General features: G+C 41.6%; 2 protein-coding genes and 1 long non-coding RNA gene across 8 annotated transcripts; 1 reads left to right on the plus strand and 2 right to left on the minus strand.

Annotated features, from left to right (window-relative positions):
• Positions 1-18438: 18438 nt before the first annotated feature.
• Positions 18439-25478, plus strand: thoc6 (THO complex 6). The gene is made up of 13 exons (XM_039825251.1): positions 18439-18603; positions 19381-19472; positions 19561-19625; positions 19897-20000; positions 22887-22924; positions 23042-23090; positions 23188-23259; positions 23650-23752; positions 23842-23891; positions 24079-24141; positions 24239-24349; positions 24498-24626; positions 25208-25478. The coding sequence occupies exons 1-13, from the start codon at positions 18589-18591 to the stop codon at positions 25286-25288; spliced, it is 972 nt and encodes a 323-aa protein (XP_039681185.1). The 5' UTR covers positions 18439-18588; the 3' UTR covers positions 25289-25478.
• Positions 25479-28424: 2946 nt separating this feature from the next.
• On the minus strand, positions 28425-52786 carry med15 (mediator complex subunit 15). Of its 6 annotated transcripts, XM_039825228.1 has the most exons (19): positions 52620-52786; positions 51412-51499; positions 51280-51331; positions 51022-51045; positions 50629-50793; positions 49564-49886; positions 39479-39805; positions 38750-38875; positions 38047-38205; positions 35594-35712; positions 34388-34515; positions 34073-34207; positions 33905-33968; positions 33730-33796; positions 33475-33632; positions 31782-31948; positions 29525-29623; positions 29183-29361; positions 28425-28524 (listed from the first exon to the last, which is right to left on the minus strand). In XM_039825228.1, exons 1-18 carry the CDS (start codon positions 52685-52687, stop codon positions 29222-29224), a joined length of 2409 nt encoding a protein of 802 aa, XP_039681162.1. In that variant the 5' UTR covers positions 52688-52786; the 3' UTR covers positions 28425-28524; positions 29183-29221. The 6 variants fall into 6 exon arrangements, with proteins under 6 accessions (XP_039681162.1, XP_039681164.1, XP_039681163.1 ...); XM_039825230.1 differs by lacking the exon at positions 28425-28524 and having other exon boundaries at positions 28980-29361; positions 38750-38872; XM_039825229.1 differs by lacking the exon at positions 28425-28524 and having other exon boundaries at positions 28980-29358.
• Positions 52787-57612: 4826 nt separating this feature from the next.
• LOC120574813 lies at positions 57613-59188 on the minus strand. The gene is made up of 3 exons (XR_005641906.1): positions 59049-59188; positions 58622-58822; positions 57613-57656 (listed from the first exon to the last, which is right to left on the minus strand). It is a non-coding gene; the product is annotated as an uncharacterized LOC120574813 (long non-coding RNA).
• Between the last annotated feature and the right edge of the window lie 8123 nt (positions 59189-67311).

The following is a 67311-nucleotide window of genomic DNA, read 5'->3' on the forward strand; positions in this document are numbered from 1 at the left end:
ATCTTGTAGATTATTTTAAAGTGAGTCTCTTTGACTTTTGGGGAAACGGGCCATTTAATGAATTTAAAATGTGCTTGTTCAATGGACAATGCATCCATGTTCGGAACCTGTACACACAATCCTCTGTTATACCCAAAACATAATTTAGATTTCAAAGCATCACTAATATATTTATTATAACATTTATTGTCAAATAAAGTACAATCATTAATGACTAAATTTGGTAAAGTTGGTAAGGGTCTTGTTCTTGCATATAACAATGTGTTTTGAATTAACTGTAATAATGGAACAGGTATTGCTTTACAGATCTTATTGTATTCTTTATATGTACAGTTTAGACTATATTTGTCTAAAAAAGCTTTATATTCCAAAAAGTTACCATTATCATCTATAATATCATTCACAAATACAATGCCCTTTTCATACCAATCATACCTGAACAATGATTTCCTATTGATTATAATGACCCTATTGTTCCATAAGGTGGATCCATGTGGAGAAAAGTTATGGGTAAATATCATTTTCCAATATTGGAGAACTTGTTTGTGGAAGTTTGACAACTTAACAGGAATTTTGGTCACCTCAAAATCACATTGCAGAAGAAAACCAAGCCCCCCTACTTTCTTAAATAGATGTCTAGGTATGTGAAACCACATAGAATCTGGTTGTGATAGATATGTTTTCAACCAGTTAATCTTAAAGGTCCCAAACATTGATTCAAAGTCCAATGCTTTAATACCACCCATATCATACTCTTTAACCAGCTGTGATTTCTTAATATAATAGGTTCTGTTTTTCCATAGGAATTGGAAAACAATTGAATTGGCTTTCTTAACATTACCGGAAGAAACATACGGGGAGTGACATGGATAAATTACTTTGGAAATACCTTCTGATTTAGACAGAGTGACTCTACCAAAGATAGTGAGATCTCTTGTAAGCCAGCAACTCAAAGATTTCTTCATATCTATTAAACGGTTAGAAAAATTAACATCTTCCTTTCTAATAGCATTTTTAGATAAAACTATTCCTAGATATTTCACTTCAGCTTTAACCTCAATAGATGAGATGATGGAATCCATTGAGTGAATGGGAAGTAGCTCACATTTTTTAATATTGAGGGTTAATCCTGAAGCTTTAGAGAAAATTGATACTGAATCAAGGGCAACATCAACCATGAATTTATTCCTTAAAAGGAATGCTGTGTCGTCTGCAAACTGACTAATTTTAAATTCCTTGTCAAATATTGAGATGCCATGCAAGTCGGGGTTATGATTAATGAACATTATAAGAGAATGGGTGCATGGCTAGAATAAACAGTTTGGGAGAAATCGGGCATCCATGCCTAATACCGCGGAGCACTTCAAACCTAGGAGTTATACCAGGATTAAGAGACACAGAACTATATATATCAGTATAAAACATTTTAATTATTTTACAAAAGTTGCTCCCAAAACTTAAAAAATCTAGGATTTCAAATAAAAAGGTATGTTCAACAGTATCAAATGCCTTATAAAAATCAAGAAATAAAATAAAAGCATCAGTGTAAATGAAGTCTCGATAATCAAGCATGTCTAGTAGCAGTCTGGTATGATTATGTATGTTTCTACCCCAGTCTGGTATGATTATTTATGTTTCTACCCCAGTCTGGTATGATTATGTATGTTTCTACCCTTCATGAAAGCTGATTGACACTCGTCAATAATATGTGGCAATCCCTCATTCAGACGATTAGCATAGACAAGTGCCAGCAATTTATAATCGTTACATAACAAGGTAATTGGTCTCCAATTATCCAATAAAAGATTATCTTTGTTAGGTTTGGGAATTAGAGTGATGAGACCATGTTTCATAGTGGGAGAAAGATTACCTTCTGAAATACAATCTAAATAAGCATTATAGAGCATTTCCCTGATATCACTCCAAAAGAAGGACAAAAACTCCAGGGTTAGCGCATCTATTCCAGGTGATTTCCCCTTAGACATCTGTTGAACTGCTAAGTCTAACTCCTCAATTCTTACCTCACCTTCCATAAGTTTTTTAAAGTTATCTTCTATTGTCTTTTTAGACCCCTGAATCTTATCTAAGAAAAAATAATCTTCTTTAGAAAAATGGGATTTATACAAGTTACTATAAAAAGCTTTGATGTTTTCATTTACTTCTTCTTGATTTTCAACAATAACATCATTGATATTTAACTTCCGAATATTTTTCTTCGTCTGTCTTTGTTTTTCCAGACTAAAGAAATAGGAAGAGTTTTTCTCCCCTTCTTCAATCCAACGAGCCCTTGAACGATTAAAAGCTCCCTTGGCCTTTTCCAGATATATGTTATCAAGATGGGACTGTAAATTGTTTAATTCAGTCTGTTCTTGCCATGTCAAATCATTTTTACAGCATAGCGTATTGATGCGACTAATGATGTCCCTTTGTCTTATCTTTTTAAGTGTTGATGATTGCTTACTTGTTCTGATAGCTATCTGTTTAACTTTGAATTTAAACCATTCCCATTTACTCAGAAAAGACATTTCCAATTCACCTACTTCTTTAACCAGTTGTTTAACTACATTACAAAACTCAGTATCTTCCAAAAGGGTATTGTTAAATTTCCATATAGAATTTATGTTATTTTCTTTAAGTGTCAAGGATATTACACAATGATCAGTCAGGGGTGATGCTGAAATATCACATCTATTGACCTCATTAATGAGATTGTCTGATATTAACCAATAATCCAATCTTGAGCACTGGCCATTGTTAGATGAGTTGAACCAGGTAAATTGTTTTCTGGTTGGGTTTTTCATTCTCCAATAATCTATTAGATTGGCCTTTGTGATCAATTCAAGTATTGTTTCATCAAGTGTGTGGCAATGTCTCTTTGATGGTAAGCGGTCTAACCAAAGATTAGGGGCTAGGTTGAAATCTCTGCCAATTATTACTCTATCCGTTGAAAAAAGCATTTTCCATTCCTCTAATTGCTTATTTAAGGATGAGAAGAGATTTTTGTTTTGTGCTCTTTTGTTATAACCATACACACATAATAAGATGTAGTTTATACCATTCATTTCTGTCGCGACCATTAACCAATAACCGGTAGAGTAAATTTTATGGTCAATAATTTCCCCAGGAAATCTATTAAACAAAATCATAACTCCTGCGGAGTGTGACGTTCCATGACTGAAAAAAGAGTCTCCCCGTTGCAATTTCCAAAATTTTGTGTCAGCCTCAGCTGAGTGAGTTTCTTGTAAAAAAACACAATTAGCCCTTTGCTCCTTACAGAAAAGAAAAATAGCCTTACGTTTTACATTATCTTTCATCCCCCTAGTATTTAAAGAAATAAAGGACAACATTTAGGTAATAAGTAGATAATCTATAAAAAATGCACAAAAGAGTGTAACGATGCGCAGGAATGAGTAGTTAGTCCTAAATCTACATGTTTTGTGTAACTAGCCCTCTAGAAGGCATAGAAGCAGAAAGAGAAACCTACAAACCTAACAGCTATTGTAGCAAAGTTCTATTTAAATATAAAAACAATTTCGCCTACTTCGTTACAATATTCTTAATTTTGGCATAACAAGAGATATCAAGGGGTGAGCAGTTGTAATACCATATATGAACATAGATAAACAGGGTAAACATTCAGTATCTGCCATATAGCCTACTGGCGTGCAAAAAAATTGGGAGTCATCAACGTAACTTAACCATGCTCCAATCTTAGCATCAGTTTATTTAACCTCGAATGTTTAGTGATGCATTAACAAAGTGCGGTTAGTGGCAATATACTTACATATCGGAGCGTTTATGTCAAAACAAACAAAAAGATTAAAGTTTCACTGAAAAATTTGATTGTAGGCTGAATCACTGACAGGCGTTCAAATGATAACAAACCAAGTGTTCAGTTTGGGTCAACTCTCCAGTTATCGATCAGAGCATGTCCTTCTTTCAAGAATGCCCGTTTACCTTTCTTTCTGGCTTCTTGGACCAGTGGCCATAGCTTCGCACGCGCCTCCCGGTCTTCTTTGTAGAAGTCTTCTTTGAAACGTATTTGCATGTCTTTACACACTCTCGCATCCTTCGACTTCTTCCAAACATCATCCCGCACCGTTCTCATCCCGAATTGAATGATGATTGCTCTCTGTGTGTTATGTGAGGTAGCAGGGTCGCCTTTCCTTCCCAGCCTGTGAACGGTGTCAACGGTGTCACGCAGCCGCTCCACTGACATTGGAACAACTCTCGTCAGAATACCGATGACAACTTCTCTCGTGTCCTCTCCATCCTTTTCAGTGGGGCCAATCATCCTCAGATTCCACCTTCTTTTGTACTGGGTTTGCTCTGCACATGCTTCTTTCAACAGGCTGTTTTCTTTCTGAAGGCCTCCTATTTTTCCCTTAAACACGCAGATTTCCTCCCGGTTTTCTTTTGCTGCGGTTGTATTAGCTTCAATACGTCTGTCGAAACTTTTCAAAAGTTCCATCTGCTCGTCCATTTTTCTGGTCAGAACTTGTACAGCTTGTAGAATTGCGGCGCCAGTATTCGCCTCCTCGCTTTCCCTTTGGTGTTTCGGTTTCTTTGGATTCGACTGTTTAATTGGCGTGTGTTCCTTGTTAATTTTGCCTTCTTTGGATGAGTGTTGCTCCGCTTCCATTTCTTCCTCAATGTCAAAATCATCACATGCCTCGTGGAGAGCAGCCAAGTTGTAGTTATGGTCGGACACATACCTGTCAAGTTTTGGATTTGAAAATAAGGGAAATTTTCTGGTGCCCACCTCGAGCAGTCCCACCACCCCAACCAAGCTCCAGTGTGCCTTACATTTTAAGACAGGTGTACAAGAAAGCTAAAATCACCACTTGATGCAGAATGCTGAAAACATTTACAATTTATAGCATTGCTTGTCTTTACATTTAGCCTACATTTTACTTTCATTCCACACATTCTTTTCATTTCATATTGCTTTTCTTTTACAGTTTTTCTTTTAATTTCACGTAACTTTTCTTTAGTGAGTTATTGTACAAATTTGTTGCAGACTTTGCATTCTTTAAGACTGTTTTGGAAGGAGTGTATTTGTGGGCTGGGCCAGAGTGGTTAATTTTACATGAGAGTAGAGCGCAGACAGTTCTGTTGTCTAACGTCCTCCTATTCTCTGTAAAAATCTTTCGTACCATGCTAAACACCCTTTCTCAACTTGCATTGCTATGGGGAATGCATAGTAAAGCCTTCAGAAGTTTTGGCAGCGCACCGTCTCTGTCGTAGCGTCCATCATCCGTCTCTGTTTTTTTTTCTTTTTTTTCCCCACGTTGTCACTCATCATCTGACCTCACAGACTAACCTCGAGACAACTGCCACCTACAGTACCTGTAGTAGGCTACTGCACGTGGCAGTTATCGCGAGGCTAGTGACAGAGTTCAGATTGGGAATGTTTTGTTTTTTTTACTCCGCTCGGGCCCGGGGTATTATTATTTTTTAATAACGCAGGTTAAAATACGGGAGATTTACGGGAAAATACTAATACGGGAGGACGGCGGGAAAGAAGGGTAAAATACGGGACTTTCCCGGCCAAAACGGGATACTTGACAGGTATGGTCGGACATGGTTCCAAAAAACGAAGGAAAAAAAACCCCAGAATGTTGTAATAGCTTAATTTTGACCATACATTTAGTAGAGGGGTTGTTACAGTAGTTTATCACATTTCCAGGACTAAAAAGAAACTTTTTACCGGAGCCTGCAAAAAGTTCTGCCACTCACTCCGCCATCTTGAAAACCCCTCATGTTGTTGTTGTACGAGGATTTACGACACTGCACGATCTGTTCCATGCTTCCAGTCGACAGCCAAGCTAACGTTAGTTACGCTTCCGGTCGACAGCCAAGCTAACTGTAAGGTTTAGAAGTGGAGTTAATTCATATTTGAAAGCTGTAAGGCATAGAATTTAATATAAGTTATATGTGAGTTCATTTACTAGAAATGTATTTACAATGTTTAGTCAGTTAATCATTTACATATTTATGTTACACAATTATTAGTTACATATTTACATGTTTACACATTTAACACAGGATGTTCTGTTGAATCTGCCTCTCTGATTCCATCACGTTTACCTCAGTCTGTTCTCGCTTCTGATTGGTTAGTGAAGTCACGTGTGAGGTCCGAACAAGGAAGTGTTGTTGTTGTGAGCAGTGTGCAGTAAAGTACGGCTTGAGAAAGTTATCTGTCTCCATCCTGCTGTTTATTCTCATAAAGAGTGATCCACCACCACATATCGAACCTTCACGTTACATTTGGTGGCAGCTAGTGATGCACCGAAATGAAAATTCTTGGCCGAAACCGAAAACCGAAAAAAGAGGAAACCAAGACCGAAAACCGAAACCGAAACACCGAAAGAAATTAAGCCAATTATTAGTACCATTGCATTTATGGCTATGACTGTGTACTAACTTTACTAAAATCAAGGCATTGCAATTGTATAAATTAATATTAAAGTTTAATTAAAAAAATATCTAGCAGAAATATGGCTACAATCTGATAGTCACATACAGTATACAGTAGCCTAAGAACAGAATAGCTTACCTATTGCTATTATTATTATTATTATTATTATTATTATTATTAATTGAGGCACTTTCTTGCAGGATTTCACTGAACATATCAGACAACGAGGGTGCATGCCCCTCATCTGGTGCAGAGAGACAAGTCTTTTTTTCGCGCTCTGATCTCCTCGCTTCGCGTGCTCCGTCTCCGTCTCCACGCGGGTTCTCCGCGATCCATCGCGGCCTGGATCATTTCCGTCGCCCCTGCTTTATTTCCGCATCCAAGTAATGGTCTTTATAACGCGGATCAAGTACAGTCGCGATGAAGTGCAGAGGATCCGAATAGATCTCAGTGAAACGTGTGCTGACAGACTCTAAGAGCGTACTTTTCATTGTTTTCACTCCGTGGTCCGTCTCAACCTCTTTGCTTAGGAGACGCTTTGCAGGTGGAACGGATCGGGTACTGACACACGTGCAGGTCGCGTTTTCTGTTTGCGTCATCACAACATTTTCGGCCGTATTGTTTCGGTGATAAAGGTATTTCGGCCGAAAACCGAAAATGCCCTTTTGGGCCATTTTCGGCCGAAAATTTTCGGTGGCCGAATATTCGGTGCATCCCTAGTGGCAGCGTGGTGTTATTTTGGTGGTCCTTGCGCATTTGGTGAGTTTTATTCCTACGGACTGTGGATGTAGTCACTTTTTGTGCCGTCTGGATTTTACACTCTTTGAGAGCAATGGATTAACTACAACGTAGTTTGGAGATATTATGGGACCTTTTCTGCTTTACGTGCTTTTTGTGATATTTGGACTGGACGTTTTGTTGCCATGTCAGCTGATGAAAGTGACGCTGTGCTGCAGTCTCCTCCCTCACGACGGCAAGATGTCACAGGGACAGGTGCTGCTTCTCCAGGCACACTTGCTGTCTCCAGTGCCCTGAAAATTGATCTTCCGCCTGCTTTTAAAGGAGATGGGACTGAATCATTCACAAGTTGGTCTCGACGCTTTGAAGTGGCAGTGCAGGCTATGAGTTCAACTGATGCGGATCTGCCTGCAGTGATGGCCTCCGTCCTCCCTACTCGCCTAGCGGATGCTGCATTTCTATATTGGGACAGCCTTCCTTCTTCAACCCAGAGGGACTATGATTCACTGAAGGAGAAACTCAGGGATGTTTTCGGACCAATATACTCCCTGCCATTCTTCCAGACACATGTGAATGCTCGACCTCGTAAACCAGGTGAAAGTTTGGATGTGTACAGTGCAGACATCACTCGTCTTGTACTAGAAGCCTTTCCCAACTATGACCACAATGCACTAGAGGGTGAAAAATGTCGCCGCTTTGTTGCTGGCTTGGACCCACATCTTCAGTCAAAAGTCCATGAGATGGGTGCTGAGGATCTGGAGGAAGCTCTGCGTATCGCCAGCCGCTGTGAGAGGGCCCGTGCAGCGCTCCAACGGACGGCTGTAGGGACTACACACACTCAATCTTCAGAGCAGGTAGCTATGGTTCGTCCTGAACCTACTGATGACAAGCTTCTGCGTGCAGTCGAGCTGCTGACTCTTACTGTCAACAGCTTACAAAGTGAAGTACACCTGTTACGTGAGGAACACAGTTACCTGGCTCAGCGTGTAGACTCCAAACCTGAAGGGTTTTCCTCCAACGATGCTCGATACAGTGCGCGCAGTGTCTCTCCACAACCCTACCATAACAGACAACACCGCAGAGACAATTACTTACCTGAACAGCATCATGGTCGTGATCCAGGGTCTTGCTATGGACGTTGGCCTCCTTCACCTGTTGCTCAGAGAGACTGTCAGTGGCATGACAATGACAGACGTGATCAGCATCGCTCTCCCTCACGCCAGTCCTATCAGCACTCCAGGTATGGTCGCCATGACAATGATGACACAAACAGATACAGACGCAGCCCTAGTCCTGCTCCACAGAGAAACAGAGATGCAAGTCCGCACACTAGAGGCAGTGTTCGCTTCCAGTCTCCTGAAAGATATCCACACTCTGGCTCCAACCATCAGGGAAACTTCCCTTAGCTGCTGTTGAGGGGCAAACATCAGCTACTGTCTCACAGCCCCAGACTGATTCCCCCAAGTTAAGGATGACTCAAAACATGATTCTGTCTCTTCTACGATCTTGGCTATTGTTGAGGGCATTGAGGTGTGCACTTTAATTGACTCTGGTTCTACTGTCTCCATTGTGAGCGAAGATTTTCGTAACTCTCACCCAGCATTGAGAAAACGCCCCATGACACCCTCCTCTCTGCCAGCTCGCTCAGTGAATGGACAGAACCTGGACATTTTTTAGGCAAGTTAACGATTGGGATCAGACTTGGAAATCAGGTATGGCAACAGGACTTTGAAATTCTCAGAGGTGCTTGCCAGCCAGTCATTCTTGGTTTTGATTTTCTGCGGACGCACCATGCCCTCCTTGACATTAAAAACAAGGTGCTGCAACTTTGGGACATGAAAATTCCTCTCCTGCCCAAAGGACATGAAGTGGCCGCCTGCTGTAATGTGTCTGTGCTAACGCCCACTAAGATTCCAGCTATGAGTGAAACCCTCATCACAGCCTGTGTGTCAGCAGCCACACCTGCTTCTCCCATGCCAACTGACTACTATGGTGTTCTCATGCCCAACCCATCGTCTGACATCATTGTGGCACATTCTCTCAGTGAGGTTCAAAATGGCACAACTGTTGTTCGAATCTTAAATCCCTCCAGAGATGACATTGAGCTGCATTCCGGTCAACACCTGGGTGAGTTTCATTCGGCTTCATCTGTTGACATCATATCAGATGGAGGGACATGTTGTGCAACCTTCCCCGGTACATGATTTAGCTCCATCTGTTCGGATAAATCACAGCGAACTGTCACCTTCCCAAGTTCAGTCTCTGAAATCACTGCTTCAGAAATACTCAGCAGTATTCAGTAAACACTCAGAAAGGACGGAGTTGCACTAGCATCATCAGGCATCAAATCCGCACCGGTGATGCCACACCAATTAAACAGAGAGCCTACAGAGTGACACCAGAACAGAGAGCTGAAATACAGACTCAAGTTGAAAACCTGCTAAAAGCAGATGTCATTGAAGAAAGCTACAGTCCCTGGGCTGCGCCAGTTGTTTTGGTGCGCAAGAAAAATGGCACATGGCGTTTTTGCCTGGACTACAGAAAACTCAATGCAGTGACCATCAAGGATTCACACCCTCTTCCAAGAATCGATGACGCACTGGATGCTTTGTCAGGTTCTGCCTGGTTCTCCACAATGGACCTGCAACATGGCTATTGGCAAGTTGAGCTGGATGAGGAAGACCGGGAAAAGACAGCATTCACAACAGGTAGTGGCCTTTATCACTTTAAAGTTATGCCAATGGGTCTCACCAACGCTCCAGCCACATGCCAGCGCTTGATGGAAATGGTGCTTCGGGGCCTCCCATGGAAAACCTGCCTAGTGTATTTGGATGATGTCCTCATCTACAGCCGCTCTTTCAGTGAACATCTCCAGCACCTGGAAGACATTCTCTCCAGATTTCAGTCAAGTGGCCTGAAGCTGAATCCCTCAAAATGCTGTTTTGCCAGAGATCAGGTACAGTTTCTGGGCCATGTTGTATCCAAAGACGGCATTCAGCCAGACCCGCGAAATTTGAAAAGTGTTCAAGACTGGCCTATTCCACGGTCAGCTACAGAAGTAACAGCATTTCTTGGACTTTGTTCATATTACCGCAAGTTCATCAGAAGCTTTGCACATCACAGTGTCCCCCTACACGCCCTCACAGAAAAGAATGCACCTTTTCAATGGACTTTTCAATGTCAGGATGCATTCACTTACCTGAAACATGCGCTCACAAACCCTCCAGTGGTTGCATTCCCTGACTTTACTGTGCCATTCTCCCTCTATACAGATGCTTCCGGCTCTGCTATTGGTGCTGTGCTTGCTCAGAGACAAGGGAATCAAGAAAAAGTGACTGCTTATGCTAGTCATGTCCTCACAAAAGCGGAAAGAAAATGGTCAACATATGATAGAGAACTCTGGGCCATTGTCTGGGCCGTGCGACATTTCCGCCACTACCTTTACAAACAGCCCTTTGTTATTGTCACTGACCACAAACCTCTCCTGGGTCTCAGGAAAATACCCATTGACAATGACAGAACTGGTCGTCGTGCACGCTGGGCTCTTGAACTTGATCCTTTTGAATGGACTGTAATTCACAAGGATGGCCACAGTCACCTCAATGCAGATGCAATGTCACGTCGCCCTGCTGACATCAGTCCAACGGAGCAGAGCACCTTCTCCAGTGCTCCCGGTAATCCACGCTGTGACGAGGGACATTCTAGTCTAGGTTCTGTAAGTCTGTCTAGTCCTGTCAGTTCTGAACATCACAGTCTCTGCAGTACTGACACAAGGCCAGTTTGCTGTAACCTGACTGGACCACAGCCCCCCGCCTCTTCGCGAGCGTGTGTTTCACAGTCTGTCCCCTCCACATTGGTGCTTCGGCTCCCTGAAGATGATTTCAAAAAGGAACAACGGCAGGACTCCATACTGTCAGAGGTCATTAGCTGGAAAGTTAAAGGACAGAAACCAAATTATTGGCGCATGAAAAAACGCACACTTGCTGAGAAGGCACTTTGGCACGAGTTCCACAGACTTACCTTTCATAATGGTGTTCTCTGCCGTAAAGTTTTCAACCCATCCACAAAATCAGTGCTCTATCAAACGATTGTCCCTCATGCTTTGAAAGACACTGTTTTGCAGATGCTGCATGGACATCCAGTGACTGGTCATCTATCGGCTGATAAAGTCCTGAAACGTGCTCAGCAACTGTGCTATTGGCCCTTTATGTCACGTGACATCAGGATGTGGTGCAAGCAATGTACTCCATGTGACGCAAGACGGAGTCCCACACCTCATCAGAGAGCTCCAATGGGAACAATTGTTGCTACTGAGCCATTCCAAAAGGTTGCAGCTGACATACTTGAGCTCCCCATCACAAGTCGTGGAAACATGTATGTGCTTGTTGTCCAAGATTATTTCTCCAAGTATGTCAACCTCTATGCCATTCCAGACCAGCGCTCCATAACAGTTGCGAAATGTCTGTTTGACAACTTCATCTGTGAACATGGCATCCCGGAGATGCTCCACACCGATCAGGGACGTCAGTTTGAGTCTGACCTGGTGAAACATCTGTGTGAACTGCTGGGTGTGAAGAAAACACGAACCAGCTCATATCATCCTCAGTGTGACGGCATGATTGAGAGGTTCAACAGGACACTTATTGATCAGTTAGCTAAGACAATTCTTCAACAGCCTGGTGAATGGGATGACTGCCTCAACCAAGTTGCGTTGGCTTACAATACCAACCCTCACTCTACAACAGGTTTTACACCATTCTTCCTCACACATGGTCATGAAGCCAGGATGCCTGCCGACATGCTGTTACCTAACAACACACCATCTTCGTCTACTACAGGTTCCCCTGCTGACTATGTTGCACGATTGACGCAGAAACTTCAGTCCGCTTTCCGTTCGGCTGCATGGAACAGAGATCGGGCCCACAATCAGCAGAAACGACAGTATGACAAGAGTGTTAAGCACACTCCCTATGTTCCCAGGAGACCTTGTCTGGTTAAATGACCCCACTACAGCAAAGCAAAAACTTGCTCCTCACTGGAAAGGCCCCTTTGAAATATTGGAGTGCCTTGGATCTGATGTGGATTCTCCTGGAGTGACATATAGGATTCACTACCTCCTGGATCAGTCTGATAAGTCCCATTTGTCCACTACAACCGTCTCAGACCCTACCATGCTCCTGTGCCAGATTGTGGACATGAGGCACTTACATGTGATTCTTTGCAGCCTAAACTCCCTTGTTTGACTGCATTGTCAGGTGCTTTGCCCTTTAAGCCTTCAAAGTTGGCAACCACGAAGAGCTACAACTTATCTGGCCACAGCAGTACTCCCTCATTAACCCTTCCTACTGGCCATCCGCAACCCCGACCGCAGCCCCAATTCCGCTCTCCCCTGACTCAGTCTTGGTCTGCCCCCCCCTCTGGCCCAGTACGCCAGTTTGACACTGTCCCCTCTTCCACGCTTCAAGGTGCTGTTTCTTCGTACGCCCTGGGAAACGTCCAGTTAGGCCTCCCAGATTCCTTGAGGACTATGTTCTGAAGTGACTCAGTTGCTTTATTGTCGTTGTTTACAGTTACTTGTTTGTTTACTTATGTATTTGCTGAGAAACGGGGACGTTTCTTTTGTGGGAGGGGGAGGAAATGTAAGGTTTAGAAGTGGAGTTAATTCATATTTGAAAGCTGTAAGGCATAGAATTTACATTTAACATAGGATGTTCTGTTGAATCTGCCTCTCTGATTCCATCACGTTTACCTCAGTCTGTTCTCGCTTCTGATTGGTTAGTGAAGTCACGTGTGAGGTCCGAACAAGGAAGTGTTGTTGTTGTGAGCAGTGTGCAGTAAAGTACGGCTTGAGAAAGTTATCCGTCTCCATCCTGCTGTTTATTCTCATAAAGAGTGATCCACCACCACATATCGAACCTTCACGTTACATAACGTTAGTTTAGCTAACAGCTAATTCGGCTAACCGCTAGCTGAGACAGCATGTAATAACTTTAAAAGACCCTCAAAATAAAACTCGAAAATAAACGTTAACATATATAACAGCTGTTACATCAGTTCTACTTTACTTGTGCTCATTTAAAATACAACCACTCAATACTTGTCTTTATTGTTATTACTGTAAAGTCTTGATTTAGCTGTAGTTTGTTTTTTTACCATTAAGTTTGATGTCATTTTAGACTGAATCTAGCTGTCAGCTAGCGGTTAGCTGAATTAGCTGTTAGCTAAAATAACGTTGGAGGCTAGCCATAGGCTAGCGTGGAACAGATCGTGCAGGTCGTAAACAGTAATATCTTGCACGTGCAGAACGGATCGTGCAGGCAGAAACGAATCGTGTACCGACAGTGGTAGTGCAAAAGAGAACAGTGCAATAGCTTATTATTAAAAATGAACTATGACTATGAAAAGACAAGAAAGTCTGTTAGCTTTAGCCTGGGTCTGTTAGCTGTAGCCTGGGTCTGTTAGCTTTAGCCTCAGTCTGTTAGCTTTAGCCTCAGTCTGTTAGCTTTAGCCTCAGTCTGTTAGCATGCTATCATAATGTTTACCTCAGCTCAGAGAGATGTGTCCAGACGTGCTCTCAGCTCCCCTTCACTTCCTGTCTGCTGCAGATGTTCTGATGACTGTGCAGAGTGATGGTGATGCCACAGTCTGTGTGAGTCCCCCCTCCCAGACCAGCTGCACCAGTAAAGAAACAAGCCTGTGTAACAGCCTGAAAATGCGAGATAGAAATGATCACTCAGACAACGATGCTTTCTCTCCGGTAGCTCCACCAAGAATTGTTGTATTTAAAATAAATGCAAAAAGATATTTGTATGCACAATTACAACAATAACTTGTTTTCAGGTGAACATATAGTATATATATATATATAGTAGTATATAGTATATAAACAAAAGCTTACATATACATCTTAATTATGCTTTAAATAAACAAAACATTATTTAAACTTTTTCTCTGTAAAGTCTCTTACTTACAATGAACAGTTTCCAAAAATAGCAACAATATACGGTCATTTTTACTACACACATCCATTTAAACTTTCAGGCTCTGTGTGCGCCAGTAATTTAGAGTCTGTGCATACATACACCACGAGTACCTTTCATGTCCCACCTGTGCCACTCTGTAATGGCCGCTAGGAGTCACGTTAGACTGGTAATATTTCACTAAGCTCTTAACATGAATATACAGCTTCTGTTAAGAAAACTCTAAAAGACGTGTCTTCATTAGCATTTGGCGCAGATCCGCTAAACGGACCTGGGCCGGGCTCATCTGTTCCAACGGCCCAATACCGGAACAGGTTGGAATTACGGATCAGAGACAGATCTGGGCCAGAATTGGCCCAGTACAGTTATTAATGCCATGACGTGTGGTGCGGATCTGGCCCAGACTCATATTTTACATCTGGGGCTCATCTGGCCCTTATCTGTGATTCATATTTACAAATATCCACGCAATTTGTAATTTTCAAAATAGTTTTTAATTTTTATTTTAAAAAGGCAAAAGAGAGAAAACTACAGCATGAACAACCATCGCGACTGGAATCCAGATGCACAAAAGAGAAAAAGCATATGATTAAAGATCATTGTTAATTATTCAAATTACAAAAAAAATACAAAACCAAGTAACCTAATGTGAACACTGCGCCTACTGTAGGTATATTTACTGCTCATTAGTTGGGTGAACCGGGCACGGCGTCCCCCGCCGCAGTCTTAAGGCAGATCTGGCTATTGATTTATCTCCGTGTCCGTGGCTTTGTCAGACATGCGATTCTTCCTCATTGCTCCTGTAAGACGTAGCCTACAAAAAGCACACAAAGCAAAGAAACAAACAGTAGGCTATGTTAGATTAAGTATTCAAAGATTATTTATTACATGACATTATAGTAAAATGCTTGCACAAATGTGACGTGGTGTGTAGTGAGTGAATGAGTGAGAGTGGTTAAAGTAAAGACGTACAAAACTAACAAAAGACGGTTAGCCTAGTGGGTAGCGCAACAAACGATTTTGCAGCTAACACACAATGGACACGATATTCAGTAATTTTGTGAATAATAAGCAAAGATCACTGATTCAGCCTTAAAGCCTGTTCACATTAGTTGTGGATGTTTAAAAGAACCTATAGCTACTACAAGCATAGCCTAGCTATAGGTCTACTAGCCTACCCAGCGTATTGTCTGACACGTCTCTGGTTGTCAGAATGTCAGTGTAAACTAAGTTAGTAAACGTTTATGTTTAGCCTATACATATTTAACATATTAACATGACATCAACAGCAGTTTACTTTTACAATTTTACTTGTATAATGCACTTACCAATAATCACAAAGACGGCGCAGCCTGCAGTCTTCCTCTCTGCATTTCAAATAGAGTTGCGGGTTTATGCAGGAAAAAGCGTTCCATTAGTTGTGGCGCGTCCGTTCGCGCAGCTCCTGCGGATCTGGCCCAGACCACGGGCGGACTCAATTCAGTTGTGGCGGGCCCGGTGTGCGCAAACTCCCGTGGATCCGGCCCACATCATGATGTATTAGAACGGGCCCACACCCGCCGAGCGGACTCAATTCAGTTGTGGCGTGTCCGGTCTGGCCCACACCCGCTGGGCGGACATATTTCAGTTGTGGCGTGACCGGTCTGGCCCACACCCGCTGGGCGGACATATTTCGGTGCGCGTCCGGTCTGCCCGCGCAGCTCCCGTGGATCCGGCCCGCACTTGCCGGGCGGACATGTGGCGTGTCTGGTCTGCGCAGCTGCCCCGGATCTGCGTCGCACCCGCCGGCAGACTGTCATTCTCAGAAGCTACAGACAAGTCTGGCGCAAAGTTGGTGCAGATCTGCATACTGAGTGTGACTGCTGCGCGAATCTGCTGATTCGAAAACGGATCTGGCACAGATGTAAATGCTGTCTGGGGTCACTTAGATTTCTGAGGAGTAAGGAGAGGCTGGGGTCGAATTGAAAGTTAAGCAAAAGGTTTAATGAAACATCAACGATGAAAACAACAGTCAAAACACAAATGTTACACTGCAGCTGACAGCGGACTGATCTCATGCTTCTCCTTGCGGAGTTACAGAAGAACAGTCCTGAATCATTCTCCGGATTACACATTTATTCCCTACACCTGGGTGATTCTTCAAATTAAATCTTCCCCTATTGGTCAGATGTCTCTCAAAAGAAAAGGTGTACGTTCCCAATCAGTGTCTTGAAGCTACACCCGGTCACAGGATCTTACCGAGACGGTGTCAATTGTTTCCAAACTACAGCAATACTCGTTCTTTGTCTTAAATTACGTCTGGCTCAACAGGGGATTGCTCTCAAAGTTGTTTAAACAATAAGTCTTCTAGAGCTTCTAACTTTATGCTAAATAACAGACATGACCTAATTAATTCTTTAGAAGATAAGTTTGGGGTGAGGCAGTCAAATGCTGATTAGGTGTGGTGTGATGCAATCGGTTGATTCAGTGCTTCCTCCAACTACAGTGTTTCATTCAACTAAAAGTTCATTTTTATCAGACATAAGTATAGTTTGAACTTTTTTAAACCTAACACTTCTAACACATTTAAAACAACCAAAATGCACAAAGAATTTCGCTAACACATTTCTTACAGTTTAAGCACATAAACATTCATTTTCGTACCTGGAAATGCGAGATAGAAATGATCACTCAGACAACGATGCTTTCTCTCCGCTAGCTCCACCGAGAATGAGGCATCGCGCTGAGAGCTCCCGCTTCCGACCTTGCAGACATATCTAATCAATCACGGATCAGTTTTCTCAGAAAGGTTAAACTAGCAGATCACAGATCTGAAATCTTTAACAGGTAGCTATAGCTTACATATACAAATGTTCTCAAATAGTATTTACTATGTTAAACATTTTAGAAACTTTCTTTACCTTCTTGAAAGGAAACAGTTTAACAAGCATTTACTTTTATGAATTTACCTTACTCATGAATTAAATTCTGATCTCCTTGATCTTTGACTCAACAATTCTATATCAAATCACCCTATTACACCTGCAGCATACACGCCTCCCTTTTCCTCTTCTCGTATGTTGTCTTCCTGAAATCATCCAGAGTGCCCATATTATGAAAATAAATCCCTTTTTTCTGGGATTTGGGGTGTTATTTTGTGTCTCTGGTGCTTCCACACGCATACAATCTTGTTAAACATCCATGCTGTTTAGAGTGAGATACAGGTTTCTGAATGTGTCCTGCCTTCAGTCTCTGGGTGAGCTGTTCAAAATCTGTAGGGCTTTCTACGTCACTAGCCGAATGCTAGCGCTTGCTCGTTCTCAACGGCAAAACACTGCTACAACACACACAAGTTAATCATAATCTACAAAAGAACTGTTTACATGTCCCTGTTCTGCAGGTATTCCACCCAAAGTGTGAAGTGCGCCCTCGTTTAGAAGAAGTCTCCCGGCTAATCCTTCCTTGTACTGACTGAAGGTGGGGAAACAGCTAGCTAGCTCATGTAGTCCTTACCTAGCTACTGAGCATGTGCAACTCCCAACAAAGCTTTAAATTAAACCATGTAGCCTACATCTATTCTGATATAACCTCTAAATATTATTATGAACCAGGAAATGAGCAGAATATGGGAGCTTTCATACTCAGGCACCTTGCAGAGTAAGCCTGGACTAAATGCACCTTATTCAAACACACTTTACAGACTGCACCAGACACTTTATGGGAAGTTGCATTAGCAGAAGGTCTCTGCAGCTTTATATGTGATTGTCTTTATGTACTGTATGTTCCTGTGTATGTATTCTCTTTTTTTGTTTTTACCTAATTAGCACCAGGACGAACTCCAGTCAACTATGTTTGACATGGTAATAAAGTTTTGAACTTGAACTGAACTCATTTATTTTTCCATTTGTCTACTTTTTTTATTCCTGACATAAAAAGAATATATATTAAGTTTTAAAAATGTAAATTTGGGATAAAAAAACAAACAACTTTTGCTTTTTTTTTACTGTAGTTTAATCATTTAAATCACTTGTATTTTACGTAGATTTCAGAAATGTCTAAAAATAATAACAAATAACAATTTCCTCTTTTTTTATTTTCTTGCTACTTGTTTATTTACAGATATTTTAATATTTAAGCCGCCATATCTCAAAACAAACAATTAAAGTAATATAAAATACGTTATTATTATTATCATTTTTATCTCGTAGTTTATTATTTATTTGTAATTTCTTATATTTATGAATTTTATTTTCCCAGCAAATGACAGAATACGTTTGATTGTGTACTACATGTCCCAGAATCCCTTGCGTCGTCACTGACGTCAGGTTCCCTCGCCCGCTGGCTCTTTTTTTGTCCCTCGTCGCATTTCATGTTATTCTCGGTTATTCTCATAGGTTATTCTGCTTTAAATCCAGATTTTGGGCTCCGGGAGCAGCCGTTTTACAGCCACGTGGTGTTTGTGAGAGCAGAATGGGTCCCGTAGAGGTAAAATACATTTAATATGTTTATTAACAGTGTAGAATTAAAGAAGCTCACATTTTAGACTGAAAGCGGCTCTAAAACTTGCCTCGAGCGTTGTGTTGTTGTTAGAAACGTGGCTAACGTTTCTTAACAGACGTTATCTGATACATATATCTCATGGTATAATAGACAAGTAATAATTAGTTAATAAACATCGATTTTGTCGTTCATTAATCCCCTTTTTGCTATCGGTGTTCGCTTTCGTAGGAAGAGAGAACGCCAGACCAAACTCCGTTCAGAATTCCACTACATTTTTGTTTTCTTACTTATTAATACAAATATAACACATGTAACCAATTAAAATACACTTACATGTTAAAGAGAATTTCCTGGTGAATTCGGGTTGTAGTTGAATAAGTTGTATTAAGTTAATAAAGATTTATTGTAATGTGAATCAATCCCATTTTGCTTGTGTTCGCTTTCGTAGGAGAGTGAGAGCTTCAGACCAAACTCCGTTCATTGTGTGTGTTTGTGTGTGTGACTTTGTGTGTGTCTATATGTCTGTCTTTCTGTGTGTGTGTCTATATGTCCGTCCGTCTGTGTGTGTGTGTGTGTGTCTGTCTCTGTCTTGATTTAAAGATTAAAGGTTTGAATGTTTGTAGAAATGCAATGAGATCAAAAGTTGCTGTGTCAAATTCCTGGCTGTGTTTGTTTTTTGATATATTGTTGTTTAAAGTTAGTACATATACGTGTGGGTGTGTGTATAAAGCTAACTAAGTAACGTTGCTGTATGCTGTGCAGCTCCTCCACATGTCCGTCTTCTCCCAGAGCTTTTCTCCCTGCGGACGCTTCCTGGCAGCAGGAAACAACTACGGAGAGATCGCTCTGTTCAGGTCGGCCACGCACAGACACTGCCATGACGCTCGTTACAACATATATCATAATGTAAAAATTTTAACATGAATGATGGTTGTGTTGCAGCCTGTCTGCAGCTCTGAGTCCGGACGCCACCGCGCTGAGTCAGAAACCTGTTCTCACGTTCACAGGTGAGTCAAACCACAGGAAACCCATCTAGTCTTAATGATGGGAGAGAGAGGGAGAGAGGGAGAGATATAGAGACAGGTGGAGGGAGGGAGAGAGACAGAGAGGGAGAAATGGATGAGAAAGTGATCTTGATGGATAAGAGTTTGTTCAGTGACTTTGCCTCCACCACAGCTGTTTGCAGCCAGTAAGTCGGTGGATTTCCTGTCTGAACATGGGTGCTGAGTTGGCTGTGTGTTCTGTGTTCTATGTTCTGTGTTCTGTGTTCCGGTTCAGCCCACGATGGCCCGGTGTTCTCGCTCCTCTCCAACGACTCTCAGCTCCTCAGCGCAGGAAACGGAGAGATTAGCTGCTGGAGCTGGAGCGAACTCATCAAGAAGGTGACTATCTCTTTAAATCCAAACAACAACAACAACAGACCCAGCACATGTACACTGACCTATCTAAGGCTGGCTATATCGCCACCCACTTCCTGATTCCTGCCCACCGGCTCCAAAAATCAGTCTGTTTCTCTAGAAGTCTATAAGAAAATGAGCCGACTATTATTATCGTCAGACTTTTCTCGCAGCATTTCATTGTTATTTTAACAGAGCATTAGTAAAATGCTCCTAGGCTCGTGCACAGCGCGCGCACACTATGCTTGTTAGACACACAGGGACGCACAGCAGCACACACACATGCAGAAGATTACACATTTTTTATTTTATTTTTTATTTAACCTTTATTTAACCAGGTTAGTCTCATTGAGATATAAAATCTCTTTTTCAAGAGAGACCTGGCCAAAATAGCAGAACAAGTATGTTACATAAAACAACAATTTAAAATCACAAAAGAGGCAAAGACATCTTAAGTGCATTTCAATTAAATAAACGTACCATAAGTTAAAACATTTGCACGTGTGGATGGACTCATGTTCTATGGTTTTAACATAACCTTTAAAATAGTTTAAGGAAATTAGACACTGTAGTTTTGAGTGTTTTCTGTAGGTCATTCCAAGTAGAAGGAGCAGCAAACATAAAAGCCTTTTTAAACATCTCTGTCCGGGCTTGAGGTACATTCAATGAAATAGTGTTCTGGGACCTGTAAACCATAAGTACTCTGTGTAAAAGAAAGAAATTCAGATATGTAACATGGGAGCCTGCCTAAAATGCCTTTGTATATGAACATATAAAAGTGAGTAAGCCGGCGATTTGACAGAGAGGGCAGATTTACTGTGGAGTAAAGTATACAGTGATGAGTGAGGGGTCTACAATTTGAATCTTAAAGCTCCATGATACGCAGCATCCAACATCTGAAGACACTTTGATGGGGCATTCATGTACAACAGATCACCATAATCAATAATAGAGAGAAATGTGGCATCAACTAGCCTTTTTCTAGCAGAAAAAGTAAAACAAGTTTTGTTCCTAAAGAAAAAACCTAGCTTCAATTTCAACTTTTTACTAGGTTCTGTATATGAAGCTTAAAAGAAAGGTGATCATCAATTAAAAATCCTAAATATTTATAAGATGAAACTACCTCATTTGTTTTACCCTGATCAGTAACAATATTCAGGTCTAACTCCTTTTTTCTTGAGTTTGAAAAGACCATTACTTTGGTCTTCTCAGCATTAAGCACAAGCTTTAATTGATAAAGCTGTGCTTGCACTCTGTCGAAAGCAGTTTGCAAGCATTCATAGCGCTTCTTAATGGTAGCTGCACAACAATAAATAACAGTATCATCTGCATAAAATGGAAAAATGCATGTTGGACATTTTCCCCCAGACAGTTTATATAAATAGTGAATAAAAGTCGGCGGAGCCCGTATGGAGCCGGGGAACCCTTTACAGATTGATACATATTTTGACGCGTGGCGCCTTCAACTTGTGTAGCTTGAGTCCTATCAGCGAGGTAGTTGATAAACCAGCCCACAGAGTGCTCAGACATACCTATACCGATCAGTCTCTGAACTAGTATGCTATGGTCAACAGTGTCAAATGCTTTGGACAAGTCAATGAACAGAGACACACAGTGTTTCTTATCATCAAGTGCTTTGACTATATCATTAATTACTTTTATGGCAGCAGTGGTAGTGCTGTTGCAGATTGATGCTTAGATAAAACTGACTGAGCATTTAAGTACTCCTTCACTTGATTACTAACCAAGGATTCCAACACTTTGGTCAATGCTGATAGTTTGGAAATGGGTCTGTAATTATTAGGCAAGGTTGGGTCACCTCCTTTCAAAAGTGGTGAAACATAAGCAGACTTCCATACCTTGGGAATTTTGTATGTGACCAGTGAAAGATTAAAAAGATGAGTCAAAGGTTCAGCTAGGATATCTGCAGCTAATTTCAAGAAGAAAGGTTCTAAGTAATCGGGGCCCGTAGGTTTTCGAGGATTCAGTTGTTTCAGGGCTTTATGAACATCAGCAACAGAGAAAGAGCTAAAACTAAAAAAAATTTCGTCAGTAAATAAAAATATTACGGTGCAAATCCTCCATCATAACAGCAATGCTCCAAGGTCCAAACGCGCCTGGCTTTTAAAGGGAATGGGAGCTGATCTCTGATTGGTTGATTGCATGTTACGCCCAAAACACACCTCTGATTAATGAAGACACTAAGTACAACCCTGCACCGCTACCAGAAAGTTAAGCTTAAGTCATAAAAATAGTTTTTATGGTATAGAGGTGCATTGTTTGAAGGTTGCGAGAACTGCAGAGGAAGTTGCACCACAGAGACCCCGACCTTGGCGTGTGTGTGTGTCTGTGTAAGATAACCGTTTCTGTCTAGAAACAAGAATACCCCTCCTCCTGTGAGGATAGGATAAAAGCTTGAGGGAGAGAACAGATAGGGGCTCATAATTCGGAGGACAACTTGGTGGACCAGCTCTGACTTGATGTCTGTTGCTACGGAAACTTAGACTCTGCTGGACTCTCAGATTGATCCTTGTCTTCTGGTAAACTTAAGTCTGATGAAAGAAGACGCAGGAATTAATAAATTGGAGTCAGATTTGACAGGCCTTAGGGCCTCATTTATTACAAATTCCACTACATACGCCAACACAAAGAAAGAGGAAGGGGATGGACAGCCGGCCTAAAAAGAGGGACATCTGGCGAATCTTCCGGCGACACCGGAGCAATCCCGGGAATGAAACGTGGTGGATATAAGGAGAATGGAGTCCAGGTTGAGAAACCCTTTTAAGTCCGAGTTGTTTTAGGTGAAACGTTTGATATGTAAACTATTTGTCTGCTTGGAGCTTCACTGTGAACGTTTTGTGTCTCCTTCAGAATGCCAAACCTCTGTGGACAAAAAGACCAAACTACAAGTGAGAGACGCTCTCTTTCTTCCTGTTTGCTTGCCGTATTCCAGTCTTTGATATTATTGTAATAAAGGAGCAAACCGCTGCCTGAGTCACTGAGGTCTTCTGGTTTCTGTCCTCCAGATCCAGTCTGGAGATCCCAGAGATCAACGCCATGATCGTCAACCCCCGAGTGAGAACAGATACGTTACATACTGATGTCGAGACGCTCTGTTCCTCAGTGGGAGGGTAGTACGATGAAGCTGAACGCTGCTCTCTCTGGGTTTCAGGACAACAGTCTAGTGGTCGGAGGAGGGGACAACAACATCCACATCCTGGACCTGGAGCACGGAGTCTTTAAGGTCAGTCCGCTTCACCGTTTAGATCCTTGTGTTCATCCTCATAGATTAAAGCTGCAGTGTGGATCTTTTGTCTCTGGCAGCGAGAGTAATTACATATGAAAGGGTAACTTTGGTTGTTTGTTTTTAACCTGGACCCTATTTCCCATCATGCATTGGTGTCTGAGTGTCTGACGAGATCAACAGTCTCTGAAGCTGGTCCAGTATTACACCAGAACCGACCTGTAATGTAACCCTACAGGACTAATGTTCAGCAGCAGTTAGCGTCCACTAAAAGTTCTGTTGTTGCCGCTGACAGACTCAGATTATTATTCTAAGTGTCTGACAACATTATGGGATGGATCCCTACAGAGATAGACCTTTTAGTTAAAGAGTAAGATGTTCTGTGTGCAGTCGGTCCTGCAGGGCCACTCGGACTACATCCACTGTGTGAGCGTGAGAGAGCGGGAGGCAGAGATCCTGTCCGGGGGGGAGGACGGAGCGGTGAGGATGTGGGGTGAGTGATGGCGCGTCCACGTTGCTATCCTGACGCTGTAGTTTTATTATTAATATTCATTTTAATCATGATGGTGATGTGTTGTTCAGACAGCAGGACGGGTCAGTCGGTCCACTGCGTCGAGATCTACAAGTACGAGGTGAGGGAAAACCGTTCGTTCAGTCCATTTATAGAAATATCATTTACATTTAAATATTATGTCCTTTTTACAAGTCAAATATCCAAATGTCAGTTTTAGGCTAACTATATTTCTGCAAGTTAAGTAGCTGTGTGAGTGCGTGGCCGTGTGAGTGTCAGAAAGATGACCAGAGTGTGGTGTGTTTCAGAGCTGTGCTCGGCCCCAGTTCGGTAAATGGATCAGCTGTCTGACCACAGACTCCGACTGGATGGTAACACAACGCCACCTCTTTCTTTTCATAGTTTAAACATGTTGGTAATATGATCAGAAGTGTCTTGATGTCTAACTGTCGTCGTTGTTTCCTGCAGCTGTGTGGCGGCGGCCCGTCCCTGTCTCTGTGGCATCTCCGCTCGCTGTCTCCGACCTCCGTCTTCCCGCTGGCGGGCTGCCAGAGACAGGCCGCCTTCTACCAGGACATGGTGAGACCACGGCCAGGACACAGCTCTTATCCCAAGCAAGATTTCAGCTGTTTTGCCATTTATTTCGTTTTTTTTATACATTTTTGTGGCTTGTTTAGAAGATGTTAATCAGTCAATCTCTCTCTCTCTCTCTCTCTCTCGTCCCCAGATCTTGGCTGTGGGTGAGGGTCCGTTTGTGTCTCACTGTCTGTTGGGTGGAGAGGTGAAAGCTCAGATCCCGTGCACGCCGCAGAGCCTCAACACGCTGCAGATCAACGCCAACAGCACGGAGCACCGGGTCGGCCCACCCAATAACACAACAAACACACATACACACTAGACGGTGACACTGGGATCAGTCGTCGCTCCCATCCCAGGAAAACACTCCCGTCACATCCCGATCACGTGACCTGAAAAGAGAAGTGCAGGGATTGAACCGTGCGATAGCTTATTGAATATGAACTATGACTATGAAAAGACAAGAATGTAAACATAATAGAATTAGAATTGCTTGACAAAAAACCTAGTTGTGCACCGCCACCGAACCAAAAAGACAGGAAACAGTTTTTCAAACTGGACTCGACACAGAATTTGTCCGATTTTTTTTTTTCCCACTTTGAGACGCAGAAATCCCCCCCAGAAGAAGAAGAGTTTTATATTCAGGCTGAGAAACAAAAAGAAAAAAAAATTAATACATTTTTGTTTTGCTTGATCTGCTAAACTCTAACGGCCAACCTGTACATGAGAAGACTATATGAGAAATGCAACAATACAGTCAAAGATATGTGACATTTCAAAATAAAAGCATGTGAATAAACTAAACGTCCGGCCCTGTTAGTTAAGTGACAGTAATAACTGTTTCCTGTTTCCTGTTTGCAGGTGCTGACTGTGGGAGGCAGCAGCGACCACATCGACGTGTTCACCAACCTGTCGTACAAAACCTTCTCCCTCAGCTTCTGACACACACACACACACACACACACACACACACACACACACACACACACACACAACACACACACACACACGTTGACTAATGTAACGTTTGTTGATTAATGTGTCAGCTTTTTTTTTACCATTGTCGTCAGAAACTCACGTCAACTTTTGTACCCATAGTCTGAAGATAATAAAATATTTTTGTCTCATTTTGTACAAACTGTTGTGATTAGTTCCAGCTCTAATCTACGGCAGCGTGCTGCTGCGACGCCACTACAGTCGGTAAGACATCAGAACGTCAAAATGTGTCCCGCAGGAATCCAGGAAGAGCTCCGTCCCGGTTCAGGATTTCCAGGCTACCAAAGAATGCCTCTAAAACCTGAATAATAGACACATCACACGTCATATGGAAATGCTCCAAACTGTTTACATAACCTGCATCTTAGTCAGAATATTAGTAAAAATGTCGATACCAATATCGTGACTTTGATATCAGTTCTTAAATGATACTCTTTTTGATACCAATTTTATGAAACAAAAAGAAATTACATTACAGCACACATCTTTAGATTTCTTTTTCACCTCCTCCTACGTGAGTCCTGTGTCTGTGTAACGCAGAGTTTTTCCTTTCCTAACCTTAGACAGCCAATCACAGACATTATTAGAGCTTGGTAGAAGCATGCTGCGTGCTGATTGGCTCACCGACGCTGATGAGATTTACTCCTTAGGGATTTAGATTGGTTATTGAATGCAGCGGCATTTTTCCAACACATGATACGTCAGAGGCAATTCGGTCTGTGCCTAAAAAGTACCCGGCCCCCTTTACGTCTGGCTGTGGATTTCACAGACATTTAGACAGTGACGAGGCTATTTGGTCTGACTTTGAGTTAAACCTCTCAACATATTTTTTTCAAATTTGAGTTGTTTTTTTTTTAAAGGGCAACTATGCAGGTTTTTTTAGCTTAATTTACCTTAACTGAACAGCTTCGGAGTCATTGGAATGGTTCTGACTTTTTTCGGGTTGAATGGTGGTCGTTTCGCTGCCCCCTAGCGCCTGTAAGCGGGAAAATCCACCCTTGCAACTTAGAGCTGGCACAGAGTTTCTTGTCAGCTTCATGTTGGCAAACGCAAGTTGCTTCTGATCGGACAGCGTTCTGAGGCCGCCGTAGGGAAAAAGAATCACGTTATGGACCCAGGAGAGAAAAACCTCAGTGGACATGGTGTGGTGGCAAATTTTATTTTAACCATTTAGTTTAATGATTGTTTTATAACGCCACAAGATTTAGCTTCTTCATGTGTAGATTCAAAAGGCTCCAAGTGAAATAGCTGGCAACCGTGAACTTTCAGCCTAGTAGAGTTTTTCCTTTAAGGAACTCCAGGTCCTCATTTGTTTTAACTTTTAGCAGATAAAGTGAAGAAGGCCATAGAACTGTCTGAACCGTGTCTCCTTCTGCCTCCTGAGATAAACTGTTGTTTAGGCTAATGAAAAGAACAGGAGCAGAGGGGAAGGTGATCAACTTTGGCCATGCTAGAAGATACATTTAGAGGGGTGGCTTAACAGAGGTTTTCACTAGATGATGTTTGGATGTTTAGACTTTAGGTTAGAAAGACATTTTCAGTTGTGCTGCGTGTACCTTTGAAACTGTTTTCTCCATTTGCAAATGTAAATAAATACTCAAAGACCAAACTTTGGTTTAATTCTCAAACAGTCGTTATTCGTTTTGATTTTATCATGAATATCACTAACTCTGCTGCTTCAAGGAAAACTTCCACCACAATGGCTCCGTGCGTTCGCCGGCTTCTTTGAAAACAAATGCACATGGGAGGGGGGGAGAGTTGCCAAGGAGTTGTTACGACAGTGCTGCCAAATATCTATTCCGAAGCTGTAGGGGGAGCTCTGTAGAGAAACCTGCCAGCAAAAAGCAAGCCAAGAAATGGCCCAAACTGTATAGCGCCCCTTTAAATTTCCTTTCTCAGACGACATTTAAAGGAACACGCCGACTTATTGGGAATTTAGCTTATTCACCGTAACCCCCAGAGTAAGACAAGTCGATACATACCCTTCTCATCTCCGTGCGTGCTGTAAGGCTGTCTGACGGTTCCAGCATTAGCTTAGCCTAGCACAGATCCTGCAGGTAACTGGTTCCAACTAGCCTACTGCTCCCAATTGTGACAAAATAACGCCAACATGTTCCTATTTCCATGTTGTGATTTGTAGAGTCACAGCGCGTGTACAAAAAACAACGTAACATGAGACACAGTCATCTTCTAACCGTAAAACAAACCGGAACTATATTCTCAGACAGGCTTGCTGCGAGCATATCACTCCCCCAAGTACTATATTCTCGCCTCGGAGAATATAGTTCTCTGTTTGTTTACGGTTAGAAGATGGCTGTGTCTCATGTTACGTTGTTTTTGTACACGCCAGACTCTACAAATCACAACATGTAAATAGGAACATGTTGGTGTTATTTTGTCACTTATTCGGAGCAGTAGGATTACTGGAACCATTCACCTGCATGTTCTGTGCTGGCCTGATGCCGCTGGAGCCGTCAGACAGCGTTACAGCACGCACGGAGATGAGAAGGGTATGTATGGACTTGTCTTACTCTGGGGGTTACGGTGAATAAGATAAATTCCCAATAAGTCGGCGTGTTCCTTTAAGCCACTTTGGTTGAATCCCAAACTGCCGACCAGTGAACACGAAATAAAGACGTCAATATTTAGTCTTCAGTGACTGAAACAGATTCTAAAAAGTTAAACTGAAAAGTTTTTTTATTTATTTATGATAGCAAAAAAAAAAATACATTTATATTTTCACTCTGAAAAGCAAAAGTCAGTCAGTCAGAGTTTATCTTCTGTGGTACAAAAACTGACATCACATCTCAAACAGAAACTCATTCCGACTAAAGAAGAAGAAACAGAAGCACAACGTGTTGCATTCAGGGATCGGAATATATGTCAGGATAAATGACAGCCGGGCTGTTTTACATGATGGTCTGGTTTCTCCGGTTCTCTTTCCTGCGTGGAGTTTGTGTTATTTACATGCTGCTAAAATCTGCTCTCTGGCTGTAGGACGTCTTCTTTAACCCAGAATGCATTGGGATCAGACCGCGTGGAGATGTTCAGGGACTAAGATGAGCGTGGGGAACAACTGCTGCTCTTTTTCTTTCTTTCTTTCTTTCTTTGTGACGGAGAAAAGTCCAGCGGGTAGCGGAGGGGAAGCAGCCGTCCGCTAACGTTTGCTCCAACTGTAGTGTCTGTGAACACAGAGCGTTAAAAGCATCGGGAAAAAAAAAGGGGACAGAAATGTCGGATAAAGCGGGCAAAAAAAAAAAAAAGGTCATTTTCAATTTCAACCTGGACCCTCTCTCCCTGTTTCTGTGTCTGAGTGTCTGATGGGAACAACCATCTGACAGTGGTGACATGTGAGTTAACAGGGCAATTGTGCAGCTTGTATTTAGGTCCACTACAAGTTCTGTTGTTGCTGCTGACGGACTCAGATTATTCTTCCAAGTGTCTGACAACATTATGGGATGGATCCCTAGAGAGATATACCTTTTAGTTAAAGAGTTAAGATCCTTTTAGTTTAACATGAAATCACCATCACCAAACCCACCAGACTCCATGTAAATAATCAGAACTTCTATCATTGTAAAACACACTTCATTCAAAGTCGACAGAAACTAAATAAACTATCAAAAGCTGTCTTGGTTCATCTTTCCACTGTTCCAACAATCACCACTCTGGTTTGGTTACATGTGGAGATATGCTGGCTCTATACACGCTAAAAGTCCTGATTATTTACATGGAGTCTGGTGGGTTTGGTGATGGTGATTTCGAGGCACTTAAGACACAGAAACGTGTGGTGGGGTTACAGAGGTGAGGGGAGGAGCTACAGAGGAGGGGTGGAGTTACTGTGTCTGCAGCAGATGGAGACAGGAAGTGGGCGGGGCTTCAGGCGGCTGACAGACAGGCCTGGCGGACGCTCTGAGCCCAGGTGTTGAGCAGCTCCGTCACCGAGTGTTTGTCGGGGAGCTGCAGCAGTTTGGACGTCATGTTCCTGTGCACCGTCTGCAGGAAGCTGTTCGCGCCTGCTGGGGGGGGCGGGTGGGGGGGTGAGAATGTGTGTTAGCTATACATTTTTGATTATAACATCTGCACTGTGTGGAGGATACTAAGTTGTGTGTAGAGATGGTGGTGTGTGTGTTAGCTGTGTGTAGAGAAGGTGTGTGTGTGTGTGTGCGCTGGTGGTCTCACCGTACTGGTCCCCGTCGTCGGCCCAGTACGGACTCTGATCGGGGTAATCGGCAGGAACGCTGAGCTGCAGAGGAGGAACACTGGGCAGGTTCTTATCATCTGGGAACACAACAAACACAACACAACATTCAAACAGCCTGCTGATGGCTTCACACCCACAATGGGGGGGGGGGTTCCCATAGCTAGTCCACATACCCCCCACATTAAACATCTGTTATAGTGTGTTCCATTTGTACACCAACAGCAGTGAAAGCTGCAGTACCATCCAGTTTATTAAAGCTGTAGTACCATCCAGTTTATTAAAGCTGCAGTACCATCCAGTTTATTAAAGCTGTAGTACCATCCAGTTTATTAAAGCTGTAGTACCATCCAGTTTATTAAAGCTGCAGTACCATCCAGTTTATTAAAGCTGTAGTACCATCCAGTTTATTAAAGCTGCAGTACCATCCAGTTTATTAAAGCTGCAGTACCATCCAGTTTATTAAAGCTGCAGTACCATCCAGTTTATTAAAGCTGTAGTACCATCCAGTTTATTAAAGCTGCAGTACCATCCAGTTTATTAAAGCTGCAGTACCATCCAGTTTATTAAAGCTGTAGTACCATCCAGTTTATTAAAGCTGTAGTACCATCCAGTTTATTAAAGCTGCAGTACCATCCAGTTTATTAAAGCTGTAGTACCATCCAGTTTATTAAAGCTGCAGTACCATCCAGTTTATTAAAGCTGTAGTACCATCCAGTTTATTAAAGCTGTAGTACCATCCAGTTTATTAAAGCTGCAGTACCATCCAGTTTATTAAAGCTGCAGTACCATCCAGTTTATTAAAGCTGCAGTACCATCCAGTTTATTAAAGCTGCAGTACTATTAAAGCTGCAGTACCATCCAGTTTATTAAAGCTGTAGTACCATCCAGTTTATTAAAGCTGTAGTACCATCCAGTTTATTAAAGCTGTAGTACCATCCAGTTTATTAAAGCTGTAGTACCATCCAGTTTATTAAAGCTGTAGTACCATCCAGTTTATTAAAGCTGTAGTACCATCCAGTTTATTAAAGCTGTAGTACCACAGCTGTAGTACCATCCAGTTTATTACCACTTCTACCACCGTCGTACACACAGTCCTGTCCAACTTCTATCTGGGGACATGTTGTTGAGCTGTTTGTATGCACACAAACAGCCTAATTGGTTGTTATCTACTGGTATTGCTAACGGTGGCTAACCCAGCTAGAGCAAATAACCCCACAATGAAAAACCGGTCTTAACTTGAACGCAGTAAACTCAGGTACTGTTGTGGTACTGCGGTCCGTTGTTGCTGAGGGAAAGCGAGTAGCAGATTATCTGAAGCACTTTGTTTAGAGGTGAAGCTGAGAGATAATCGCCTCGACAGACGGACGGCCGAGGCAGCATCTGGACAGAAGAGATCTGGAGCTCACAGATGTGGTCTGTTGCTCTGGCATGGCTCTGTGTGCTGGATGTGGGTACTGTTTGGAAGTGTTACTGTAGCAATGGCTCGCTGCTTCCGGGCGCTCTGTACGGCTTCTTAACAACTCTTATTTTGTTGCTGTTTTTAACGGCGTCTTGTTGTCTTTGTGTCTGTATGTTTGAACTTCAAACTCGCCGTTTCCTGTCGCTCGGCCGCGTCCTCCTTAGAAATAAAACTGCCGTAGAGCTTTTTCAAATGTGCCAACGTTTGGACATAAGTAGGACTAACTTTTCTTGCAGTGTGTCTTTTCAACAGCGTTGTCTCCCCACACCGGGGGGGTTTACCCCCCCACAAAAAAACTTTTTTTTTTTTAAACGGTAACCGGCCCCCAACCGAGCTGTCACCGCCAAACACGCCGTCACCTGACGAAACATACAGCGGCTTGTTTTCTCGCCAACTTCACTGAGCGGTACGTATCTAATACAACACGTGTGTGTGTGTGTGTGTATTACATTTGTCTACTCACCATTTTGCAGCGCACTGCTTGTGGCCACACATCAGCATGAACGCACTTTGTCCTACAAAACCGCACGCTCAAGTCCAGACGTGCGGGATTTGAAACACAGCATTGTTGTTGTAACAATCAATTAGATTTCTTATGACCTCAGAATTTTTTCCCACCCGAACCCAACCCTACGCTTGCTGTGCACGCGCTACGCTGGTCACCGTAATGACGGCGCCATTGATTACAGGAAGGCGAAGATTCGGGTGCGTCCCTAGTTGAACACTAGGGACGCAAGAGGAGGAGGTGGCGATTTGGCGGGCGTGTCTGTATTTACCCAGTTTGCAGACGAGGTGCACGGTGCCGTTGTTGCTGCAGAAGGACGGGTCCAGGTTGACGAGGAACTTGACGTCGAGGCGAGCCACCTCTCCCTGCAGGATGTTGGGGATGGTCTGCCGCTCGTCCTCCTCGTGCTTCCTCTTCCTCCCGGAGACGTTGGGACCGCTGGAGGCCAAGGGAACACAACATCAGGACTTTAACCACACACACACACACGCACAGAATCATTTATTTAAAAGCAGATTTTTCTTTATATGACTGTTCCGACGTTGTGTGGCCTCATCGTAATAATATTCATACCTTCATAAGAATATAGTGAGACTTATGTACGGCTCGTAGTGCCTGCAACGCCTTTTATAAAGCTGCGGGATAGCGAGCTGTGAGAAATCGGTGCGGGATGGGATTTGGAACCGTTTGTCATTCAGAAGCTTCTTGAAGCCTTTTTTTAATCCACTATGTGGCATGGGCATCATATCTTTGGCCAAATAATATGTTAAAGCACTGGTGATTACAGTACGTCTCTTGGAGTTCTTGTCGTACTTTGTGCCACTGGCAAAAGCACTCGCTAGCGAGGCTCGTTTGGCTCTGGCGTATTAACTGCTACAGGTTGTTTTTTGGGATAGCATCACGCACTCATGACTCGTTCCATTTCGTTGTCTCTATCTATTTCTTCACTTACACTGTCACTGTGTCGAAATATGCACACACGTCACGTGGTACGCTCCGTAGGGTTTGTCACGTAGTGCACGTGGCACGGTAACTGGCCAATGAAACATGATCATTACAGCGTTAAAGGTGCAGTAGGTAAGTCTTATAAAACTAACTTTCTGTCACATTTGCTGAAACTGACCCTATGTTCCAGTAGAACTACATGAATTATGTAATATAAAATAAAAAACAGCTCCTCTGGCACCACCTACAGCCTGTAGTGCCATTGGCAAAATTCCACCGCTCCCGGTCGATTTTCTCCAATCAGGGCCACGGGGGTCTATCTGCCTGTCAATCACTGCTCAGGCACACGCATATATAGCGTTCTCCCCTCCCCCCTCCCCGTGCACGAGCTGCAGAAAGGTTTTCTAAAACTCCGTGAATAATGGAGAGGCTCTTCAGAGGTGGCGTGGCTGCAGGATTTTAAAGATCTGAAGAACGATGCAGATGTAGCCACATTTCCTCTCAACAGGTAACATAATTACCATGAGTGATTTATCTTTCACTTGGTTATTAGTAGTCAAAAGTCCACAAAGCTACGTTGGTGAGGATGATAGTAACGTTAGCACTGTGGTCGGTCTGATATGATGCTGAAATGGCTAACGGTAGCCTGCTAGTTAGCATCGTTTTACTGTTGGTGAGTGTTTAGTTATTGAACATGTTGTCTGACATGCCGGCAGTTCTGTCAAACTCCGTTGTGTGGGAGGGGCTTAGGAGACGGTTTGGGCTGCAGCAGAAAGGGGGGAGGGACTGAGAAGTTGTTCAAATTTGTTGGCAAAGTCCTGGATCTTCACAATCTTACCTACAGCAGCTTTAATTAAACCACACAGCCAACGGACGGCACGCAGCGCTCCACAAAATAAACTGAACACTTTCGATATAATATTGTGCAATCGCATATCGATATTAAGTTGATATAGCATGCACCCCTAGCGGACGTTGTGCGGACGTGGTGCAGATGCAGTGCAGATGTTGCGACATACGTGATGGGCGGCCCGTGGATGGCGGTCATGGCGGGGGCGAAGGTCCGGTGCAGAGAGTGGTTGAAGACGGGCGAGCGGATGTTGGCCATGACGGTGTCCAGCAGCGACTGACAGAAGTACTGCTGTTTGGTGGGCACTGGGGGGGGAGGGGGGGTCGGCTGGAACAACACACACACACAAAACTGTTTATTCAAACTTCAAACCTTTATTCAAACAAATGAATTTATTCTTTTTTTTATAATTAGAAGTTCTCACCACGGCCATGTCATTCTTCAGCTTCTCTAAAGCAATTTCACACTTCTGCAGCGTCTTCAGAGGACACCTGCAGACAGACAGACAGACAGACAGACAGACAGACAGACAGACACTCACTCTCACGATTGATTGATGACTGTGTGTTATGTAGAAGGGTTCCGAGAGAAGCTGTTACCTGGTGTTTGGATCAGTCAGGATATTTAACAGACTCTTCATCTTACTCAGGTCTTTCTTTCTGTCTGTCAACACAAACAACATCATTGATTTTAAATGATTATCCCGTCGTCACAATGGACAACAAGTAATCTCAACGGACATCGGGCGATTCCTCCCGACCACTGACCTTCATTTTTGTCGATCTTGTTGATCATCCGGCGCAGAGGCTCGATGTATTTAGACAACTGTTTGAGTTTCTCCATATACTGCTGGTCCTCCAGAGACGTGGCCCCTGCCGGACTCATCACCGAACTGGGGTTACCTGGAGACGGGGAGGACAAGTTAAATTCCCGTGAGGAATTCTAAGTAATGACAACAACACTGTCGGCGCGTCCACATGCTACAATGTTTTCATACTTTAACTACATTTTCCTGATTATACTTACAGACTTTTACTGTCACAGAGTATTTCTACAGTGTGGTATTAGTACTTTGCACTGACCTGGAGTATTGAGCGGTCCAGGAGACGGCACTCCGTAATTCTGGGGGGTCCTGGCGGTGGCGGGGCTCTGTGAGGGCTGAGGGGAAGGGCTGGGCTGGAAACCCCCCGGAGATGGAGTGGGACCGGAGCTGGAGACAGGAAGTACAGTTTTTATAAACCGGCTTCCACAGTCACACTTTCACATGATGGAGCTGGCTCAGGTCTGCCTTGGACCAGCTCTTAGTTAGTCTGTTATAGTTTTAGACTGCCGGGGGACTTCCTTTGACACACTGAGCTCCTCTCTCCTCTCTCTTCTCTGGGGAGCTTAGTCCCTGGAATCCTTATGCTTTCTCACCCAGCAGTTTTCCCTAGAGATGGCCCGATACCATTTTTTGCTTCCCGATTCCGATACCTGAACTTGCGTATCGGCCGATACGTACAGTACAGGCCAAAAGTTTGGACACACCTTCTCTTTCAATGTGTTTCTTTATTTTCATGACTATTTACATTGTAGATTCTCACTCAAAGTAGCCACCCTTTGCTTTTTTTGATAACTCTGCAAACCCTTGGTGTTCTCTCAATGAGCTTCATGAGGTAGTCACCTGAAATGGTTTTACCTTCACAGGTGTGCTTTGTCAGGGTTCATTAGTGGAAGTTTTTCCCTTATTAATAAAAAAGCAAAGGGTGGCTACTTTGAGGAATCTAAAGTATAAGACATGTTTTCAGTTATTTCACACTTTTTTGTTAAGTACATAATTCCATAGGTGTTCATTTATCAAAAAAAAATCATTTTCAATAGTCATGAAAAGATAAAGGAAAACGCATTGAATGAGAAGGTGTGTCCAAACTTTTGGCCTGTACTGTACGCCCTCGTCCTGCAGTGTCCTGCTACGCCATGAACTACTATAACTACTATTTCTAGTTATAGTTCCATTATCTTTATTGTGACTATTATCGCCACTGTTCATCACCCCCCCAACCGGCACCGTCAGACACCGCCTACCAAGAGCCTGGGTCTGTCCCAGGTTTCTTCCTAAAAGGAAGTTTTTCCTCGCCACTGTTGCACCAAATGCTTCCTCTTGGGGGAATTACTGTAATTGTTGGGGCTTTGTAAATTATAGAGTGTGGTCTAGACCTACTCTATCTGTAAAATGTCTTGAGATAACTCTTGTTATGAATTGATGCTATAAATAAAATTGAATAGAAATGGAATTGAAGGCCTTGTACCTGACTGAGTTGGGCTGTGAGGTGGGGGGTTGAGGCGACGGCTGGGGAGGGGGGGGCATCGGCTGAGGCGTCTGCACCTGCACAGGTGAAGGCGATGACATCATCTGATGCTGCTGTGCCTGTGGAGGAAAGTGATTGGACGAGAAAAAGAATTAGCCAATCACAGGAGGAGAGAGGCAGCTGCTGGAGCAGCACAATGAACTTTAATGAAGTTCTAACAGGAAAAGTCTGAAGGGAAATGTCTCAGTTCAAGGTGTTTTCACTGTTGATTTGTTTAACTGTTTCACTGTATATTTTTTTTATTCAATAAATGCAAAAATATTTCCAAAAGTCATCGAGTAATCATGTTAAAGGGGAACTATGCTAGCCTGGGTAAACCCTGACGAACTTCCGGCAAATTTGAGATTTGCTCTGCAGGTCAGTCTGGCGAAGAGCCCATTCAAACCCATTTCCAATGTCCTCAAAATTGAGGCACCAATCACAACCGCTGAGGCGGGCTTTACACCAATCACAACCATTGAGGCGGGCTTTACGCGACGAGGATAGCGCAGCGACGGGCGAAGCAGCTTTTGTTTACATTCAACATGACGGCTACCGGCCGGGTGCTTCCCATGTCCGGCCATACTCGAGGTTCTGTCAAATTTTCATGCGGTCAACGCTACAATTAACTGACAACAGAAGTTATAGAGTTACAGTTCTCAAGGACGCACGCACACACGGACAGAGACACTGTCTCTTTTTCCTTTCTCTCAACTTTTCCACCGTGTGTGGCGCGTACCCGCTCGCGGTGTGAAGCGTGTCCGCGCTTTTCTCCCACATGTAGGGAACCTGGTGAATGAACCTGCAACATGTCAGCTGTTTGGAAATTAGTGCGTGTGTGCAGAAGATAACAAGTTTGCAATATGCAACGCCTGCAAGGAAAAAGTAGGGCGTGGAGGGACAACACCAAAAACACATTTTTTTTTTAGTTGGATATGGGATGTGAAAAGCGTCACCCGGGTCGTTGGTCTGATTGGTTGAAGGACTATCCAATTGCGCCCAGAGGCATTTGAGCGATGTCCGTTGGTGACGCCCCCTTTGGAAATGAACTGTCAATGAACCTTTCCCAGACCCACTCTTACTATAGCTTAATTTACCTTAACTTAAAAACTGCTTTAGAATGGTTAAATTACTTTTTTTCGGGTTGAATGGTGGTCGTCTCGTAAATTGCTTTACGACACTGCACACATCCAGGAACCCGCTAGCTATAAGAACAAGGTAGCGATGGAGTTTTTCACACTATCGTCATGGCTGAGCCGGCGAAAAAGAAGCAGAAAGCTAAGAAAGCATTGTCGGAGGAACAGAGAAAGAGGAAACGGTAGACTGACCGAGAGAGGAGTCAGACAACTAAACATAGGAGCTGCCAAATATCTGTTCTGAGGCTGTAGGGGGGCTCTATAGAGAAACCGGCGAGCAAAAAGCAAGAAAACAGCGAAGAAATGGCCAAAACTGCATAGTGCCCCTTTAAATAATCGTGAATTACACCCACCTGCTGGCAGGAACACAGAAGGGGCCTGACTACAGTGATGAAAATGTAGCAGTGATAAGGTTGGGTGTAAAACTCCTTTTATGTGAGAACATGCAACCGATTAGGACACAGACATAAAAAGAGAATCTTCTTGTTGCAGAGGTGGAGAAGATAAATTGAAAATGGTTTGGCGTGTGCGCTCGCGTGTCACTCAAAACGCGAACATTTCCTCTTGCATATAACGCCGCGGCTTGCTGGTCTGGTGTGCAGCATTTGGTGATCATCGGGGCGGACGCATCATTCCGTGGGCTGTGCTCCTGTATCGGGCAATGGCACACAACTTGCATCTTACTTTGGATCATCTTTCACTATTTCATAGTACACCCACGCTTCAGATTTTTTTTTTTTTTTGCAAACTCCACACAGAAAAGCCCCGCTCAGACCGGGGATCAAACTCTGTGGTGGGTACTTTCTGTGAGGCAGAAGTGCTGAACCACTGAGCCACCGTGCGGACACGTGTAAAGTACCCACTTTGGCATGTTGTTACTCTTTGTGCGGTGACGCAGACAGACAGAAGCAAACCGTGGACAGGTCAGGAGGTTCAGAGGTCAGACTAAAGGTCTGTACACCCACAGATCGCAAATATTACGCAACGTATTTTTCTGAGCTCACGCGAATAAAAACATCAACCAATCATGTTGTGTTGTTTACTTATGAGGACCATAATACAACAACAACACAGAGGCGGCTGGCCAAAGCACAGACTGTACAGACTTACTATTACTCCTTTCAACCTTGACAAACACAGTGTTTGCCAGAGACACTCTCTCCGTTTTCCAGGGAGAATTAACCATAACGATAACGATGTGAGCATCCGCCCCGCTGAGCGATAACGGTCTGTAATTGGCGACCCTGGTGTGTCACGGCCTTGAGGGAGGAGAAATACCTGCTGGGTCATCTGCTGTGCTCCCACACCGGTGGCGGCGGCAGCAGCGGCTGCGGCAGCGGCGGCTGCTGCGGCGGCCGCGGCAGCGTTTGGAGGAGGGATGGAGGGATTCAGGGCTCGAGGCATCCGGGGAGGAATCGGCATCCCGGGACGCACCAACTTCAGAGGACAGGACAGGACAGGTGAGCAGAGAGGAGGCACACATCCCAAAACTAAAAAAGGTCTTCACAGTTCCAAAAACCTGTGCCCGAAACCCCAAAGAGACCCAGAAATGTACTAGCCGAAAACAAACCCGTCTAATATTTGATGGCTGGTCCCGGATCCGTGCGAAACAGAGAAGTGTTGGACCTGAACTAGCCAAACCCGACCGCAACCAATTTCACAGCTGATTGCCATTAAACATAATTAATCAGCTATTGAAATATGAATGGAGGGTATCAGATGGGGGTCTAATTTGTGTTGCATGAAAAAGCTTGGGAAACACTGCTCTAAAAGAAGCACCATGGCTGATATCAACAGCTGGATGAACGGCATCAAAGTCATAGTTCTTTTAATATATTTGAGTTGAGTGAGATGTTATCAGAGTTAGGCTTAGAATGGAGAATGTAAGAACTACTTCATGACCATGACTGGTGTTTGCTTTGCCTGGTGAGATTTGAGTCACAGTTGTTGCACGTGGAGCTGGAGGCGGCGCCCGTCTCACCTGTCCAGTAACGCCGGCTGCGGCAGCCGCGTTGAGCTGCGCCTGAGCTGCGGCTTGCTGCGCTGCTTGCTGCGCCTGCTGGGCCTGCTGCTGCTGCTGCTGCTGCTGCTGCAGGGCACGGGCCTGCTTTCACACAGACACACGCACACACAAAGACACAGACACACACACACACACACAGAGGCACACACACACAGCAAAGCATGCAAGCAGAAGAGGGGTAAGTGTCAACTGGAACCCAGCGGTGGGATTTTTCAGCTGCAGTGCGACCGAAACAGATTTAGCGATCTGGTTCTTGTCGAATCAAACTTCAGAAGAAACGAAGGACTAAAGGGTTAGGGTTGGCCCTGGTACCGGGATCGCTTGTTGCCTTGCATACGCAAGGATCCCAGCCCTCTCGGGATTGGACCCCTAATAAGATCAGCGATTTATTACGGAGCGACGACAGCAAAGTGGAACTGTTACTGACAGATATGTAGGCCTACTTAATCGATAACACTGACTGACTGTGCTGCATCCTTTCCAAAAGTCTCCGTTTGCGTCCATCCGGACTACAAAGCATCCCCACGGCCTTCACACCCAAACTGGGGACGCAGCGTTTCCAAATGTTTCCGTTTTAAGGGGCTCGGAAACGCCGCAGTAGCGTGGACGCGGCGGAGGTGCAAAGGTAGCACAAGAAAACATTTTTTTTTTTAAATCAGAAAGGTAGCAGACTAAATGTGTCCTCACCTGGAAGGCCTGGATCTTGAGCTGGTGCTGCTGCTGCTGCTGACTGAGCGAGTTGATGGGGACGTGCTGAGCGGACGCCATCTGCCCCGCCAGAGACTGGGGCACCATGCTGGGCTGCTGCTGCTGCTGCTGAGGGTGGGGAGGCATCTGACCCGGCTGGGGCTGAACCTGGGCCTGAACCTGCTGCTGCTGCTGAACCATGTGCTGAATGGACTGGGCTTGAGCCTGAGCCTGGGCATGCTGCTGCTGCTGCTGTAGCTGCAGCTGCACCATCTGCTGCTGCTGCTGTTGCTGCTGCTGCTGCTGCTGAATCCTCGTCTGATGCATCTGCAGACGCAGCCACCAAACAGTGTGGGAAGGGAACGTGTTAGGTCATTGAATGTCTTCATCATCAGCCAGAGAAAACTAGCACCACAGGGCTCTAGAGTGCGACCAAAATGTGTAAGGGTGCGACTAAGATTTTTCCTAGGTCGCACCGGTGCACCTAACGTCCTCTCATCTGCTGCCTCTCCACTAACGAAGCAATGTCGTTTATATGGATATGGTTTAATGTTGCGTTACATGACCCATTCCTTCTGTAAAGCCGTGCCTGTGTTTGGATCTCTCCTCTGTGCAGCCCCCCTTCACTCACACACGGCTCCCCTGCAACACGGAGAGACACAGCACCGCCAGTCCAAACTTCTGACATTTGTCTACAGTTTTAATTGTTAGTAACACAGCTGTATATTGTTAAGTATGAGAGGAAACCTGTATTATTACCACAGCTGTATATTAAGTATGAGAGGAAACCTGAATTATTAACACAGCTGTATATTGTTAAGTATGAGAGGGAAACCTGTATTATTAACACAGCTGTATATTAAGTATGAGAGGGAAACCTGTATTATTAACACAGCTGTATATTAAGTATGAGAGGAAACCTGTATTATTAACACAGCTGTATATTGTTAAGTATGAGAGGAAACCTGTATTATTAACACAGCTGTATATTAAGTATGAGAGGAAACCTGTATTATTAACACAGCTGTATATTAAGTATGAGAGGAAACCTGTATTATTAACACAGCTGTATATTGTTAAGTATGAGAGGAAACCTGTATTATTAACACAGCTGTATATTAAGTATGAGAGGAAACCTGTATTATTAACACAGCTGTATATTAAGTATGAGAGGAAACCTGTATTATTAACACAGCTGTATATTAAGTATGAGAGGAAACCTGTATTATTAACACAGCTGTATATTGTTAAGTATGAGAGGAAACCTGTATTATTAACACAGCTGTATATTAAGTATGAGAGGGAAACCTGTATTATTAACACAGCTGTATATTAAGTATGAGAGGAAACCTGTATTATTAACACAGCTGTATATTATTAAGTATGAGAGGAAACCTGTATTATTAACACAGCTGTATATTAAGTATGAGAGGGAAACCTGTATTATTAACACAGCTGTATATTGTTAAGTATGAGAGGAAACCTGTATTATTAACACAGCTGTATATTGTTAAGTATGAGAGGAAACCTGTATTATTAACAAAGCTGTATATTAAGTATGAGAGGGAAACCTGTATTATTAACACAGCTGTATATTAAGTATGAGAGGAAACCTGTATTATTAACACAGCTGTATATTAAGTATGAGAGGAAACCTGTATTATTAACACAGCTGTATATTGTTAAGTATGAGAGGAAACCTGTATTATTAACACAGCTGTATATTAAGTATGAGAAGAAACCTGTATTATTAACACAGCTGTATATTAAGTATGAGAGGAAACCTGTATTATTAACACAGCTGTATATTAAGTATGAGAGGGAAACCTGTATTATTAACACAGCTGTATATTGTTAAGTATGAGAAGAAACCTGTATTATTAAATATAACTGTATATTAATATGAGAGGAAACCTGTATTATTAACACAGCTGTATATTAAGTATGAGAGGAAACCTGTTTGTATGAGAGGAAACCTGTATTATTAACACAGCTGTATATTAAGTATGAGAGGAAACCTGTATTATTAACACAGCTGTATATTAAGTATGAGAGGAAACCTGTATTATTAACACAGCTGTATATTAAGTATGAGAGGGAAACCTGTATTATTAACACAGCTGTATATTAAGTATGAGAGGAAACCTGTATTATTAACACAGCTGTATATTGTTAAGTATGAGAGGAAACCTGTATTATTAACACAGCTGTATATTAAGTATGAGAGGAAACCTGTATTATTAACACAGCTGTATATTAAGTATGAGAGGAAACCTGTATTATTAACACAGCTGTATATTAAGTATGAGAGGAAACCTGTATTATTAACACAGCTGTATATTAAGTATGAGAGGAAACCTGTATTATTAACACAGCTGTATATTAAGTATGAGAGGAAACCTGTATTATTAACACAGCTGTATATTAAGTATGAGAGGAAACCTGTATTATTAACACAGCTGTATATTAAGTATGAGAGGAAACCTGTATTATTAACACAGCTGTATATTAGAGTATGAGAGGAAAACTGTATTATTAACACAGCTGTATATTGTAAAGTATATGAGGAAACCTGTATTATTAACACAGCTGTATATTGGTAGTATGAGAGAAAACTGTATTATTAACACAGCTGTATATTAAGTATGAGAGGAAACCTGTATTATTAACACAGCTGTATATTGTTAAGTATGAGAGGAAACCTGTATTATTAACACAGCTGTATATTAAGTATGAGAGGAAACCTGTATTATTAACACAGCTGTATATTGTAAGTATGAGAGAACCTGTATTATTAACACAGCTGTATATTAAGTATGAGAGGAAACCTGTATTATTAACACAGCTGTATATTGTAAGTATGAGGGGAAACCTGTATTATTAACACAGCTGTATATTGTTAAGTATGAGAGGAAACCTGTATTATTAACACAGCTGTATATTAGAGTATGAGAGAGGAAACCTGTATTATTAACACAGCTGTATATTAAGTATGAGAGGAAACCTGTATTATTAACACAGCTGTATATTAAGTATGAGAGGAAACCTGTATTATTAACACAGCTGTATATTAAGTATGAGAGGAAACCTGTATTATTAACACAGCTGTATGTTAAGTATGAGAAAACCTGTATTTACACACAGCTGTATTGTTAAGTATGAGAGGAAAACTGTATTATTAACACAGCTGTATATTAAGTATGAGAAGAAACCTGTATTATTAACACAGCTGTATATTGTTAAGTATGAGAGGAAACCTGTATTATTAACACAGCTGTATATTAAGTATGAGAGGAAACCTGTATTATTAACACAGCTGTATATTGTTAAGTATGAGAGGAAACCTGTATTATTAACACAGCTGTATATTAGCTATGAGAGAAAACCTGTATTATTAAAACAGCTGTATATTGTTAGTATGAGAGGAAACCTGTATTATTAACACAGCTGTATATTGTTACTATGAGAAGGAAACCTGTATTATTAACACAGCTGTATATTAAGTATGAGAGGAAACCTGTATTATTAACACAGCTGTATATTGGTATGAGAGGAAACCTGTATTATTAACACAGCTGTATATTAAGTATGAGAGGAAACCTGTATTATTAATTAACACTGTGATATTTAAGTATGAGGAGGAAACCTGTATTATTAACACAGCTGTATATTAAGAGTATATGAGAGGAAACCTGTATTATTAACACAGCTGTATATTAAGTTATGAGAGGAAACCTGTATTATTAACACAGCTGTATATTGTTAATATGAGAGGAAACCTGTATTATTAACACAGCTGTATATTAGAGTATGAGAGGAAACCTGTATTATTAACACAGCTGTATATTGTTAAGTATGAGAGGGAAACCTGTATTATTAACACAGCTGTATATTTAAGTATGAGAGGAAAACCTGTATTATTAACACAGCTGTATATTGTTAAGTATGAGAGGAAACCTGTATTATTAACACAGCTGTATATTAAGTATGAGAGGAAACCTGTATTATTAACACAGCTGTATTTGTTATGTGAGAGGGAAACCTGTATTATTAACACAGCTGTATATTAAGTATGTGAAGAAACCTGTATTATTAACACAGCTGTATATTGTTAAGTATGAGAGGAAACCTGTATTATTAACACAGCTGTATATTGTTAAGTATGAGAGGAAAACTGTATTATTAACACAGCTGTATATTAAGTATGAGAAGAAACCTGTATTATTAACACAGCTGTATATTGTTAAGTATGAGAGGAAACCTGTATTATTAACACAGCTGTATATTAAGTATGAGAAGAAACCTGTATTATTAACACAGCTGTATATTAAGTATGAGAGGAAACCTGTATTATTAACACAGCTGTATATTAAGTATGAGAGGAAACCTGTATTATTAACACAGCTGTATATTAAGTATGAGAGGAAACCTGTATTATTAACACAGCTGTATATTAAGTATGAGAGGGAAACCTGTATTATTAACACAGCTGTATATTAAGTATGAGAGGGAAACCTGTATTATTAACACAGCTGTATATTAAGTATGAGAAGAAACCTGTATTATTAACACAGCTGTATATTGTTAAGTATGAGAGGAAACCTGTATTATTAACACAGCTGTATATTGTTAAGTATGAGAGGAAAACTGTATTATTAACACAGCTGTATATTAAGTATGAGAAGAAACCTGTATTATTAACACAGCTGTATATTGTTAAGTATGAGAGGAAACCTGTATATTAACACAGCTGTATATTAAGTATGAGAAGAAACCTGTATTATTAACACAGCTGTATATTGTTAGCGTATGAGGAGGAAACCTGTATTATTAACACAGCTGTATATTAAGTATGAGAGGGAAACCTGTATTATTAACACAGCTGTATATTGTTAAGTATGAGAGGGAAACCTGTATTATTAACACAGCTGTATATTAAGTATGAGGGGAAACCTGTATTATTAACACAGCTGTATATTGTTAAGTATGAGAGGAAACCTGTATTATTAACACAGCTGTATATTAAGTATGAGAGGGAAACCTGTATTATTAACACAGCTGTATATTGTTAAGTATGAGAGGGAAACCTGTATTATTAACACAGCTGTATATTGTTAAGTATGAGAGGAAACCTGTATTATTAACACAGCTGTATATTAAGTATGAGAGGAAACCTGTATTATTAACACAGCTGTATATTAAGTATGAGAGGAAACCTGTATTATTAACACAGCTGTACAGTGCCTTGCGAAAGTATTCGGCCCCCTTGAACGTTTCGACCTTTTGCCACATTTCAGGCCTCAAACATAAAGATATAAAACTGTAATTTTTTGTGAAGAATCAACAACAAGTGGGTCCCAATTATGAAGTGGAACGAAATTCATTGGCTATTTCAAACTTTTTAACAAATAAAAACTGAAAAAGTGGGGGCAAAATTATTCAGCCCCTTTACTTTCAGTGCAGCAAACTCTCTCCAGAAGTTCAGTGAGGATCTCTGAATGATCCAATGTTGACCTAAATGACTAATGATGATAAATAGAATCCAGCTGTGTGTAATCAAGTCTCCGTATAAATGCACCTGCTCTGTGATAGTCTCAGAGGTCCGTATAGTGTAGAGAGCATCATGAAGAACAAGGAACACACCAGGCAGGTCCGAGATACTGTTGTGGAGAAGTTTAAAGCCGGATTGGATACAAAAAGATTTCCCAAGCTTTAAACATCCCAAGGAGCACTGTGCAAGCGATAATATTGAAATGGAAGGAGTATCAGACCACTACAAATCTACGGACGACCCGGCCGTCCCTCTAAACTTTCAGCTCATACAATGAGAAGACTGATCAGAGATGCAGCCAAGAGGCCCATGATCACTCTGGATGAACTGCAGAGATCTACAGCTGAGGTGGGAGACTCTGTCCATAGGACAACAATCAGTCGTATACTGCACAAATCTGGCCTTTATGGAAGAGTGGCAAGAAGAAAGCCATTTCTTAAAGATATCCATAAAAAGTGTCGTTTAAAGTTTGCCAAAAGCCACCTGGGAGACACACCAAACATGTGGAAGAAGGTGCTGTGGTCAGATGAAACCAAAATCAAACTTTTTGGCAACAATGCAAAACGTTATGTTTGGCGTAAAAGCAACACAGCTCATCACCCTGAACACACCATCCCCACTGTCAAACATGGTGGTGGCAGCATCATGGTTTGGGCCTGCTTTTCTTCAGCAGGGACAGGGAAGATGGTTAAAATTGATGGGAAGATGGATGGAGCCAAATACAGGACCATTCTGGAAGAAAACCTGATGGAGTCTGCAAAAGACCTGAGACTGGGACGGAGATTTGTCTTCCAACAAGACAATGATCCAAAACATAAAGCAAAATCCACAATGGAATGGTTCACAAATAAACATATCCATGTGTTAGAATGGCAAAGTCAAAGTCCAGACCTGAATCCAATCGAGAATCTGTGGAAAGAACTGAAAACTGCTGTTCAAACGCTCTCCATCCAACCTCACTGAGCTCGAGCTGTTTTGCAAGGAGGAATGGGCAAAAATGTCAGTCTCTCGATGTGCAAAACTGATAGAGACATACCCCAAGCGACTTTACAGCTGTAATCGCAGCAAAAGGTGGCGCTACAAAGTATTAACTTAAGGGGGCTGAATAATTTTGCACGCCCAATATTTCAGTTTTTTATTTGTTTAAAAGGTTTGAAATATCCAATAAATTTCGTTCCACTTCATGATTGTGTCCCACTTGTTGTTGATTCTTCACAAAAAATTACAGTTTTATATCTTTATGTTTGAGGCCTGAAATGTGGCAAAAGGTCGAAAAGTTCAAGGGGGCCGAATACTTTCGCAAGGCACTGTATATTAAGTATGAGAGGAAACCTGTATTATTAACACAGCTGTATATTAAGTATGAGAGGAAACCTGTATTGGTACCAGTGTTTCCGCTGATAACTATCTGTTATTGCGGCTGCCACGGCGAAAAACACATTAGAAGTTATTAAATGGAATTAACTTCAGTGTGTTGAGTAATAGCGTGTGAGACAGAGCTTGCTGGACCTGGGCGAGAGATGTGACCCATGGCCAGAATATCATAGTTCATAAAAATGCAGCGCAGTGACGATCCAGACATCTCATAGCCTACACAAGATGCTGACCCGCCAAAGAGCATTCGACCCGTGCTGGACCCGTTCATAATGAGTCAGCCGTCACTCTGGGAGTAGAATACGCTTCAGTCCATCGCACTCCCCCTCTTTTTTTTCTTTTTTTTTTTAAGATTTCAGCCTTTTTGATAGGAAAGCTGAAGACATGAAAGGGGAGAGAGAGAGAGAGGGGGATGACATGCAGGAAAGGGCCGCAGGTCGGAGTTGAACCTCTATATTAGAGATGCACAGATTGACCAGCTGGTGACTGGAATTGGCCGATTTTCACGTCATCGGCCATGCCTTATGCCAGTCTGACATATGTCGATTTTATGCCGGTCAAATTCACTCGGGCGCCGCATGATTAACATCGCGCAACTTCAGCACCACACGTGCACATGCAGGGTTTCCGCTATGCATGTAGCAGCGGCGCACTGCCGCTCAATCAGCTGTTTATGAAATGTCATAAAGTCGTAATTATACACGGCTCTGCAGATCCGTCTGCTCTACTGTTCTCAGGCCAACGGTCAGCCGCTCTCTCTCTCTCCCCTCTGAGGCTGAAAAACTGGAACATGAAAACCGCACTCATATGGGTCCCGTTAAAATATGTCAGAGCAGTTTATTGGAAAATAGCATTGGGTACCCTGACTTTGATGAATTTATTGTTTATCAGACCCCTGATGAGACAAGAAGCTAACGTTAGCGAACGCTGTGGTCCCTCTGACTCTGGACGCCCCACCGGCCGCTGTGTAAACGACGATGTATTCCTCCGACCCGCTGTATTAACGTTACTGTTTAAAACGCTTTCCAGGTTAGTGGGGGTACATACCGCTCAAAACCAACATCAAAAACGTTGTAATCTTCCCTCAGCGTTTAGTTTTGTTGCTAAACTGTGTGTAGTATACATTTGAATGTGTCCATGTGGTCTGGTGTATGTAGGCAAGCCCATAAGGCAGTTAAAACAATGCATTAGCGAACATAAGAGCTCTATTCGCAGAAATGCCTGAGATTACCCGGTCGCGGTACACTTCAATGATCATAAGCATGACATCTCATCATTGCGCTTTTGTGGCATTGAACAAGTCAAAAAAGGCCACGACTTGCTACTAAAAAGACGCAAGGCATATTGGATATTTACTTTACAGATGCTATCGCCAAAAGGCCTTAATGATGAATTTAAACTCAATATTATGTTATGCTAATTTTATGTTTTTTTCCTTCTTAGTTTATCCTCAGTAACTGTTCATTGTACATGTGAATATGGACTGCTACAATGTAACTTAACCAATGCAATGATCCACTTTTTGAATGGACTGTGTCCTCTCTGATTAAGTGTCGAAAAATACAATGCACTGATTATGAGTCTATAACATAACTGGTCTGATTATCCATTGTTTTTAAATGTACTAAGTGGCATTTTTTCCTGTTCACAGTCCGTGATGGGAGTGTCACTTTGTGAATGAATGACGTCATTCAAGAGCCGGACCTGATTGGTCCTGGTCAGTCAACCAAACTATTTAAGGCTATGGTTGAGGTGAATGTGTGAATTTACCTGATGAAGGTCTGAGACCGAAACGTTGTATTTTTCTAAATAAATTATTGCTTGCGTAAGGGTCAGTGTGCGGGACTTCCTCTGAGCTTCTGATCTGCTACTTTTGAGCATATCCTACACACCTGCCCGACAAAAAGAGGTGTTCAAAAAAGCTTTCCTACGTTGCTAAACTGTGTGTAAAATGAGCGGTGACGTTAAATGATCTGTTTCACACTAGGGTACCTTGTAATTGCTGGATTGTTCCGAGGTAACCGTCGGTAGCTAATGATAGCAGATGACAGTAACGGTAGTGTTCATATTTATGCACAATGACACATAAAGCAAACTTGCTAAAAAGGGAACTCCACGCTGTTTTCAGATAACGTTACTGTTGACATTCAAACAGGCCTGTGTGTGTGTTTTGAGAAATATCTTTAAACTCCAAGGCTATTTTCATTTTATTTTTGTTATTTATATATTATTTTATTGCCATTACCCGTTTTCATACATACAGAAGTTTAGTTTGCTATATATATATATAAAAAAAAATAGTGAAAAAAACTAAATGGTTCTTCCATAACATTGCACTTTAGATGTGTGTGAATTTCCCACACCAGTAATTTCTATAGTTCTATTTCATAGCGATAGTTATCTATTCAAAAAATGTTCTATGTTCTATGCAAAATGTAAAATGTTCTATTAAAGAAAAGATAGAAAATAAATTTGTGTGTGCTGTAAACTGGTTAGAAAAAATGAAATCGGAATTGGCTAAAAATGGTATTGGCTTCCCTAACTCAATGAAAAATCGGAATCGGCCTAGAAAGTTGTAATCGGTGTATCTCTACTCTATATATACCAACTTAGCTATCCGGGCGTCCTCTTTCTCTTTTAATCAGTCTGTTATTGTTGTTGAAAACAGGTGAAGGAGCTTTCTCAGAGATATATATATTTTTAATATATCCTAGGCTATTTATTTCAGATAACTTTCATTTACATGTGTTGCAGCTGTATATTTTCAAACTGGTAAAGGAAACCCTGTCTTTGCATTTGATTTTAATCACAATCTGTTTTAATAAAAGAGCTTGTGAAAAGTGGCTTGGACTTAAAACTGAACATTTAGCCCACACAAATACAGAGCTATATATCATGTATCGCCATTCAGCGCTAACGGCAACGCGAGGAAAAATTTGGGTGCACCTAAATTTTGTGCTGGTGCACCTAAATAAAGTTAGGCGCACCAGTGCAACCAAGGCAAAACGTTAGTCTGGAGCCCTGTACCAACAGGAAGGAGGTAAAGCCTGATACTGTATGGTTTTGCGGACGCACCACAAAGAGCTGTCACTGTGGCGTGAGGTTTATACTTGTGCGTTGGTGTTCGCGTTGATCTCGTTTAAGGGAATGGCATATAAACCTGGTTCTGCTGCTGCTGGTTCTGGGCCTGTTGCTGCTGCTGCTGCTGCTGCTGGTTCTGGTGCTGCTGCTGCTGCTGAAGTTGCTGGTTCTGGTGGTGCTGCTGCTGCATCTGCTGCACCCTCAGCAACTGCTGCTGCTGTATCTGCTGCTGCATGGCGGCGTTCTGCTGCTGCTGCTGCTGTTGCTGCTGCATGGCGTTCTGCTGCTGCTGCATGGCGTTCTGCTGCTGCTGTTGCTGCTGCTGCTGGAACTGCTGGAACTGGAGCGACTGCTGCTGCGCCTGCACCATCTGCTGCATCGGCATCTGTCCTGGACCCCCAACTGCAGCGTTAACAAGGACACAAACACAAACAATACTCTTAAAAGTCATACAGTACAATGTAGGTACATTTTATTTCTGCATTCTTAACCCATGCTAACGCTTCAGCTACACTGAATTCGTAACATGTGCGGACCCGTTCGCAGAGCCGATGTGCCGCGGAATCTCTCTTTTAACCGGCTACATCTGCAGCGCACACACGCCGCACTGTGTGTGTACGAGATACTTCCAGGTGTAAAATGAAACTGAGCCCGAGGCTTGAAAGCTCCCTCGATGTTTGTGTCCGGTCTGCGTCAGTTCAACGCTTCCCTTTCGGTGTGTATAAACAACCTGAGATCCATTCTGTGAGCATCGTGGTGACTTTCAAGAAGCGTTGAATTTAAAGTTTCAAAGTTTGTGATGAAGATAAACTTTAAAACTATAGTATTTATAGTATATACAGTTCTGTCTCTCCCATTTTAAGTAAGACAACAGCGTCGGCGCGTCCACGTGATACAAGCCTTCCGTGATATCTCTCACACACACACACACACACACACACACACAAACACACACACACACACACACACACACACACACACACACACACACACACACACACACACACACACACACACACAAACACACACACACACAAACACACACACACACACACACACACACACAAAGCTGAAAGGAGACTGAAGGAGAGCCCAGCTGTGATGCAGCCAGAGAACACACACCACACGGAGGAAACACACTCACTGGCTTGTGGGTTTCCAGCCACCCCTGCCATGGCATGCTGGCCTATCTGCATCTGCCCCATGGCCCCCATGCCACCCACTGGAGCCCCGGTCGGGCGGGGCCCCATGCCAATGGCGCCCGGGCCCCCGCCAACCCCCGTCAGGTTAGTCAGGGCATTCATGGGATCTAGCAGAAGGGCAGACAACAGATCATATTACGCAGCTCCGACATGCACGGCAGAAACTAGGGATGTCCCGATCGCGGTCTCGGAGAGGAGAGAAGAGCAGCTGATCGGGACATCCCTAGCAGAAACCATGGACCCCATGAGTCTGGAAGAGAACGAGGAGGACAGAAACACAGCATAGAAAAAACCAAATGGTGACCCAAACAGAGACAAAAACCAAATGGACTTACCTTGAACTCCGAGTGCCTTCTTGTCTGTAAACGAGACACAACAAGATATTAGTGATTGGTAGGGCTGAGAGAGCTCATTATTTACAGAGACCGGAAATAAAAATAGAGGCTTTCTTGAGGAAAAGTAACCCTGATTCTCAACCAGTTGCGTCTGCCGCGATGTCAGACAGCCTTCGCAGCCTCTGACTCTCATGGTGTGTGAGTCGGCTTACAGACCACAGTATTAAAACTAAATCTCCATTCAGGTTAAATACTTACGGATGTCCCTGAAGTGTATGATGAGCCTGGCCACCAGAGATAAATACTCCTCCTGGGAAACACAGAGGGACATCCGTTACTACACTGTAAGACTGGGATCAAAGTCCCCCAGAGATCGACTACGCTACTCACTCTGGATTTGGCCTTGACGTAAACGTGGTTCTCCATGTCTTGGCTGGACTTGGTGTGTGCGGTTCCTGCCTTCCTCATCGCCTCTTCACTGGAGAGAAAACACACGCTTCACTTAGTTTAGTTTGAACATGTTAAAATAATAAGTCAGAACATGGAGATTTCAGTACAGGCAAGAAAACCAACCTGGACCTATAAAACACACACACACACAGAAAGAGAGAGAGACAGAGACACACACAGACATATTTTATATCTTACACACATATAAAGTATTGCACAACATTTTAAGTATTCCCACATAAATATTTATTTACATAATATTTAAGCTATATATACAGTAAGCATATTCTTGTTTTTAATGTTACGTGGATACATGCGTTATGATCCTTATTCACCAGTCAGTGTATATTTAATGTGATGCTGTTCTCTGACACACAGACACACATGCATGCACGCGCACACACACACACACAAATTTATATATTTATAATATAAAGTATTGCACAAAATTTTAAGTATGCCCACATAAATATTATTTATTTACATAATATTTATTACTATTTATTTATAGTCTTGTTTTGAATACGTTACGTTGATACATGCGTTATGGTCCTTATTCACCAGTCAGTGTATATTTAATGTGATGCGTTTCTGCTCTCGGACACTGTATTGTGTTTTTTTGTGTGTGTGTGCCTGTTATTGTAATTTCTTATGAATAAAGTTTTTGAAAAAAAACACATAGTGTATACTATGATGTGTTTATGTTTAAATGTATAACACATAATCGAGTTTGACAGTGAACCAACGACACCAGATGTGTGTTTAATGTTAATCTCTTCTCAGAGCCGAATTAAAGGGAAGCGAGTACCGTTAAAGAGTTAACTTGCTTAACGCTAGCAGCTACCGTTAATGATGCTAATTATAACATATGAAATAAAACGCCATTTGGCATTGTTTTAACAATTTGAAGTAAGCCGAATTAAAGAGTGAGCCAAAATATGTCGTAATATGTTGACTGCCTTGTTTTTGGATCGCCGTTTAGTTCGCTTTTTTACAAGTAAGAATTAATTTGGCGCTTTTTTAAACACGGTTTGACATGACGTGCTTTCCTGCTGAGCTAACGTTAGCTTAGCTCATTGGGCTAACGCAACAGAAACAGAACCAGTGATTAGGTTAAAAACACACAACACTGAAACAAGATATCTCACATCTGAGCGACGACTTTTTGTCGGAACTGAGGGCTCCTCCAGTCGCTGTCCTGCCCGGGGACCTCCATGACACAAAATATGTATTTATGGAGGATTTTTTTACTTGAAGAGTTTAATGTTTTCCCTCTGCTCTTCCTCCTTCCGCTCAGAGAAAAAGGCTGCTGTGTTTTTAGGATTTAATCCGGTGTTAATAAAGTTTACCACCGCCTGCTGGCTGACCACTGAACTGCATGCGTGTGTGTGTGTGTGTGTGTGTGTGTGTGTGTGTGTGTATCAGTGTTGTATAAAGTACTAGAAAGCCATACTTGAGTAAAAGTACAAGTATCGTACTAGAAAAAGACTTCGGTAGAAGTGAAAGTTACCTTTTAGAATATTACTTAAGTAAAAGTCTTAAAGTATCTGATATATACTGTACTTAAGTATCAAAAGTAATTTTCTGATATTTAATGTACTTAAGTATCAAAAGTAAAAGTAAAAGTTGTTTTTTTTAAAAGCAAGCGGTTAGAACTTTTATTGTGGCTTTCTTATAGTAAAGCATAAAGCATATTCAGGGACTTTTCAGGCACAATTCTCTTAAGTTCAAAGAACAAACAGCATATGTTTGTGACGTTATCTTCACCATTACCCTGTTCACCGAGTTCACCACTATTGTTGGGGTGGTCGCAGGGCTCAACATAAAAAAAAATCCCCACTGGCCCCAGGGGCCAGTAGATCAGAGTTTTGCTGGCCCCTTCTACATTTTTACTGGCCCTGAAAGAAATATAGGTGTGATTGGAAAAGGACAAAAAAGCAGGAAAAAAGCTAGCCACTGCCACTGGATGTTGTGCCATTAGCAGCAAAGCTAGACCAGGGGTCATCAACTACATTCAAATAAAGAAAATAAAATTATACCTAATACGCATCATCTTGTCATCTTGATATTTTCACTTTCTTACTAAATTAATGCTATATTTTTTACATTAGTAAGCAAACCCCTAAAAACATGGAAAATCCATAATGATAACTAGATAGGCTACTTAACTAGAAAATGATCTCAGATTAGTCCTGTATGCCTAATTTGAAATAAGACAATTCTGTTGCTAAATAATACAACCGGCAACATCGTCAACAATGAAGAACGTGTCATTCACGTGCATATTAAGTAGCCATATGTATTTGTTTTGGTCTTATAATACCTCCATAGGTTTACCGCTCCAGCGGAGAGGATGGCTCGTTTAGAAATCAGCTACGTTTACAAGAGTTTGTCCAAAGTTCAAGATTGGTTGCAAATTAAGACAAACAGTTAGACTACAAACTGACATCTTTCATTTTAGCTCGTTTGTAAAGTCGCTGTTTGCAGAGTAGAGCTGTGTTTGCACAGCGCGGTGGACGAGAGTGGGCAGCGCAGACAGATCAGACTGAGATATGGTTTCTACGTGTTTCTGCCTGTAGAACAGGTACGTGGGTTATTGATAAGTATTGACTCTTTAATCATGGAGGTTTTATTGTAGGCTACCTTCTTACAGTAACGAGTGTAGCGTTAGTTCATCTGCGCCATCGGCGGTAAATAATCCTCGGTAACGTTTCCAGTCAGTACATGTGCTGCGTGAAGTAACGCACACACCAGTGACTGTGGCTGCAACCAGCCCGACATACGTTTTTACTGGCCCCGGGCCATCGGGCCATTGCTTATGTCGAGCCTGGTGGTCTACGATAACGGGAGGTCCTCCAGTAGGTGCTCGTGCTTCCATGGCGGTTTGATATGGGATTAGCATTAGGTTCGCCAAACCTCCCTTGTTGCAGTCGCACACATTTCTTCTAATTTTATTTTTTAGTAACGAGTAACGAAGATGCTTAGTGGAAATATAACGGAGTAAAAGTATACATTTTATCTAGGAAATGTAGTGGAGTAAAAGTGAAAGTTGACATACATTTAAATAGCGAAGTAAAGTACAGATACGTGAAATTTCTACTTAAGTACAGTAACGAAGTATTTGTACTCCGTTACATTACAACACTGGTGTGTATATATAGATATCCATGGATGTATGGAGCGGAGGCAACCGTCCTCCGCGGTTCACGCCTGGCCGTCGTCCATTAATACCTGACAATGGACACCTCGTCAGGCATTAACCCTTACGTATCGAATTTTTTTTACTTGGGGGTCTAAGATACTAAATAAAGAACTTACAGTATATTTCGTATTTTTATCAGAAACTGCTTTATTGGCCAAGTAAACACAAGGGAATTTGAGTCTGGCCTGCTTTCAACACAGAAACAGACATGACGTTATGGCTCAAATCAAAGATAAACAAGGTAACGTTAAACATGAACGTTTCACTATGTAGGCTTCATATATAAGTTGTATATAATAAAGTGTATACATGCATACATATACACATACGTACATACAGTTACATATAAATAGATCTATGAAGCTTATAAACAGTAGGCCTAATTAGTGCCAATGATCCAGTAGATGGCGCCGATGTTCAATCAATGTTAGAGTTACGCATTCTTCCAACAGTGCGCAGGTCACATAAGCTGATGAGATACTACAATTTAATTCATCGTATTATTTTTATACTGTCAGTAGGCTACTTTTAGAGCAACTTGTATAATGGCTTAAGGGCCTGGAACATATATTGAATGAATTGAAATACATTTAAACGTATAGGCTATAGTCTTACTGTAGCCTATCTTGAATTCACAAGGGCCACGTCTGGCGACGACGCTAGGTGTAGCGCCGTACTTATCAACGACGATGTACACTGGCGACGGTGTAGTCAATCCACACATTAGAGTCACACGACAGTCTCCTTCGGTAGGTTATCCGTGGCACTATCCACTCGCCATAGGCAGCCAGCGTCCGTCCGCGGGCAGCCAGCCGGCAGCCAGCGTCCGTCCGCGGGCAGCCAGCCGGCAGCCAGCCGGCAGCCAGCGTCGATCCAGCGGGCAGCCAGCCGGCAGCCAGCCGGCAGCCAGCCGAAGCAGCCAGCCGGCAGCCAGCCGGCAGCCAGCCGGCAGCCAGCCGGCAGCCAGCCGGCAGCCAGCAGATGCTTATTAGACACCTGGTGGCGTTTTGATAATCAACTCCGCCCTGTGGCTTTCACAGCCAATAGATTTGAACTCTAATCACCCAATCAGTAAAGAAGGAGGTCAGGCAACACTAATCAAGCATGGATCTCCTTTTGCAGCTTGTTTAAGTAGCCCAAAGAAAATGCACAACTTTGTAGTATGTTACTTTTGTATTGCCAGACATCAGTAGGCACTGGGTGCTCATACTTTATTTAATTAATCAACCCAAATCATCCTCCTAAAAATGTAATAAAAAGTGGTGAGGAGCTATTTTCATTATTATCTTCTTAAATTTAGTAAGCCCTGTCACACTAAAAACTGACTAAACGCTGTCCCACTAAGAACCTAATGGTATCACGTCTGCCTTTTATTGTACATTTTATCTGGGTCTATTGTTAAAAGGGTTTCAGATATGGTGATATTTAATTGCTGCAAATACCGGTCTATTACTAAAAGACCAAGAGAGGGGTTAACATGGAGAGTAAGCAGATTTTCAAAAATACTGTACTCTTAATTCAACTACTAGGAACCAAATGGTAGCTTACCAGAATATCTGACAACTCTGAAAATCTTGACAAAAAGGATTAATAATTTCTGTAAAGGGCATGTAACAATCAAACCTAAATATTATTATAAATCTTATTTAATTACTACAAAACAATGCTAGTTTGGGACAATTTAAGACAGTCACAGCTGTCTTGCATACAGTCAGTTAAATAAGAATTAGTTATCTCAATAAAAACTAAATTAAAATTATAATGGCAGCATAGGGCACTATCACCATTTATTTGAATTCCAGTAAGCGCAATTGACGCGAAGACTGCTAGATATATTAATTCTTTCCTCTACTTTCATATCTTTATGCAAAAAACACCCACCAGCGCTCTATATAAAGCAACTAAATTAAACATACGTGTCATACTTCATTTGACCTTTCAGGAGACTTACCTTGACACAGGAACAGCAGGTGTCAGATCCCTCAACACATTCAAATACTATGGTTTATGATCTTGATTCAATTGGACATTAAGTTGTAATGATAAATCATTATAAGTATTTTCATTTATTTTTATTCCATGCATTACTAAAAATGTCAAGCTGAAAAATGTACTGACAAACACAAAAGCATGACAGATATAAAACATGACATTTATTAAATACATCAAATATTCAGCAGCACGAGGGTGCAAGTAGTCCTTTGTGCATAGTTTCTGGTATATATTTATATTTTTATATTTATAATTATATTTAAAGGACCACGTGACATCACAGTGCTTTGCTGTCACCATTTTTGTGTCTGGTCAAAGCTACATCATATCAACCACAACAGCTAGAGGAGACGGATATGTGATACACACAAGAGAATACACGGAACAAATAGTTTTTGTCCGTAACGTTAACCAGCCGTCAGCCCTTAACGAACAACTTGCTAGTTAACGTTACTAGCACGATCAATCTAGACTTAACCACCACAAAAATAACACTGTTGATTATTGATGACTTGCATGTCCTGTTATCACATACTGTACATTTGTTTTTCTTCAACTGCCATATCTTGGTGTCATTCACCTCTCGTGCAACAGCGTATTGATGGGCATCTGGACTCATGAGATACTCCAGTGTATGGGGATGTATTATGTACAAGTTAATGTTAAATGTGTCAGGAAAAGTAAGTTTGGGCTGACGTATGGCTGGGCAATTTATATATAAATTTTAGAGTATCGTTCAATATGTTTGATGTTGAGATGGAAAAAATGTGAAAGGTCCAGTGGAGGTGAGTTAAGCAGGAATGGTTCAGGAGGTTCTTTTCTTGACTGCCATGCAGGGCGCGCGATGGAGAGCTGACAGTCAAGTGACACCTTTCAAAACAATGGATGACCCCGCGCCTCGCGGCCGGAAAAGTTGAACTGGATCAGCACTGTTTCGAGAATGTGATCTCCCCTTACTGGAAGTTGTAGATGGAGCGGATGAGGGGAGTCACTAGGGTACAGAGAGAAGATGACATTAGTGGAAGTGACAGACATTCAAAGTTCACTCGCATTAAGCAACACAAGATATCGGTCATTCCATCCACTCAAACTTAGAAAATAGAGAAATCCCTGTTCTTTTGTAAGTTTCTGTTTCTGTCTGTATGGAGTATATAGTGTAGGACAGATGCCTGTGCCCCAGAGTACCTGTGACTGGCTGATTTTGAAACAAAGATAAATGGGCATACATGAAGAAGAAAAATTATCTGTGCGTTTGTTTTCTTTGATCCTGTCACTGCCGTGCAGTCGATACACTGTCTAACATGTGGCGCTGTGTGGGAAACTTTCCATTATAGCTTTCACAATTCAAACAATCCTCGGCTGGAAGTTTTCATTCTTTGATTTTCTGTTAGCAATCTATGTTTCTCAATATTATTAAAATAACTGGCGGTGCCTCCAATATGAATTAGGTAAGTTTTGTGTTAACCTTGATTATTCTTTTATATTGTAACTCAGAACAAAACCTCATGTACAAAATCTAAGACCCAAAAATGATACTTTAAATACTATAAACCCAGATTGGGAATTTATTTAGTTAAAGTACAAAAATAATAAACACATGTATGGTGTATTAGAAACATAAACACAAGTGAGGCCAGTATAAATAACTCCCTATTTTTTATGACACCCAAAATAATATGTTGCCTCAATATAGCTATCAGAGTATACTATAAATTGTTACCTCTGCTTAGGTTTCAAAAAAATAAATGCATAAATCCTTTTGACATGTAAACCTGAATAGTTATCTGTGGGCCCACACTCACACATTCATACTCAGAAATCAAAATACAAACAAAAAAAACCCTGTTGCAGGCCTGAATAGAAGCTTGGGAGAGGAGGCCTAAAAATGTGACGGCCGTTTCACTTGTTTACACAACCAATAAAATAAAATCCACGTGCAATATACTCAGTACTCACGAATCCCAGTCAAGGGGATATAAAGGCGAACTTGGCGATGGCAGCAGACAGAGCACCGGGTAAACCACAGCAGGAAGATCAGCAGAACAGAAACCAGCAGCGACAGTCTACATCACACCAGCAGGATGGAAAACCGCTCTCTGGGTGGTCCAGAGGAGCTTCCCCGATCCTCTCTCTTTTACAGTCACAAATGTCCGTCTCCTGAATCAAATAAATTAACTGAGAAAGCAGGTCCATCCACTATTTCACGGCGAATTATCGGTAGCTTGTCTCAATTATTTCACATGCAAAGCTAACAGTATGCTACGAAAACAATGCTAATGGCAATTGTGCTATCGCTAACTGCTATTCACAGTTAGTGACACAATAGATACTACAACACTTAATTACAGCATATATAATCACACACATGCACATGTATATTTACCTCTTGTCGATTTCAATATGCCAAAACACAGCATAACTGGTTGTCAGCCTCAGTAATGGATAACAATGTCCTTCTACAACCTACTAAACCTCACAAAGTCCGTTCACTTAGCGTCTCTGACTGGATCTCTACATGTTACATCTAAGCCCCGCCCCTCTACCTGGGATTGTAATTACATTGGCTGATAGGTCATGACCTTCCAACAAAAGTACAGAAAGACGATGATTGACATATTAGGCTGCTATCAGGTTAAACTGTGTGGCAGATTACCCTTACACGTGCTGAATCATGTACACTTCACTCAAACTACAGTCAACTCCATGAGCTTAAAACTTTGATCTTTTAAAAACTGTAAATGTAACTCTTACATTTTAAACGTTTTATTAATGTTAACCATTTTAACATATGGCATTAACTAATTAACTAATATTTTCTTCACCATATTTATCTATTTGGATTGAATTAAAATAATTTCAATAAATATCTAAATTAAATTTATCCAGGGCTACATATTATTTAGAACACTTCTTAACTTTGCGTCTGTATGAACAAACACTTTGATGGTAATATACATATTGTGAACACAAAAACCACACTAGAGCAAGTCAAAACGCCTCTACTCCTTTATGACTGAAGAGGGACCAACTAACTCTGTAGAAAGTTCACACAGACTAGGAGCAAAATATCCGGAAGAGCTGCAAAACAAGTAGCCTAATGATATATATTTTTTTTAAACGATAGTGTAGCACTGTAGTTACTCACTGACAGATAGGCCCAGAGTCTAGGTTTGAAGGAGATCTAGAACTAGGACTCAGGAATAACAGACCAAGGGGTGAATTTGAACTTATTTAAGAAGACAATAAGTAGTATTAGACAATGTAAACACATCAATTTGGTACCAAACCACACAGAAATTTAAAATACACACACACACACACACACACACACACAAACACACGCAGGAGGTGCACTGCAGACGGAGCAAATATACCTTGCCAGTAAAGCGACAAGTGTGGCTACAGTTTTCAAAAGCGGAACCAGCGTTTGCTGCAATATAACTTATGGCTAGATGCTGATGCAGTCAATATCGACTTCCTAGACAGACAGGGACCAGAGTGTTCTCTATGACCCAGGCACAAGACAAAAGCATTCATAGGCTCTGGTGACAGGCTGGAGGTTGAAGGTTAAAGGCAGCTTTATTTCTATAGCACTTTTATGAACAAGGCAATGTAAGTGCTTCAGATAAAACATTATAGAGCAAATGGTCATGAAAATAAAACCGCCTAAAGAATAAGATGCAAATAAATTTTACAGTTCCATGTAAGAATTTTTTTTTGATTAATAGGTGGTAGGGACAGGTTTGTGAGGAGAGAGGGATGCAGCAGTTATTAGGCTCTTTAGAGGTGAACCCCAATCTTGTGTCTCATCTTGTGAGCTGAGTATCTCGTCCACACTCCTAATATCCCTTTGAAAGGTTAGGGCATCACCGTTTGTAGTTTAGCGGGCCAAACCACACTCTGCATGACTTTTTGGGCCTGTTTTGGGATCTGTTTCTGTTGCAGAAAGTGATGTTCAGGACACTCCATGATGCAGGAGTAATCAATGTTTACCATGACCTCTTCAGGTTTCTTGAGAGAGAGGGTATAGTGAACCCTGATAATGAAATGCATCCTTGGGCACTGCACTATGTATATTTACCAAGGATCAACAGGGACCTGAATGCCTTCACGAACCAGTGGAGCCACTATGGTCTAAGGACCTAACCTTTCAAAAGGATATTAGGAGTGTGAGGAGATGAAATCAAAAATCAAAAATGAGCACTGTGAAAGGTTTTAACTTTTGCTCTATAATGTTTTATCTGAAGCACTTATATTGCCTTGTTCCTGAAAAGTGCTATAGAAATAAAGCTGCCTTGCCCTTCAACCTCCAGCCTGTTACCAGAACCTAGGAACTAGGAGGCATTGCAATGTTAAACTGCAAAGGCGAGCTATCTTTTGCTCCGTCTGCAGTGCACCTCCTGCGTGTGTGTGTGTGTGTGTGTGTGTGTGTATTTTAAATTTCTGTGTGGTTTGGTACCAAATTGATGTGTTTAAATTGTCTAATACTACTTATTGTCTTAAATAAGTTCAAATTCACCCCTTGGTCTGTTATTCCTGAGTCCTAGTTCTACATCTCCTTCAAACCTAGACTCTGGGCCTATCTGTCAGTGAGTAACTACAGTGATACACTATTGTTTTAAAAAATATATATTATTAGGCTACTTGTTTTGCAGCTCTTCTGGATATTTTGCTCCTAGTCTGTGTGAACTTTCTACAGAGTTAGTTAACTGGTCCCTCTTCAGTCATAAAGGAGTAGAGGCGTTTGACATGCTCTAGTGTGGTTTTGTGTTCACAATATTTATATTACCATCAAAGGGTTTGTTTTAATTGTAATTTAGATATTTATTGAAATTATTTTAATGCAATACAAATATATAAATATGGTGAAGAAAAATATAAGTTAATGCCATATGTTAAAATGGTTAACATTAATAAAACGTTTAAAAGGTAAGAGTTACATTTACAGTTTTAAAAAATCAAAGTTTTAAGCTCATGGAGTTGACTGTAGTTTGAGTGAAGTGTACATGATTCAGCACGTGTAAGGGGATCTGTCCACACAGTTTAACCTGATAGCAGCTTAATATGTCAATCATCGTCTTTCTGTACTTTTGTTGGAAGGTCATGACCTATCAGCCAATGTAATTACAATCCCAGGTAGAGGGGCGCTTAGATGTAACCTGCAGAGATCCAGTCAGAGAGACAGAGACGCTAAGTGAACGGACTTCGTTGAGGTTTAGTAGGTTGGAGAAGGACATTGTTATCCATTACTGAGGCTGACAACCAGTTATGCGGTCTTTTGGCATATTGAAATCGACAAGAGGTAAATATACATGTGCATGTGTGTGATTATATATGCTGTAATTAAGTGTTGTAGTATCTATTGTGTCACTAACTGTGAATAGCAGTTAGCGACTTCACACAATTGCCATTAGCATTGTTTTCGTAGCATACTGTTAGCTTTGCATGTAAAATAATTGAGACAAGCTACCGATAATTCGCCGTGAAATAGTGGATGGACCTGCTTTCTCAGTTAATTTATTTGATTCAGGAGACGACGTTTGTGACTGTAAAAGAGAGAGAGAGGATCGGGAAAGCTCCTCTGAACCGCCCAGAGAGCGGTTTCCATCCTGCTGGTGTGATGTAGACTGTCGCTGCTGGTTTCTGTTCTGCTGATCTTCCTGCTGTGGTTTACCCGGTGCTCTGTCTGCTGCCATCGCCAAGTTCGCCTTTATATCCCCTTGACTGGGATTCGTGAGTACTGAGTATATGTGCTTGCATTTTATTGGTTGTGTAAACAAGTGAAACGGCGCGTCACATTTTTGGGGTCGTCTCCCAAGCTTCTATTCAGGCCTGCAACAGGGTTTTTTGTTTGTATTTTGATTTCTGAGTATGAATGTGTGAGTGTGGGCCCACAGATAACTATTCAGGTTTACATGTCAAAAGGATTTATGCATTTATTTTATTGAGACCTAAGCAGCAGGTAACAATTTATAGTATACTCTGATAGCTATATTGAGGCAACATTATTTTGGGTGTCATAAAAAATAAGGAGTTATTTATACTGGCCTCACTTGTGTTTTTTTCTCTAATACACCATACATGTGTTTATTATTTTTGTACTTTAACTAAATAAATTCCAATATCTGGGTTTATACAGTATTTAAAGTATCATTTTTGGGTCTTAGATTTTGTACATGAGGTTTCGTTCTGAGTTACAATTTAAAAGAGTAATCAAGGTTAACACAAAACTTACCTGATTCATATTGGAGGCACCGCCAGTTATTTTAATAATACTGAGAAACATAGATTGCTAATAAGCATTAGTTAGTACCGGTAAAACCAAAACAACCCAGGTGCCTTCCCATAGTACTACTACTCTATAGAGACCATATAGCTACATGGGACAGGTGTTACAAATATAATAAATGTCATGTGTCCCTATTTGACTGGTGGGTCCACCATGTATAAACTCACCCTATTACTGCACTAGTAACCTGTGGACAGCCAGGGGGAACTAACAGCTGGTAAGTAACATTAGAGAGTAGAGTCCATCACTCAGACAGTGACACATTTAGGTTGTTATGAATGGCATATATGATTTGAAATGAAACATAAACTCAACCTGACTAAAACCAAGTTCTGACTCTGTTTCAATAGTGTTAGTGTGTTGAAATACATACTGGGTGAACAGTGAAGCTAATGTAGAGCCTTTTTTTCTAGGAGTCTTACCAATTTTAGGACAATGCAGGAGGACGATCCTAAATATACAGCAAATGCAGCCAGGGCCGTTTCTTTAATGACCCTGCAGTGGGATGTTGTAAACTTGCATTATCATGAGCAGGTGTGTCGGAAATGAGATTCAAAACAAAAGTCCAGTTTGCAGTTCTGGTCTGGCATGCAATCACCAAGGTAGAGATAAGTGTCCTCTGCACAAAACAGGTGGACACCAAATAGTATACTGTATATATTAGGGCTGCATGATTAATCTAATTGCGATGTCACTCTGTGCAATTACATAACTGCAAAAAAATGTGTGACTTAAGTTAAGAAAAAGGTGTGCACTGCAGTCTCCACGTTGGGTTGTAACACGAGCAGCAAATGCGCTACCAGTTGTCACAAAATAGGCAGTAAAAGAAAATCAAAGAATGAAAACTTCCAGCCGAGCATTCTTTGAATTATGAAAGATATAATGGAAAGTTGCCCACACAGCGCCAAATGTTAGACAGTGTATCGACTGCACGGCAGTGACAGGATCAAAGAAAACAAACGCACAGATAAATGAGTATACATGAAGAAAACTTATCTTTGTTTCAAAGTCAGCCAGTCACAGGTACTCTGGGGCACAGGGATCTGTCCTACACTATATACTCCATACAGACAGAAACAGAAACTTACAAAAGAACAGGGATTTCTCTATTTTCTAAGTTTGAGTGGATGGAATGACCGATATCTTGTGTTGCTTGTACGGAAGTGAACTTTGAATGTCTGTCACTTCCACTAATGTCATCTTCTCTCTGTACCCTAGTGACTCCCCTCATCCGCTCCATCTACAACAGTGTTTCTCAACGGGGGCGGTACCGCCCCCCAGGGGGCGTTCAGAAGATGATGGGGGGCGTTGGAAGCAATATTTTGGAAAGGGGGGCGTTGAGGTGCCCTTGGGGGGCGTTTGTTTGAAAGCTAGTTTAAACCAAAGATTCACAATAACAATACATGTTTACACTTAAACTACTTGCAAAAAACTGTTTTCTGCAACATTAAAACCTGCCAGTTCACGGCACTGCAACTGGACGAACGGTGGATCATTGTTCGGCGCAGCTCCGTGCTGCCTTCAGGAAACGGGAAGTCAGAGCATCGCTTTAAATGAGCTCCGTATTTCAGCGTGAAGCTGCGTTCCAGAAAAATAGCAATCGCCGCAGGGTGGTGGCGATGCCCTGATGTATTCTTTAATCCCCCAATGTAGCACAAGTAGACTTTATATTTCCACAGTAACAGTTTTTCGTCAGATCTTTTATAGAACCCAACGTTTCCTACTGTACCTGAAGGCAGCTTAATTTCACGAAGAAAAAGAGAAAAAGAGACGAGCGAGAGATTTTTTTTATTTTTTACGAGCGCGAGATATCGACTGTGCTTTGTTGTTTGGCAAACATTTAGCTGTCCCCCAAACTCCCCGGCAATTCAGGGCTTGTGTTTGCTGTTTTAACTTTTTCTTGTTGAAGCGATAGAGGAAGAGATGTCACTGTTTACTGCACGGGACTCCACCTCCTCAAAAGCAGTGCGATGTGGGGGTTGCTTCTCCAAACGTTTTTTTCTGCTATTTACTCGCAAGAGACAGGCGATAGCAAACCTAGACTTTCAAACCTAGACTCTTCAAACCTAGACTCTTCAATCCCCCCCAAACCTCTTCTAACCTAGACTCTTCAAAAACAACTTAACAAAAAAACCCTAACTTATACTCTTCTAAGCATTAACAAAGGGCTCTCACTAACTTTCCAAAGGTTGTAAACTTATTTCCATTCGGAGCTAGGTGTCGTTCTTCAAGTCGTTTGTCATCACCAAAATGAAAACCTTGTTTCTGTGTGTGTGTGTGTGTGTGTGTGTGTGTGTGTGTGTGTGTGTGTGTGTGTGTGTGTGTGTGTTGTTGTAAGCTGTAATCCTGCTTTTTCCCCCATGATAAGTGCAAGCTTTTTTTTCCGTTGGAACAATTTGTATGAAAAATAGATTTGAATGTTAAATTGCTAGCTGTTTCTGATTGGCTACTGTTAGTGTTTGTAATAATAATAATAATAATAATAATACATTTTATTTAAAGCGCCTTTCATGACACCCAAGGTCACTTCACAACCAAAAAAGGACATTCAAATTATAGTCATCTTATAAAGGTGCTGAGGTTCACACCATGCAGCAGGCCTTTTGATAATACCTAATTATAGTTTGAATGTTACATATCTAGTAGTTCTGATTGGCTGCTGTTATTTAATTTGAATGTCAAATGGTTGCATTTAAAAAAAAAAAACTGTAAATATTTCTATTCACATGGCTTTTTTGATACCTGGGAAACTAATACATGTGTTGTTTGTCATTCAATGATTTGATTTATTGATTATTTTTAATAACAATAGTAACGACAATAATAGGCCTATATTAGGGCGTAATCATTAATATCCAGGGCAATTAGCCTACATAATATTTGATGGGGGGCGTTAGGGACCTGGATAATGGATAGGGGGGCGCTGGCACAAAAAAGGTTGAGAACCACTGATCTACAACTTCCTGTAAGGGAGATCACATTCTCCGAAACAGTGCTGATCCAGTTCAACTTTTCCCGGGAGGCTGCCGGGTCATCCATTGTTTTAAGGTGTCACTTGACTGTCAGCTCTCCACCGCAGCCCTGCATGGCAGTCAAGAAAAGAACCTCCTGAACCATTCCTGCTTAACCTACCTCCACTGGACCTTTCACATTTTTTTCCATCTCAACATCAAAACATATTGAACGATACTCTAAAATTTATATATAAATTGCCCAGCCATACGTCAGCCCAAACTTACTTTTCCTGACACATTTAACATTAACTTGTACATAATACATCCCCATACACTGGAGTATCTCATGAGTCCAGATGCCCATCAATACGCTGTTGCACGAGAGGTAAATGACACCAAGATATGGCAGTTGAAGAAAAACAAATGTACAGTATGTGATAACAGGACATGCAAGTCATCAATAATCAACAGTGTTATTTTTGTGGTGGTTAAGTCTAGATTGATCGTGCTAGTAACGTTAACTAGCAAGATGTTCGTTAAGGGCTGACGGCTGGTTAACGTTACGGACAAAAACTATTTGTTCCGTGTATTCTCTTGTGTGTATCACATATCCGTCTCCTCTAGCTGTTGTGGTTGATATGATGTAGCTTTGACCAGACACAAAATGGTGACAGCAAAGCACTGCGTGATGTCACGTGGTCCGCTTTAAATATAATTATAAATATAAAAATAATAAAATATAACCCAGAAACTATGCACAAGGACTACTTGCACCCTCGTGCTGCTGAATTTTTGATGTTATTTAATAAATGTCATGTTTTATATCTGTCATGCTTTTGTGTTTGTCAGTACATTTTTCAGCTTGATATTTTTAGTAATGCATGGAATAAAATAAATGAAAATACTTATAATGATTTATCATTACAACTTAATGTCCAATTGAATCAAGATCATAAACCATAGTATTTGAATGTGTTGAGGGATCTGACACCTGCTGTTCCTGTGTCAAGGTAAGTCTCCTGAAAGGTCAAATGAAGTATGACACTATGTTTAATTTAGTTGCTTTATATAGCGCTGGTGGGTGTTTTTGCATAAAGATATGAAAGTAGAGGAAAGAATTAATATATCTAGCCATCTTCAGGTCAATTATACTACTGAATTCAAATAAATGGTGATAGTGCCCTATGCCATTATAATTCTCTTAAATTTAGTTTTATTGAGATAACTAATTCTTTATTTAACTGACTGTATGCAGTAAGACAGCTGTGACTGTCTTTAAATTGTCCTTAAACTAGCATTTTTGTAGTAATTAAATAAGATTTATAATAATATTTAGGTTTGATTGTTGCATGCCCTTTACAGAAACTATTAATAAATACGTAACTGAACTAAAGCATACCGAT

Source organism: Perca fluviatilis, chromosome 15 (assembly GCF_010015445.1).
Source record: "Perca fluviatilis chromosome 15, GENO_Pfluv_1.0, whole genome shotgun sequence".
NCBI classification, from domain to species: Eukaryota; Metazoa; Chordata; class Actinopteri; order Perciformes; family Percidae; genus Perca; species Perca fluviatilis.

Excerpts from the sequence above, each read along its gene's own strand:
- med15 (XM_039825228.1), bottom strand. The coding sequence starts at position 52,687 with ATGGAGGTCCCCGGGCAGGACAGCGACTGGAGGAGCCCTCAGTTCCGA. Across the intron at positions 51,332-51,411 it reads ACGTCAAGGCCAAATCCAGA|GAGGAGTATTTATCTCTGGT; the intron begins GTGAGTAGCGTA and ends TGTGTTTCCCAG. Across the intron at positions 33,969-34,072 it reads CAAGATCGACAAAAATGAAG|ACAGAAAGAAAGACCTGAGT; the intron begins GTCAGTGGTCGG and ends TTGTGTTGACAG.
- thoc6 (XM_039825251.1), top strand. Across the intron at positions 19,473-19,560 it reads GGAGAGATCGCTCTGTTCAG|CCTGTCTGCAGCTCTGAGTC; the intron begins GTCGGCCACGCA and ends GTTGTGTTGCAG. Across the intron at positions 24,350-24,497 it reads CCGCCTTCTACCAGGACATG|ATCTTGGCTGTGGGTGAGGG; the intron begins GTGAGACCACGG and ends TCTCGTCCCCAG.